Source organism: Papaver somniferum, chromosome 10, assembly GCF_003573695.1.
Source record: "Papaver somniferum cultivar HN1 chromosome 10, ASM357369v1, whole genome shotgun sequence".
NCBI classification, from domain to species: Eukaryota; Viridiplantae; Streptophyta; class Magnoliopsida; order Ranunculales; family Papaveraceae; genus Papaver; species Papaver somniferum.
This window is the reverse complement of record NC_039367.1, coordinates 63,901,137-63,973,225: the sequence shown is the minus strand read 5'-3', so window position 1 is coordinate 63,973,225 and position 72,089 is coordinate 63,901,137. Positions and strand designations below refer to the sequence as shown.

General features: G+C 36.7%; 3 protein-coding genes, 2 long non-coding RNA genes and 1 pseudogene across 7 annotated transcripts; 4 read left to right on the top strand and 2 right to left on the bottom strand.

Moving 5' to 3' along the window:
- The first annotated feature begins 15,947 nt into the window (after positions 1 to 15,947).
- Positions 15,948 to 16,985, top strand: LOC113317830. The gene is made up of 3 exons (XR_003344045.1): positions 15,948 to 16,075; positions 16,305 to 16,389; positions 16,958 to 16,985. It is a non-coding gene; the product is annotated as an uncharacterized LOC113317830 (long non-coding RNA).
- A 23,704-nt stretch (positions 16,986 to 40,689) lies between these two features.
- Positions 40,690 to 44,720, top strand: LOC113318074 (PTI1-like tyrosine-protein kinase 3). The gene is made up of 8 exons (XM_026566199.1): positions 40,690 to 40,899; positions 41,843 to 42,035; positions 42,529 to 42,773; positions 42,933 to 43,059; positions 43,173 to 43,446; positions 43,807 to 43,939; positions 44,059 to 44,142; positions 44,258 to 44,720. The coding sequence occupies exons 2-8, from the start codon at positions 41,930 to 41,932 to the stop codon at positions 44,390 to 44,392; spliced, it is 1,104 nt and encodes a 367-aa protein (XP_026421984.1). The 5' UTR covers positions 40,690 to 40,899; positions 41,843 to 41,929; the 3' UTR covers positions 44,393 to 44,720.
- Positions 44,683 to 46,845, bottom strand: LOC113318072 (annotated as a pseudogene).
- Positions 46,846 to 46,874: 29 nt separating this feature from the next.
- On the bottom strand, positions 46,875 to 51,028 carry LOC113318073 (plant UBX domain-containing protein 11-like). 2 transcript variants are annotated; one of them, XM_026566198.1, is made up of 11 exons: positions 50,859 to 51,028; positions 50,630 to 50,717; positions 50,186 to 50,238; positions 49,990 to 50,071; positions 49,595 to 49,660; positions 49,149 to 49,216; positions 48,841 to 49,041; positions 48,451 to 48,684; positions 47,987 to 48,350; positions 47,486 to 47,740; positions 46,875 to 47,367 (listed from the first exon to the last, which is right to left on the bottom strand). In XM_026566198.1, exons 2-10 carry the CDS (start codon positions 50,715 to 50,717, stop codon positions 47,514 to 47,516), a joined length of 1,383 nt encoding a protein of 460 aa, XP_026421983.1. In that variant the 5' UTR covers positions 50,859 to 51,028; the 3' UTR covers positions 46,875 to 47,367; positions 47,486 to 47,513. The 2 variants fall into 2 exon arrangements, with proteins under 2 accessions (XP_026421983.1, XP_026421982.1); XM_026566197.1 differs by having other exon boundaries at positions 46,876 to 47,400.
- A 146-nt stretch (positions 51,029 to 51,174) lies between these two features.
- LOC113318075 (calcium-binding protein CML24-like) lies at positions 51,175 to 52,120 on the top strand. The gene has a single exon (XM_026566200.1). The coding sequence runs from the start codon at positions 51,285 to 51,287 to the stop codon at positions 51,852 to 51,854; it is 570 nt and encodes a 189-aa protein (XP_026421985.1). The 5' UTR covers positions 51,175 to 51,284; the 3' UTR covers positions 51,855 to 52,120.
- Positions 52,121 to 55,293: 3,173 nt separating this feature from the next.
- Positions 55,294 to 57,457, top strand: LOC113319315. Of its 2 annotated transcripts, XR_003345353.1 has the most exons (3): positions 55,295 to 55,492; positions 56,320 to 56,480; positions 57,142 to 57,457. It is a non-coding gene; the product is annotated as an uncharacterized LOC113319315 (long non-coding RNA). The 2 variants fall into 2 exon arrangements; XR_003345352.1 differs by lacking the exon at positions 57,142 to 57,457 and having other exon boundaries at positions 55,294 to 55,492; positions 56,320 to 56,695.
- Positions 57,458 to 72,089: the final 14,632 nt, after the last annotated feature.

The following is a 72,089-nucleotide window of genomic DNA, read 5'->3' as shown; positions in this document are numbered from 1 at the left end:
TAATTAATCTAATTGGAATACAAACAACCAAACTAATCACCAAAGTAATCAATTTAATTATTTTAGGCTCAACATAAAAGAACTTATGGAACCCCGACTAAGTTCACTATAGAATATGACAACCTTAACCGTACATGTACTCGACATAAGAAAGAAAACTTATGGAGTACAAACTAAATAACCAAACTAGTTGATTAATTTAGTTCATAATGCTCGACATATAGCATCTCATGGAACAACCAACAAAGCCAAGGTAAATCGACTTAGTTGTAAGGTGCTCAACATAAGACACACAATGGATCCTTCACGGTAAAACATAATAAAATGGATCAATGAAGATCAATACCGTGGATAACATACAAGGATCTATTCTATTTTCCATCATAACGACATAATAGACTTTATCCTTGTTGAACAAAAGATTTTATCCTATTTTCCATCAAATACATGATTGCATAGGCATAACTTTTGTATATGTCAAAAGTCCATTCGTCCTTTCATCAATACGAATACCGATTCATGAACGACTTTACTTTTGACCGCAATATGGGACCTTCAAGTTCACGGACGCAAACAATACATATCCCATAAAAATATTGCAATATCACAAACCATTAAAATACTGCAATAAACATCATCCTCCAAATATTTTTAGAATTTAAAACCAATAAACCTAGAAAAATAACATAAGAAGATGAAAACAAAAAATAGTTATGTGTAGTCACAATCATCGCTATTGAAAGCACTAGTTATTCTTCCAACTAATCCAAAAAGAAGACTTACTAGGTATTGTAGATCTTTCTCAGGGCATCTACAGAAAACTCCTTCTTGTTATTGAAAACCTCATTGATTATAAACTTCTTCTTTATCATCCTTGAGAAAGTAATTCCTTTGCATATATATACGTTGACTGTTTTTACTGCATTACTTTTAGAAGTGCTTCTAGTTACAGGAGCCATGTAAACGTATGAGAAGAAAGAAGAAGATAAGAAGATTTTAAAAAGTCAAATCCTAATCCTTGACACAGTCTTCCACAGTTTAAGAATCCACAAACAATATTGTTAGCAGGATATTTAACAAACAAAGATACATACTTGAGGCACAAGATGCAGAGCCTCAATCCTCTCAAGATAAGAATGAGGACGCAGGCGTCTCCGAGCTCAGCCAGAGACAAAGTGAGCCAGATGCTCCCTTTGCTTGTCAAGGCTTGTTGCAAAAACAGGTTTCCTCCTTCTTCTGATTCTGTAAGCATTGGTTTTGCACGACCTTTGACTATCCAGATTCAATATTTGCATGTTCTCTTGTAGTTTAGAAATTCTCTTGTTCCTCTGCTTGAATCTCCAACACGTGTTTTGAACATGATTTGCATTTCCACAAAACGAACAACCCGGCGAACCTTTGTCTTGTTGAAGTTCCTTATGTTTATTACATCTGCTAGCCTTTGTTTTCCCATGACACTTAGGAACATAGTTGACGATATCTGCAGTCTTGCTCTTAAATCCTAAACCATTGGTGTTCCCAAATTGCAGAGATTTTATCAGAACTTCCAGATAATCGTCGAAGATCATCTTTGAGAGTATTAATCTCTTTTTCCTTTAGAAAAATGGTCCTGGTGAGTTTAGCATTAAGACAATCTATCTCAAGATCTTTCACTTGGTTTAAAGATTCCAGTTTCTTCAATAAAGCTTTTAATTGAAGATTTTCTTGAAGGACCTCTTTGTTCAAGAAATCGAAAATCTCTGTGTTAGACTCAATTTCTGAATCAGATTTTGAGTGTATGGAGGTTTCTGCTGCGAGATATGTAATTTCACATTCAACAGACGTATTCAAGACATCGACACAAGGAGATTTATCTTTCATAGAATCTTTAGAAGCAATAGCTGACAGTGGATGTTTATCACATCTAACGCTCCTCTTCATGAAATCCTTGATCCTTTCTGTTAACCACGGTTTATTGAACCGATAACCAGATGAACAACACTCATCAGCCCAAGATAAGTTAGAGGATTTACTTGTCTCGGAAACAACATTGAATGCAAATGTTTGAACATAATTTGGATCACGAGTTGTCACCTGTCCACAGGCGGTATTCATGGAAGGAGTGTTGAGGTTGTTCCCTCAATTGATGGCATGTTTCTTAGATACATATATCTTGTCCTCAAATACAGTTTCTAAGATATCCCAGGATTTTTTAGACTTAGTGCTAGTAGCCACATAATACTGAAGATCTGGGGTAACGGCATGTCTGATAGCATTTAACCCAAAAGATTTTTGCATTGCAGCAAGATATTCTTCAGGACTATAACTACCAACATCCTTTGGTATAGATACATTGTCTTTTGTATTAACCAGAGGATTATATCCGTTAACAATACATACCCAGGTTTGAAAATCACATGCTTGAAGATAAGCAAAAATTGCAACTTTCCATGCTGAGTAGTTTGAGCCATCAAAGACTGGTGGTACGTTAATATAGCACCTCTGTCCATAGAGTCAGATCGCTACAAACACGGACTTGTTAGGTCTTAATCGTGTTTGCCTGCTCTGATACCAATTGAAAAAGCGGGGGTCTAACAACACCATCCAATATTTTGCTTAGCAATCTGTATGGACTAAGTTCGAAATACTTTGCTAGAGAATCAACTATACATTCAGACTCAATCTAGATAAAAGTATCTCAAGGAGTTAATATCTCTCTCTTGATTTGATTTTTACTCAAGCTAAAAACAATAGCGAGTCTTTATCAAATACATGGAATACTTGGACGGTACCAAAGACCAATGTCCAAGGATCAATCAACATCAATCAACAACCAAAGGTTGGATTTCCAATTGATGATCACGAACGCACAACCTGTATTATTTCAATTATATAAAATATAATGCGCAAAAGAAATAACACAGACACCGGAAATTTTGTTAACGAGGAAACCGCAAATGCAGAAAAACCCCGGGACCTAGTCCAGATTGAATACACACTATATTAAGCCGCCCCAGACACTAGCTTACTGCAAACTAACTTCGGACTGGACTATAGTTGAACCCCAATCAGTCTCCCACCGATCCAAGGTACAGTTGTACTCCTACGCCTCTGATCCCAGCAGGATACTGCGCACTTGATTCCCTTAGCTGATCTCACCCACAACCAAGAGTTGCTGCAACCCAAAATCACAGACTTGATAATAAACAGATCTGTCTCACACAGAAAAGTCTATCAAAGGATAAATCTGTCTCCCAAAGATAAACCCTAGGTTTTGTTCCGTCTTTAGATATAAAATCAAGGTAACATGAACCAATTGATAATCCGGTCTTATATTCCCGAAGAACAACCTAGATTAATCAATCACCTCTCTATAATCCTTCCTGACTACACAAGCAGATTGTCGGGGAATCACAAATAGTGAGACGAAGATGTTTGTGACTTCTTTATCTTGCCTATCGGAGAACTCTCACGATCTCAAGTCAATCAATCAATTGTACTCGTACGATAGAAGATGCAAGATCAGATCACACAACTACGATAAAGTAGCATCGGTCTGGCTTCACAATCCCAATGAAGTCTTTAAGTCGTTAACCTGATTTTAGAGAAGAAAATTAAAGGTTAATGGAGATCGAATCTAGCGGGCGCAATAGTAGCACACATACGTGTGGGGATTAGTTTTGCACAATGCTAGATGTCTCCTTTATATAGCCTTCAAATCAGGGTTTTCCCTTAGTTACAAAGCAATACTTATTCACCGTTAAATTAAAACCTGATTTAGATTCAAGCTAATATTTCTCAACCGTTAGATCGAAAAACTAGCTTGTCACGCACATTTTGGTAAACGTTTTTACTGGGTTCTTGAAAACCATGCCCAAACGTGTACGTGTATGTTGGTTCAACATAGTAACCCAAAAAGGTCAACCATATGAGCATTTCATATTTACCTTGTTCTTCTTCATCATAACTAGTTCAATTGACTCAAATGAACTAGTTAAAGAGTTGTTCAATTGCTATGAGATCTTATGTAACTACACAAGACACAATTGAAACAAAGATGATTCGATTCAATTGAATCGGCTCATGAACTTTATAGCCACGGTTTGCATAAAGCATTCTTAGTAATTTAAGTTTCATGTTCATAGCACATTTTTAGATCATAACCTCTTAAGTTCACAAACAAGTTCGCGGACTTAAGTTAATCGGTTGAGTTTTCCAAACTTTGCCGAAATTCTCGGAAAGAGAACTTCCGCCAGTTTGCGGACTGAGTTCGCGGACTTAGCACACAAATGATTTTTGGAAAATCCATCAGAAATTCTCGGTCGAGAACTTCCGACAGTTCGAACTGAGTCTGCGGACTGGGTTCGCGGACTTGGCAAGCCAATTCCACAATCCTCCCGATTTCTCTTGATCAACAAAGTTCGAAAACTTCGGTTCAAGTAATACATGGTTATGTAATCTAAACTCTAATTTAAATCATTGATACATTCTCTGAGGATGCTATGTAGCCGTTATTCACAGACCGATTCACGTCAGAGCAATTCTCAAAGTTATTGAAACTTTTCATGACTTTCGTCACTAGGTGAAAATAAACTTGATCAAAGCGAAACGCTTTACCAACACATGATTTCGAGATATAGATAGGCGAGATATACTCGGCTCGAAATATCAAATGTGTATGATCTAGTCTATATAGCATACGACTTTTGCCTCATAAGAAGTAGGAGATAGAAGAGATAGATTTTTGAGTGATGGATAAGTTAAAGTCTCCACATACGTTTTGTTGATGAAGTTCCACGGTTCCTTGTATAGATCTTCGTCGTTGTATGATGAATCGCCATGAATTCCTTGAGCTCAATTAACCTTTTTTATCCTAGTCCGAGACTTAGCTATGTAGGCTAGAAATCAAGACTTATAGTTTTGATCACTAACATTGACAAACATGCTTGATATAGCAACACATGCGAGGTTGACCGAGCTATGCTCTAACAATCTCCCCCTTTGTCAATTTTAGTGACAAAACTATTAATACATATGGAATACAAAAAAGATAAACTTTAGTGGCTCCTATTCCATAGTCTAATCTTCATCGTTCCTTGAAATATTCGTCCTTCCAAGTACTCCAATGATCCCAAAGGTTGTAAGTTTAGCACCATCGTTGTTGAAGATCCGTAGCTATAACAATGAGAGAAATCGAGATTCTCGATCATTATTATACAATGTCATAGTACTATTATGTAACATCAAAGTCTAATTGTATCAAGACTTTAACAATAATACTACGGTGATATGTATCACTCCCCCTAGTCAATACTCCATCTCGATCATGGAAACCACTCCCACTTACACAATGATCCGAAAACCATATGTATTTGTAGTGTGAACTACATTATTTCTCTCCATTTTTGTCAATAAAATTGGCAAAGGTACAAGAATGGGATCATAATGAAATTTCCACAAGAGACATTTCATGACCAAAAGAAAAATACATACCAACTTAATTTAAATGCAATCTAATATCCAAAGCTAACAACATTCATCAAGGAGTTTTAAGATACAAGATAACCCCTATAAAATTCCACAGCCGCACACCCCGCAAGATATTACCATTAAGCACAAGTTCAAAAGAACTCTCCCCCATTTGATGTCATTCCCGAAAGAACAACAATAGAGACCTTAATTTCGAAGGAAAAGAAGGATTTTTTAATTGGACACCAAAAACCATAGGAATGATTTTCTATATCCAAAGCTCAACCAAATTAACCACGAGTAAACCCATGATTAATTCAATCGGAATACGCCACTAAATCAAACCACAAAAGTGATCAATTTAATTGAAAGTGCTCAACATAAGTAAACTCACGGAGCTACGACTAAGTCAATCACATGGAGATGGCTAACTTAACCGTTAAAATACTCAACATAAGGAAAACCTTACGGATTATACGACTACATTAACCATTAGAACATGATTAGTATAGCCGTTCATATAATCAACACAAGAATTTGTGGAATATATGAAAACTCAACTAGATTAATTACAAGAGAACCTATAATTAATCTAATTGGAATACAAACAACCAAACTAATCACCAAAGTAATCAATTTAATTATTTTAGGCTCAACATAAAAGAACTTATGGAACCCCGACTAAGTTCATTATAGAATATGACAACCTTAACCGTACATGTACTCGACATAAGAAAGAAAACTTATGGAGTACAAACTAAATAACCAAACTAGTTGATTAATTTAGTTCCTAATGCTCGACATATAGCATCTCATGGAACAACCAACAAAGCCAAGGTAAATCGACTTAGTTGTAAGGTGCTCAACATAAGACACACAATGGAGCCTTCACGGTAAAACATAATAAAATGGATCAATGAAGATCAATACCGTGGATAACATACAAGGATCTATTATATTTTCCATCATAACGACATAATAGACTTTATCCTTGTTGAACAAAAGATTTTATCCTATTTTCCATCAAATACATGATTGCATAGGCATAACTTTTGTATATGTCAAAAGTCCATTCGTCCTTTCATCAATACGAATACCGATTCATGAACGACTTTACTTTTGACCGCAATATGGGACCTTCAAGTTCACGGACGCAAACAATACATATCCCATAAAAATATTGCAATATCACAAACCATTAAAATACTGCAATAAACATCATCCTCCAAATATTTTTAGAATTTAAAACCAATAAACCTAGAAAAATAACATAAGAAGATGAAAACAAAAAATAGTTATGTGCAGTCACAATCATCGCTATTGAAAGCACTATTTATTCTTCCAACTAATACAAAAAAAAGACTTACTAGGTATTGTAGATCTTTCTCAGGGAATCAACAGAAAACTCCTTCTTGTTATTGAAAACCTCATTGATTATAAACTTCTTCTTTATCATCCTTGAGAAAGTAATTCCTTTGCATAGATATACGTTGACTGCTTCTACTGCATTACTTTTAAAAGTGCTTCTAGTTACAGGATCCATGAAAACGTATGAGAAGAAAGAAGAAGATAAGAGGATTTTAAAAAGTCAAATCCTAATCCTTGACACAGTCTTCCACAGTTTAAGGATCCACAAACAATATTGTTAGCAGGATATGTAACAAACAAAGATACATACTTGAGCCATAAGATGCAGAGCCTCAATCCTCTCAAGATAAGAATGAGGACGCAGGCGTCTCCGAGCTCAGCCAGAGACAAAGTGAGCCAGATGCTCCCTTTGCTTGTCAAGGCTTGTTGCAAAAACAGGTTTCCTCCTTCTTCTGATTCTGGAAGCATTGGTTTTGCACGACCTTTGATTATCCAGGTTCAATATTTGCATGTTCTCTTGTAGTTTAGAAATTCTCTTGTTCATCTGCTTGAATCTCCAACACGTGTTTTGAACATGATTTGCATTTCCACAAAACGAACAACCCGGCGAACCTTTGTCTTTTTGAAGTGCCTTATGTTTATTACATCTGCTAGCCTTTTTTTTCCCATGACACTTAGGAACATAGTTGACGATATCTGCAGTCTTGCTCTTCAATCCTAAACCATTGGTGTTTCCAAATTGCAGAGATTTTATCAGAACTTCCAGATAATCGTTGAAGATCATCTTTGAGAGTATTAATCTCTTTTTCCTTTAGAAAAATGGTCCTGGTTAGTTTAACATTAAGACAATCTATCTCAAGATCTTTCACTTGGATTAAAGATTCCAGTTTCTTCAATAAAGCTTTTAATTGAAGATTTTCTTGAAAGACCTCTTTGTTCAAGAAATCGAAAATCTCTGTGTCAGACTCAATTTCTGAATCATATTTTGAGTGTATGGAGGTTTCTGATGCGAGATCTGTAACTTCACATTCAACAGACGTATTCAAGACGTCGACACAAGGAGATTTATCTTCCATAGAATCTTTAGAAGCAATATCTGACAGTGGATGTTTATCACATCTAACGCTCCTCTTCATGAAATCCTTGATCCTTTCTGTTAACCACGGTTTATGAACCGATAACCGGATGAACAACACTCATCAGCCCAAGATAAGTTACTTGTCTCGGAAACAACATTGAATGCAAATGTTTGAACATAATTTGGATCACGAATTGTCACCTGTCCACATGCGGTATTCATGGAAGGAGTGTTGAGGTTGTTCCCTCCATTGATGGCATGTTTCTTAGAAACGTATCTTTTTTCTTCAAATACAGTTTCTAAGATATCCCTGGCTTTTTTAGACTTAGTGCTAGTAGCCACATGATACTGAAGATCTGGGGTAACGGCCTGTCTGATAGCATTTAACCCAAAAGAGTTTTGCATTGCAGCAAGATATTCTTCAGGACTATAACTACCAACATCCTTTGGTATAGATACATTGTCTTTTGTATTAACCAGAGGATTATAGCCCTTAACAATACATACCCAGGTTTGAAAATCACATGCTTGAAGATAAGCACACATTGCAACTTTCCATGCTGAGTAGTTTGAGCCATCAAAGACTGGTGGTACGTTAATATAGCACCTCTGTCCATAGAATCAGATCGCTAAAAATTGAAAACTCGGGGGTCTAACAACACCATCCAATATTTTGCTTAGCAATCTGTATGGACTAACTCCGAAATACTTTGCTAGAGAATCAACTAGACAGTCAGACTCAATCTAGATAAAAGTATCTCAAGGAGTTAATATCTCTCTCTTGATTTGATTTTTACTCAAGCTAAAAACAATAGCGAGTCTTTATCAAATACAAGGAATACTTGGACGGTACCAAAGACAAATGTCCAAGGATCAATCAATATCAATCAACAACCAAAGGTTGGATTTCCAATTGATGATCACGAACGCACAACCTGTATTATTTCAATTATATAAAATATAATGCGGAAAAGAAATAACACAGACACCAGAAATTTTGTTAACGAGGAAACCGCAAATGCAGAAAAAACCCGGGAATTAGTCCAGATTGAATACACACTGTATTAAGCCGCTACAGACACTAGCCTACTGCAAACTAACTTCGGACTGGACTATAGTTGAACCCCAATCAGTCTCCCACCGATCCAAGGTACAGTTATACTCCTACGCCTCTGATCCCAGCAGGATACTGCGCACTTGATTCCCTTAGCTGAACTCACCCACAACCAAGAGTTGTTGCAACCCAAAATCACAGACTTGATAATAAACAGATCTGTCTCACACAGAAAAGTCTATCAAAGGATAAATCTGTCTCCCACAGATAACCCCTAGGTTTTGTTCCGTATTTAGATATAAAATCAAGGTGAACAGGAACCAATTGATAATCTGGTCTTATATTCCCGAAGAACAGACTAGATTAATCAATCACCTCTCTACAATCCTTTCTGACTACACAAGCGGATTGTCGAGGAATCACAAACAATGAGACGAAGATGTTTGTGACTTCTTTATCTTGCCTATCGGAGAACTCTCACGATCTCAAGTCAATCAATCGATTGTACTCGTACGATAGAAGATGCAAGATCAGATCATACAACTACGATAAAGTAGTATCGGTCTGGCTTCACAATCCCAATGAAGTCTTTACGTCGTTAACCTGATTTTAGAGAAGAAAATCAAAGTTTAATGGAGATCGACTCTAGCGGGCGCACTAGTAGCACACAGACGTGTGGGGATTAGTTTTGCACAATGCTAGATGTCACCTTTACATAACCTTCAAATCAGGGTTTTGCCTTAGTTACAAAGCAATCCTTATTCACCGTTAGATGAAAACCTGATTTAGATTCAAGCTAATATTTCTCAACCGTTAGATCGAAAAACCTAGCTTGTCACGCACATTTTGGTAAACTTTTTTACTGGGTTCGTGAAAACCATGCCCAAACGTGTACGTGTATGTTGGTTCAACATAGTAACCCAAAAAGGTCAACCATATGAGCGTTTCATATTAACCTTGTTCTTCTTCACCATAACTAGTTCAATTGACTCAAATGAACTAGTTAAAGAGTTGTTCAATTGCTATGACATCTTATGTAACTACACAATACACAATTGAAACAAAGATGATTCGCTTCGATTGAATCAGCTCATGAACTTTATAGCCACGGTTTGCATAAAGCATTCCTTAGTAATTTAAGTTTCATGTTCAGAGCACATCTTTAGATCATAACCTCTTAAGTTCACAAACAAGTCCGCGGACTTAAGTTAATCAGTTGAGTTTTTCAAACTCAGCAGAAATTCTCGGAAAAAGAACTTCCGCCAGTTTGCGGACTGAGTTCGCGGACTTAGCACACAAACGAGTTTTGGAAATCCAGCAGAAATTCTCGGTCGAAAACTTCCGACAGTTCGCGGACTTGGCAAGCCAATTCCACAATCCTCCCGATTTCTCTTGATCAACAAAGTTCGAAAACTTCGGTTCAAGGAATACATGGTTATGTAATCTAAACTCTAATTTCAATCATTGAGACATTTTCAGAGGACGCTATGTAGTCGTTATTCACAAACCGATTCACGTCAGAGCAATTCTCTAAGTTATTGAAACTTTTCATGACTTTCGTCACTAGGTGAAGATAAACTTGATCAAAGTGAAACGTTTTACCAACACATGATTTCGAGATATAGATAGGCGAGATATACTCGGCTCGAAATATCAAATGTGTATGATCTAGTCTATATAGCATACGACTTTTGTCTCATAAAAAGTAGGAGATAAAAGAGATAGACTTTTGAGTGATAGATAAGTTCAAGTCTCCACATACCTTTTTCTTGATGAAGTTTCGTGGTTCCTTGTATAGATCTTCGTCGTTGTATGATGAATCTCCATGATGTCCTTGAGCTCAACTACACACTTAGCCATGTAGGCTAGAAATCAAAACTTATAGTTTTGATTACTAACATTGAAAAATATGCTTGAGATAGCAACGCATGCGAGGTTGACCGAGCTATGCTCTAAAAGGTGGTACGTTAATAGAGATAGCACCTCTGTCCATAGAGTCGGATCGCTATAAACACAGACTTGTAAGGTGTTGAACGTGTTTGCCTGCTCTGATACCAAATGAAAAAGCGGGGGTCTAACAACACCACCCCATATTTCACTTAGAAATCTGTATGGACTAACTCCGAAACACTTTCTAGAGAATCAACTAGACAGTCAGACTCAATCTAGGTAAAAGTATCTCAAGGAGTTAATATCTCTCTCTTGTTTTGATTCACTCAAGATAATAGAAATCAGCGAGTCCTAATCAAACACAAGGAACAAGTTGGACGGTACCAAAGACCAATGTCCAAGGATCAATCAATATCAATCAACAACCAAAGGTCGGATTTCCAATTGATTGATTCAAACGCACAACCTGTATTATTTCAATTATATAAACAAATATAATGCGGAAATAAAAATAACACAGACACCAGAATTTTGTTAACGAGGAAACCGCAAATGCAGAAAAACCCCGGGACCTAGTCCAGATTGAATACACACTGTATTAAGCCGTTACAGACATTAGCCTACTCCAAGCTAACTTCAGACTGGATTATAGTTGAACCGCAATCAGTCTCCCACTGATCCAAGGTACAGTTGTACTCTCTACGCCTCTGATCCCAGCAGGATACTGCGCACTTGATTCCTTTAGCTGATCTCACCCACAACTAAGAGTTTCTACGACCCAAAATCGCAGGCTTTAACAATACAAATCTGTCTCACACAGACAAGTCTATCAAAGGATCAATCTGTCTCCCACAGAAAAACCCTAAAAGTTTTTGTTCCGTCTTTTGATAATAATCAAGGTGACCAGGAACCAATTGATAATCCGGTCTTATATTCCCGAAGAAAAACCTAAATTAATCAATCACCTCATAACAATCTTAATCGTATGGTAGCGAAACAAGATGTCGTGGAATCACAAACGATGAGACGAAGGTGTTTGTGATTACTTTTTATATCTTGCCTATCGGAGAACTCTCACGATCTCAAGCCAATCAATATGATTGTAGTGTTACAATAGAAGATGGAAGATCAGATGACACAACTACGATAAAAATAGTACCGGTCTGGCTTCACAATCCCAATGAAGTCTTTAAGTCGTTAACCTGGTTTTAGAAGAAGAAAACCAAAGGTTAAAGGAGAAACGACTCTAGCACGCAAACTAGTATCGCACGTAAGGTGTGGGGATTAGTTTTGCACAATACTAGATGTCTCATTTATATATCCTTTCAAATCAGGGTTTTGCCTTAGTTACAAAGCAATCAATATTCACCGTTAGATGAAAACCTGATTTAGATTCAAGCTAATATTTCTCAACCGTTAGATCGAAAACTTAGCTCGTCATACACAAATGACTGTACGCTTCTAGGTTTGTTAACCGCACCCAAACGTGTACATTGTTGGTTCAACAATGGTCTATCCAAAGAGGTTAACCATATAGCGTTTCATACCAACCATGTTCTTCTTCACCATAACTAGTTCAATTGACTCAAATGAACTAGTTAAGACAGTTGTTCAATTGCAAGGAAATCTTATGTAACTACACAAGACATAATTGATGCAAAGATGATTTGATTCACTAGAATCAGTTCATGAATTTAATAGCCACGGTTTGCAAATGCATTCCTTAGTCTTTTAAGATTAAGTTCAGAAATCATCTTTAGATATATAACCTTCTCAAGTTCGCAGACTAGGTTCGTGGACTTAAGACACCAGATAGAGTTTACAAACTCCATAAAAAATTATCGGGTTCGAGAACTACGCCGGTTCGCGGACTGGGTTCGCGGACTTGGATCACGCAAGTAGTTTGTCAACTCCAACAGAAATTCTCGGGTTTGAGAACTTCGGCATTTTGCGGACTGAGTTCGCGGACTTGGCACTTGCCATACTTCCGGTTCTCTTGATCAACAAAGTTCGAAAACTTCGGTTCGAGGAATCCATTGGTTATGTAATCTAAACTCTCATTCCAATCATTGAAACATTCTTAGAGGATGTTATATAGTTGTTACACTATTTCTCGTCAAAGAAATTTTCAAAGTGATTGAAACATTCATGACTTTCGTCACTAGGTAAAGATAAACTTGGTCGAAGCGAAAAGCTTACCAACACATATTTCGAGATATAGATAGGCGAGGTATACTCGGCTCGAAATACCAAATGTGTATGATCTAGTCTATATGTATAGCATACGACTTTTGTCTCAAAGAGTATGAGATAGAATAGATATACTTTTGAGTGACAGATAAGTTCAAGTCTCCACATACCTTTTTGTCGAGAAGTTCCATAGGTTCCTTGAGTAGATTTTCTTATTGTATGATGAATCGCCATGAAGTCCTTGAGCTCAACTACACTTACTATCCTAGTCCGAGACTTAGCTATAAGAGACTAGAAATCAAGACTTATAGTTTTGATCACTAACATTGACAAACATGCTTGAGATAGCAACGCATGCGAGTTTGACCGAGCAGTACTCTAACTGTTTTAAAGAGAAACAAGTACATAATAACATGAACCAAATACCAAGAAAGATACAAAACGTAAATAAATCGCGAAGATAAAGAGCGATCTACCACGATAGTACCAAATCTTGTACTATGAGATTGGAGAAGGAATAGTATACGAAACTATAATTCGACCATTTTGATAGATTTTTTATTCTTAGAAAAGAGATGCTTCTAGGACAGAGGAGTGATATGCCCAAAAATTCTTCATGTGCAACTAACCAGAACTCAAGATCTATTTTTCCTGATGAAGAAGAAATTGATCTTCGCCCTTGCCGAATCGCCGATGTACTTTTATCAAGAAAACCAAACATAAACAAATCGTTAGAAATAAACACTATAAAAGTGTAGATAATATCGTCCAAATAACGAAGATAAAAATCGCTTTAATAGCAAAGAAATTATTGAAAATAGCAAAAATAACTAAAAGCAAGAAAGCTTTGCTCAGATCTAGTCCCTAAAGGACTAAATCTGAGCAAAGGAAGAAGAAGTTGATGGATTTTTTTCTAATTTTTGAGAAGTGAGAGAGAGAAGAGGAAAAAGAAGTCGTTTAGATCCTTACAGCTATTAATATTGCTTAATAGTATTTATAATTTTGTTGTCACATGACAAGACCATGATATTTTGGTTGTCTGTGACTATGAATAGTATCTATTTATCCACCTTAAAGAAGGCAATATTGAAGACTCCATCTTGGTTTAATTTCAATGTGGTTACCTTTCTTTATTATTTACATCGGGGTTCTACTATCAGACTCTATCTTGATAGATCACACTATTGGCACTGCTCATTTTTTTTTTTGTCTTTCTATTTTTTTTTTACTATCACTAGCTTGTTAATTAGGAATTCCTTGTTTAAATTGCAATCATTTTAATTTTTAGAATGATCATTTCACATGAAATACTCTGGCTAGATGCTTTAACCTTTTAGCATGACAGAGATTTTGGTCTAACTTATAGTTTAAGTCATCAGATAATTAACTTGCTTTAGGAACTGCTAAAGGGAGTCGAGTTTTGTTTACTGAGGAACTGCTAGAGGGGCTGACATTTTCAAAGGAACTGCTAAAGGGAGTCGAGTTTTGTTTACTGAGAGGCTGCCCAGATTCAAATACTATTAAGCGCACCCACTTATTATCTCAGGGCACTTCCTCTTCCTTATTCCACTACAGCATGCGAGCGATGGCAGTCGGAACTTGATGATCATGATGATCACAACGGTGATGGATTTTGGAAAAGTGATATTCGAGATTCGACGGACATCGGTGGGTCATTGAAGCTTATAGAAAACTTGGGTACTAGCTTGATTTTGATAAATCATCGAAATTAGAGCTGGTCGCTGCCAGAGATGACGAAATAGATTGACAGTGAGAAAGTGGTGCTCGAGTTTGCTGTGATGATTGAGATGTCGACATTGTGGATGATGCGCGAGTTCTAATCTGCATAGAAGATGGAAGAAGCTCGAGTAAGTTAGCTGTGATGAGCTCGGAAAAATGGAAACGCATGATGCTGATGCTATTGGCAGTGATGATATCGAGATTAAAGCTGATGATCATGATGATGGAGGAGCAGAGATTGTTGCTCAGTACGACAGTTGAAGGAGCTGCTGCCATTGAAGTAACGAGGACTAGATGGTACTCGGGAATGGTCGATGGCGATGGATCCTGCCATTAGACGATGAAGGAACGATGACGGTGTAGGTGGGAAGTCCAAAAGTCGTACAAGTCAGAAGAAAGAATAGCGCGAGCACGTGATTGAAGGAAGAGTACGTGCGGTGGGCCGTGGTGCAGCAGTTCTGCAGGGCTCTGATGCGTTTTAGAGAAAAGTGAAGATACAGTGCGTTGCGGAGCATCGAAGCTGGATAAATCTACGGTGTGGATGATGACAAATCGGTTCTGCTAAAGTTTAAGCCAATGGGAAGTTGCGGTTACGTGTACTAAAATACTTCTCAGACACCGAACTAGGACTTGGGATAAGTTAACCGACTTTGCATCTCTATCTTGTACGACAATTGTGGATCCGCAAGGTTATGTGTAGGCTATAAATAGGAGTTGAAAACCCAAGGAAAACTTCACTTCTTCTTTTATTATTCCTTTCGTAGCTAGAGACAGAAACTGAGACAGAAATAAAGTTTTTGCTCCTGACTTTTACTATGAGCTTTTATTTTTAATTCAATTTTTTTTTTTTTCTTTATTTATTTCTTAGTACTTTTTAGCTATGTCTAAGTGTGCACAGGAACCGAGCCGGACCGACGGACCGTCCCGGAACCGGTGGAACCGTACCTGATTTTGTACCAAACCGAGGAACGGGGTACAGGTACCGGTCCTAAAAATAGGAACCGAGGTTAGGGAGGTACAGGTACACGGCCCTGGCCTAGTCCCGTGCCGAACCGTACCGTTTGTACCGATTAGTTGTAGCCGTCAGATTTAGGGGATGATAGATCAATAATAACCGTTGGATTAAGTGGTGGTATATAAGCAAACATTATAGGGCTAGGGTTTCTATTTTCAATTTCGTTTCTTTTTTTCTTTCCGTCTCTCCTTTGTCTCTGAGAAGGAGAATAAGTGAAGAACTCTGTTGGAACTTGGATTACTCCTCTGTCTCGTTGATTGATATGAGTTTATGTCTCAGTTCTTACTAAGAGGTAATCAGATGTTGCGGATTTTGATTTTTTTTTTTTCAATTTAGGTTAACGTTTCTTCTAATCTGCATCTTCTTATCTGTGTACCTCTCTTTCATTATAATCATGTTTTCGTTGATGATTCGTGAAAAATCAAGACAAAGCTTCGATGTGTAATCATTACTTTTGTGAAGTTTTGAATCTTTTGATCTTGAAAGTTATGTCTGATTATATTAGGGTTTCACTTTCACAGGGTAAGACAAAGGGAAAAGAAAGGAACTGAACTGGATTAAGTATCAATCAGATTATCTAAGGGAGTGGAGAAAGAGAAGGAAAAGGTTAGAGATTTGTTGTTGTTTTGGATTATGTTTTTCCTAATTCACTGTCTAGTGTCTAGTGCTAATCTTTGAATGGTAATGGTGATGTTTTAGTAATTTGAGTACTTCTTTTTCTTTTTGTTAATGAAATTAGGGTGTTAGTAATTGTTCTGATTTCTAATTTACATGATTGCTAGAAGTAGGTAGATAATTAGTTAGTTACTCAATCTTTTTGGTGTTGTCAAAGTGCATTTACTTGCAGTGATGCTCCAATTCTGTGGTTTTGTAACTTTTGTTTATAAAGTTAATATGGGTTAGGTGTTCCTACTAGTTACAATTAGCAATCTGGGATACGATTTGGTTCATTATACTGCTGTTAGACTTTGTTGATGATGCTATATAAGTACCAAGTAGTTAACTGCAATTATATGTTAGAGCAGGACAAGAATGACAAGTAGTTAGTTCTTATGTTTCATGAATCTTCTTATGTTTCATCACCTCCATGTTTGTCTAAATAAAATGGATTTTATTGAAATGAAGAATCAATAGGTACTGAGATGTTATCTGACTTGATCAAGTGTATGATTAGGTGCTGAAGTGCAGATTTAAGTTCTTGGAGTGGAGTGGGTTTTATGAATTGGGTTTATTAAATGTTGTTGAAATCTAATTTATTTGTTTTTCTTGTGCTTTTGATTAGGTGCTGAAGTGCAGATTTAAGTTCTTGGAGTTCACTAATTCAGTAATTCTAGAGGGTTGCTGATACTGCACATTCAAGGTTTGTCATTTGGTATTTGTGCATTCAAGGGATATGTAAATGTGAATGTGTGGTGGCTGAATTACAAGATTCAAGTTGCTAATTAGGTTCCCTTCGTGGATAGGAATTTATCTATGAGATTAGGATAGAGCTGGTAACACTTGTTGATATTCTAGAAATGGTCTATGTTGTCCATATGTAATTTATCTATGAGATTAGGATAGAGTCTTAAGTCCTTGTAGAAGCTCTTTATCTACAAGGACAGTTGAGCATTGCTTTGCACACAAAGCTGGCTAAGGAAGCCAATACAACTTGATCTTCTATCTGATTACATACCAGATGATGATGTTGAAGTTGAAGAAGGTAACATATTACATTATTACTTGTGATTGGCAGTAATAGATATAGTCTAATAGTTACTAACTGCTATTATTTGTTTTTGCAGCATTACTTGGTCCTATCAACAGTGATGACACCACAAGTGCTGCTGACATGGATTAGAAGATCAAGATTCAAGATTACAGAAGCACTAGCTGCACTGCTAGTTGAGTAGTTGTTCTTTTTTCAGATTTTCTCATTTTCAAGACTTAGTGTGTGTGTCTGTGGCTACTGCTACTTTTTTTTCCATATTTTCAAGACATTGTTTGTTTGGTTTGTTAGTAATATTGCTACTTATTAGTTGTTGCTTTGAATGAGAATTTGTTCTATAGAAAAAACAGGTAAAAAACAGGTAAAAGAAAAGGCAGTCATTTTTGTGCTGAAAAGGTACCGACTGGTACCGGAACCGTGCCGGAACCGAGGTACACAGTACCGGTACCGGTCCAAAATCTTCGTCCCGATCCTAGGGAGGTACAGGTACTCGGCCTCGGCAAGAACCGAGCCGAACCGTACCGTGTGCACCCTTAGCTATGTCTAGTTAAACTTTTTTTTGATTAGGGATGATTTCAAAGTTCTCAATAATGAAGCTTTAATTTCTTAAACCAAGTTTATTCCAAGTTTTATTTATTTGTTGATTATCTTTATTATTTCTAAAGTCTAAGAATATTGAGGGGTTATTTAAAGTGATCAATTAAATTAACCAATCAATATTTCTTCTACTAGTTTAGGGCTGTGTGATACGTGTAATTGTCACATCAACTCTTTACACAGTAGTAAATCGCAAGAGCTGACAGAGGGATTGTGTTAAGCAATTGTGTATAAAGATACACTAGTAAGCAGGCCGAGCCTATGCATCTGATGTTAGGATCAACCTGATTCAAAGAGTGTAAATCATTCTTTAATCTACACCTTGAGAGCTTATTCTTGGTGGGTTAGTTGGATAGAAACGGGTAGTCGAGCGCTTCCGTATCCAGTGACAACAGGAATCCGGGGGATAACAGAGCTTATTGCTATTCTACGGTTGGTAACAATATAAATTCAACAATAGATAAACTTGTATTCAATTAAGTTTCAGTTCAGTGACGGCGAAGGATTCCCTAGTCATCTTTCTTCTCATTGTTTACAACGAAGTTTTATTATTTTCTTTTATTAATTAGTTCGATTCAGAATCTAAACCCCCCCCCCCCTCGGTTACTTATAACAACTAAAGTCTCCCTGCTCTTCGTAGGAACGAACTCCTTGCCGTTATATTACCAGTTAATTGTGTGGAAAGAAGTAATTAATTTGTTGTGTAAACGACACACATCAAATTTTGGCACCACTGCCGGGGAGCAATCGATAGCTTTTAGTTGTTTTATTTTCTTTGAGTAATTTTACTCTAGTACTTTGTTTTTAGATTTTGTTTTTATTTTTATTATATTCTTCCAATTTTTATAAAAACAAAACTAAAAAAAATAAAAAAAAAATAAAAATTGTTAATTATTTTATTTATTAATTTTAATATTTTTTAGATTTTACTCTAAATTTTTTTTTGCTTTCAGGTACTTAATCTCTGGCACCGAAAGACTGGGAATACCAGAGGTGCGGTATTCAAACTCGTAGAGGAACGGTATTACAAGCACGTTCACAGTTGCAAGAAGAACCTTCTACATCAACAATGGTGAATGACGGTGCAAATCCTCCACCACCTCCACCTCCGGAGAGGAAGTTAGGAGAGTTGACATCTCCATGCTTAGATTCGCAACCACTGTGCATTACAATCACTAATCCAGTGGAGCTAAAGTCGAGTCTACTTCATCATCTACCGAAGTTCAAGGGACTTCCAGGTGAAGATCTGAATCGTCATCTTCGACAATTTTAACAGAAAATGACAAGTCTTAGGCAAAGTGCCGAAGAAAATGATACAACATTGTTGCAAGCTTTTCAATTCTCCTTAATAGATTCAGCAGAAGAATGGTTGTATTACCTCCCTCCAGGGAGTATTACAACATGGAATGAGATGAAAAATATATTTTTAGATAAATATTTTCCTGCTTCTAAGGCAGCCTCTGTCCGTAAGGAGATTAGTGGTATTCTTCAGTTTACGGGGGGGTCCCTTTATGGATACCGGGATAGGTAAAAAAAGTTGGTGGCAAGCTGTCCTCACCACAACATATCTCCAACACTCATCATTCAATATTTCTACGAAAGATTACTTCCATAGCAAGGGAATTTGATTGATGCAACTGCTGGTGGTTCACTTACCGAAAAGAGAATCTCGCAGGCAACTAGTTTGATTGAGACTATGGCTTCTAACGCTCAACAGTTCTACACCAGGAATAACTCGAATGTAAGAAGAGTTAGCGAGATGGAAGAAACTTCACAGTCCGAGCAACGAATGAACAACATAGATAAAGTAGTCCAAAGAATGGCTGCGGTAATCATTCCTTCATACGAAGATGAAGCCGAGGTGAATGTTATATTTCCCAATCAAAGGCAAAAGTATGATCCATATTCAAATACTTACAATCCTGGTTGGAAAGATCATCCTAATTTCAGTTATGAAAACAAGCAAGCTGCAGCTCCTAATCCATATGCGAGACAAGCTGGTTTTCAACAACAATTTCAACCACAACATAAACCTCCAATTGAAGAATCTAAGTTAGACATGCTCATCTCCATGTTCCAACAAAGTCAACAGAACTACAATCAAAATCAGTTAAAAACTGATAACGCTATTAGAGATTTACAAACTCAGATGGGACAGTTGGCCACAGATATGAATCAAATGAAAGCACAGGCTTCGACAAAGTTACCATCACAACCTTTTGTGAATCCGAGAGAGCACGTTAATGAAGTAACTTTAAGAAGTGTGAAACAAACGGAAGAGCCAAAGCAACAAGAAGTGGTTAATGAAGACATTGAAAAGGAAGTAGAGGCAGAAACCGTACCAAAGGAAAAGACAACCCCTCCCGGCCAACCTAAGGACACGGTCCCTACTTTTATCACACCACCTCCTTTCCCTAGTCGTTTTTCCAAGTCAAAGAAGCAATCTCAAGACAAGGAAATCATGGACATTTTCAGCAAGATACAAATCAACATTCCATTTATTGAGGCCATCAGAACTGTACCCAGGTATGCTAAGGTTTTGAAGGATTTGTGCACAAGGAAAGATCGGTTGATTTCTAATCAAATTACTCAAGTGGGCGAAAGTGCTACAACTATGTTACTAAAGAAGATGCTTGCAAAGTGTGAAGATCCGGGTGGCTTCACAGTTCCAATTACTATAGGTAATCGTCGATTCGAGCGTGCTTTGCTTGATTTGGGAGCATCCATTAGTGTTATGTCAGCCGATGTTTATGATTCTTTGAATCTTGGACCTTTAAAAGAATAAAAGATTACTATTCAGTTAGCAAACAAGTCCAATATATATCCTAAGGGAGCCGTGGAGGACGTGTTAGTTCAAGTGAATCAGTTAATCTTTCCGGTTGATTTCTACATTGTGGACATGCAAAATGGAGATAATTGTTCATCTACTTCGTTACTTCTTGGGAGACCGTTTATGAAAACAGCAAAGACAAAGATTGATGGGGACAATGGTACACTCACTATGGAATTTGATAAGGAGATCATTCGCTTCAACATATTTGAGGCCTTGCATTATCCTAGTGATGTGCACTCCGCTTTCTCTATTGATGTTATTGACTCGTTAGCACAACAAATGTTTGATTTGAGCAATGAAGATGAACTTGGAGTTGTGTTGCAAAATAACATTGATTTGGACGTTCATGGGCAACCGTATTTGGATGTCGACTTAGTCCAAGAGCTGGTGGAAATGTTTGGTGCTTTAACATCATTACAAGAAGCTCGAACGGGTAATATCTCTTATATTTCTTTACCCGTAATTAATGAGGTTCCTTTACTCTCTATTGTGCAGGCATCTAAGCTAGAATTGAAGCCACTTCCCGATCACTTAAAGTATGCTTATTTGGGTGATAAAGAGGAGCTTCCGGTGATCATTGCAAATAACCTCACTGCCATACTAGAAGAGCGCCTACTTCGGGTTCTGAAGGAGCACAAAACGTCCATTGGTTGGACAATTGCTGACATTAAAGGCATTAGTCCAGCCATGTGCATGCATAGAATCCTAATGGAAGATGATGTCAAGCCAGTACGTGATGCTCAGCGTAGGCTTAACCCCCCAATGATGGAGGTCGTGAAGAAAGAGATCCTCAAATTGCTAAGTGTGGGGGTGATTTACCCAATTTCTGATAGCAAATGGGTTAGCCCGGTGCAAGTGGTGCCTAAGAAATCTGGTGTCACTGTTGTCAGAAATCAAGATGATGAACTTGTTCCTACAAGAGTTCAAACAGGATGGCGAGTGTGCATAGACTACAGAAAGCTCAATTCGGCTACCCGCAAGGATCACTTTCCTTTGCCTTTCATTGATCAGATGTTAGAGAGGTTAGCGGGACATTCACATTATTGCTTTTTGGATGGTTATTCTGGCTACAATCAAATCGTTATTGCACCGGATGATTAAAAGAAGACTACATTTACTTGCTCTTTCGGTACATTTGCATATAGAAGAATGTCGTTTGGTCTTTGCAATGCGCCTGCCACTTTTCGGAGATGTATGGTCAGTATATTTTCTGATTACGTGGAAAACATCATTGAGGTATTTATGGATGATTTCGGTGTCTATGGTGATTCATTTGATATTTGTTTAAATAATCTTGAACTTGTTTTTAAAAGATGCATAGACACTAATCTTGCTTTAAATTGGGAGAAATGCCACTTTATGGTAAACCATGGTATAGTGCTTGGTCACATTGTGTCCTCTCAAGGGCTCGAAGTAGACAAGGCAAATATATACTTGATTAGAAACTTACAATACCCCACTTCGGTGAGGGAAGTTCGCTCGTTTCTTGGTCATGCAGGTTTTTATAGGAGGTTTATCAAAGATTTCTCTAAAATCTCAATGCCGATGTGCAAATTGTTGCAGAAGGAGGTTTCCTTTAACTTCGACCAGGAGTGCAAGGATGCCTTTAATAAATTGAAAGAAATGTTGACTACTGCACCAATTATTAAGTCACCTGACTGGAGTTTGCCGTTTGAGTTAGTGTGTGATGCAAGTGATTATGCAGTCGGAGCTGTTTTGGGTCAAAAAGTAGACAAGAGATCAATGTGATTTATTATGCATCAAGGACCCTAAACGATGCTCAAATCAACTACTAAACTACTGAGAAAGAGTTGTTGTCTATACTATTTGCATTAGAAAAATTCAGAGCTTATTTGGTGGGTACCAATGTGATTGTATATTATGATCCTGCAGCACTACAATAATTATTGAAAAAGAAGGAGGCTAAGCCAAGACTCATACGTTGGATTCTTTTGCTACAAGAATTCAATATTGAAATCAGAGACAAGAAAGGTATCGAGAATATTGTTGCTGATCATCTTAGTAGACTTGTTATCTCCGAAGAAGAACTTCCCCTACAGGATCGTTTTCCAGATGAACAACTCTTATCGATTGAAGAATCAACACCTTGGTACGCTGATATAGTGAACTATTTGGTTACAAAGCAAGTACCTAGTACGATGTCTAATTTTCAAAATCTAAAGCTTAAGAAGATAGCCAAACAGTATGTGTGGGACGAGCCCTACTTGTGGAAATATGGTGTGATCAGATTATCCGCAGGTGCGTACCTAACTCTGAATTTCAATCAGTTCTATCTTTTTGTCATTCTTATGCTTGTGGTGGTCACTTTGATTCTAAACGTACCGCTCTCAAAGTTCTTGAGAGTGGATTTTATTGGCCTACCCTATTTGAGGATGCATATGCATTATGCAAATCTTGTGATAGATGTCAACGAACAGGAAATCTAGGTGCTCGAAATCAAATGTCACTCACACCTATTCTTCCTGTAGAAATTTTCGATGTGTGGGGTATTGATTTTATGGGTCCTTTTGTTAATTCGAATGGAAAATTTTATATACTTCTTGCTGTGGATTATGTTTCTAAATGGGTGGAAGCTAAGGCCACCCTTACTAATGATTCTCAAGTTGTTTGTGAGTTTGTGAAGGAATATATTTTCTCTAGACACGGTACACCAAGAGTGGTTATCAGTGATGGAGGCTCGCACTTCAAGAAATCCTTCCATGCTCTCCTAAAGAAGTACAATATTACACACAAGGTTGGCACGCTTTATCACCCACAAACTAGTGGGCAAGCTGAAATTTCAAATCGTGAAATTAAGTCCATTTTGGAGAGAACCGCTAACACTACACGAAAAAATTGGAGTTTTAGGCTTAATGATGCACTTTGGGCATATCAAACGGCGTATAATACACCAATTGGTATGTCTCCATATCGGTTGGTTTATGGCAAAGCTTGTCATCTCCCGGTTGAACTTGAGCATAAGGCTTTTTGGGCGGTAAAAATGTACAACATGGAGTATGATGAAGCTGGGAAACAAAGGAAGATACAAATCAATGAGCTAGAGGAAATACGTATTGATGCTTATGAGAGCTCTCGTATATACAAGGAAAAGACGAAGTTATTCCACGACAAAATGATTTCTCTAAAAAGTTTTGTTGTGGGGCAAAAAGTTCTTTTATTTAATTCTCGTCTTAAGTTATTTCCCGGCATGCTAAGGTCCCGATGGGTGGGACCATTTGTTGTAACTAATTTTTTCCTCATGGTGCAGTTGAAATAACTAGTCCTAAAACTGGGAAAGTTTTCAAGATCAACGGCCATAGACTGAAGCCATACTACGAGAACTTCACTATAGTGGATGTTGATGAGATTGAGCTTCATGATTTGATCCCTCTGGAGAAGTAATTTGGAGAATGCCAAGTCGGGCTGAGGACGTAAAACTAAGCGCTAAATGGGAGGCAATCCATCGGTTTTGTATCTCTATCTTTTATATTTTATTTTTCTTAGCTTTTCATATCATATTTTGATTTCCCACCTTGATTTTACTTCGGATGAGTCAATTACATTGAGGAAAATGTAAAATTTAAGCATGGGGGGGGGGGGGGGTATTTTGCATAAAGAATTTTTAAAAATTTTGCATAAAACCTCCAACTTTTAGAGATTTTAGAGTCACTAGCATACTTCTAGGTATGTTTACATAGAGAATTCTGACCGACATAACTGAACTTGGAAGTGTTAGGGAACTACGTTCGGGTTTCTTATGAATTGGAGTGTTAAATAATGGATTTAATCATGCCGGTGATGCAAATGAGGTGCATGGAGAAATGCATTATTATAGTTGTTGATCAATGATAGGCGCATTTATGTGTCTAATATAGCTCATTTGTATATATTGTTAGTGCTCGATATCGTACTTATTTGGTTATTTTATTTATTTGTAGGTGTTTTTGGAAGAATAAGACTTTGTGGCGAAATTGGCTAAAAATATGGCATTTGGACCTCCGTAGATAGCATACCGGAAGCTCCCCGAAGTGTACCGGAAGTACCCCAGAAATACCCCGGAGGAACCCCGAAAAAGTGCGGAAAACATCCCAGAAGAATTGCTAAAGGCACCCCTAATTTGGATAAGGGGCACCCCATTTCAGGGCATGTACTAAAGGGACACCGGAACTGGATAGGGGGAGGTCATCTTCAAAGTTTCAAAACTGGATTTTGGCGGGAAAAGAACTCTGCAGAAGAACAGTTTTAGGGGTTCGAATTTGAGCGAGTTTTAAGGAGATTCAACATCGGATTTTCACTGGGCTGGACTTCCTAGACTATAAAAAGATCAGTATAAGCAATTTAACCCAACCAATTGGGCTGGAATGACCGGGAGAATGGATCAAAGTCCAAACAGGACAGTACCGTTCTGTTCACTTTCAAATATTTGTGAGAGATTTGTGGAAGACTTTTACGCTATATAACTATGAATCTAGTCTTGTTCAAGTCTTAAGAGAAGTTTGGAGCGTAATAACTGGCCAGAGGACGCGTACAAAGCAACAGAAAAGAGATTATTCTCTCAAATGCTCGAGAAGAAAAAAAGAGAAATACTCTCGGATTTGCACGAGAATTTTGGTTCTGTTGGCTATATAAAGCATTGCTTCGAGTCTTAGAGGGGTTAGAAAAGTTTGGAGAGAAATAGGAGAGAGTTCAGAGCCGAAACGAGGAAGATACCATTGATTGTTGCTACTGCTGCTGCTGTTCAAGGAGGAAGACGAAGAACGAAGAACAGACGCTCCTGGAGCGTCGTTCTTCAATAGCACCTACAGCAGCATAATTGTGTCGTTATTTTGCTGCAGTTCAGAAGTATCGTTTACAGGCAGTCTTTTTTCGAACATTGTAACAGTCACGCTGTAACACTTATACAGCGTTGCAAAGATTCTGTTAAACACCATATCATCAATAAAAACATCTATTTAGCCATGAATTTATCTTGTGAGTGTGTTTTTGGGATGAGGAGCTAAACCCAAACCCAGGGGTGACAGAGGAAGCCATTCTCACAATAATTATGTGGTAATCTCTATTTTATTAATTTATGCAATATTTTTATATGATTGATTGCATTGATAAAAATGATTTAAATGGTTTTTATTAATCAACTGTGTTTTCCCTTGATAATGCATGCTTAGTTTTAAACTCTTGATGCATTATACTCGTGATTAACATTTGATATTTTGGAAAATCTGCTTTTGGCAATATTTAGAATCAACCCAATTATTTAAATTGCATAGTAAAAAAATATTAGATCACATAAGTATTGTTGAATGGTGGAATCTTAACCCCTATTTCTCAATAAAATTTTACGTCAGTTTGCTATTTTCCTAAATTTTATTTAAATCTATAAATTTTGTTACCTTCACAAGTCTGAAAAGAACCTTTTTACCACTACAACTACAACCAATTTGAAAAAACCATCAATCAATCATTAGTGGAGACTACCCATTTTCATATCAACTGAGGCACCAGACCAGATTTCTTTATAAATGACTAAAGAGCTTTCTTGTGAGTGTGTGTCACCGTACGTTAATTCCGGGTAGAATGGTGAGCCACCCAACCTCCCATCAATATAAGCGCTACTTTTTGATCTCTTGAGTGCTAATTTTGTCAATCATGAGGGTGAAGTCTATAGACGAAAACCATCTTTTTGTAGTTTGATTTGCAGTTAGCACCATTCTATCTCTCTCGCCAACAACAACTCCATAGAAACACACCATCATCATCAACAAGGGAGCGACATCAAAATCTACAAGGAGAGTTGAAGACGTTTGAGGTTTACAAGCAACAGTACAAGGAAGAGCAAATTTTATATCTAAGTAAAGTAACATACAATGAGCAGATTTTTATATACATGTTGAAGACTTACACATGAGGAGCGAAATTTATATCCAAGTATGAAGACTTATTTACAAGAGCGAAGAAAATTAAAAGATGAGAGTTATTGAAGTTTATCATACGAAGGCAATACAAGTTGTAAAGATCCAAGTGGTAAAGTACTTCTTTCATGGCCATGTTAATTTTGATTTCATTTTTATTTTTGTAGCTGCAATCTTTTTATTTGAAAAAAAAATGAAAAGAAAAGAAAAATACAAAAAGATTTGCATTTAGTTTGTTATTTATTCAATAAGGCCAAGAGGAAGAAAAATCTATAAGGAAGTTTCAAGCAACAAGGAATAGAGGAAAAGAGTTACAAATTGCCATAGTTATATGAAGTTCAAGAGTTTATCATCAACAGTTGAAGACCAAAGACAAAGACCAAGATGAAGAAGACGAGCCGAAGGAAGGAAGACCTTTCTATTGGATGTTGTGAGAGTGGTGTTATCATCATTACAATCAGATGTGAAGGTGGTAAGTACTCTCATCCTCTATTTTTAATAATAACGGTTGATTTCCTTTCTTAGAGATCATCAGAAAAAGTCTTTTATTTTCCACGATTTTGTGGAGTCTCCAAAAATTATTTCGGAAGGTTTCCTTCCCACCATTCAACGTGTGTAGGATTTCTCTCTTCATTCCTACCTGCACACATGTGAGACCCATAAAAAAGCCGTCTTATTGAGTGCAATTATCATAAAACCCTTTTAAGTGAGGCAGAAGTCGAGGCGAAATGCTTATTGGTCGCTTTCAAATACGCATTCTCTCATTATGGTGTGGTTATTTCTCACTCAAGATTTAAGAATGAACATGTTTTTTGGTATTTCTAACTTCTTATTACTAGCATGCAGAAACTCTATGTCTTCATAGCTCTTTGGATGCTTGGGACGCTGGAACGCTTTGAAGTTGGAGTAGGTTTTGTGGGTATACCTCTCGTAAGCCCTCACGAGACTATAACTCGTTCACTAGGGACACCTAGGGGTTTAAAGGCTTGTTGCATATGCTAAGTGCAACCGTATGCTCGGCGAAATGGAGTTGTTGTAGTTTAGTTTAGTTTGCTCGAGGACTAGCAATAGCCAAGTGTGGGGGAATTTGATAAGTGCATATTTCACATATATTTAGTGTCAATTCCATGCTAGTATTTGTTGGATTTCTTGCAAATTATTGTATATTACGTTTGTTTTCTCTTATTTGTGTTTTATTAGGTGAATCATCCAAAAGAAGTGAAATAACACTTAATTGTGCAATAGAAGAAGCTAACTACAAGTGGAGAAGGGCTAAAGAATAATTGGAACTCATTCAAGTATAAGATTTCTAATTTTCATTGTGTAGAGGACGAGAACACGAAGGCAACGGCGAAAGAACGGAGTCATTCTAAGTTTGTATGAAGAAGTTATGAGCAAAACAAGAACTTAGAAGACAAAAAGAGCAAAAAGTGTTATTGGTACCCTCGTCGTTCGTTAAGGGGCACCTCATGTTAAGGGGCTGACATTTTCAAAGGAACTGCTAAAGGGAGTCGAGTTTTGTTTACTGAGGGGCTGCCCAGATTCAAATATTGTTAAGAGCACCCACTTATTATCTCAGGGCACTTCCTCTTCCTTATTCCACTACAACAAACGAGCGATGGCAGTCGAAACTTGATGATCATGATGATCACAACGGTGATGGATTTTGGAAAAGTGATATTCGAGATTCGGCGGACATCGATGGGTCATTGAAGCTGATAGAAAACTTGGGTACTAGCTTGATTTTGATAAATCAGCGAAATTAGAGCTGGCCGCTGCCAGAGATGACGAAATAGATTGACAGTGAGAAAGTGGTGCTCGAGTTTGCTTTGATGATTGAGATGTCGACACTGTGGATGATGGGCGAGTTCTAAGCTGCATAGAAGATGGAAGAAGCTCGAGTAAGTTAGCTGTGATGAGCTCGGAAGAATTGAAACGCATGATGTTGATGTTATTGGCAGTGATGATATCGATATTAAAGCTGATGATCATGATGATGGAGGAGCAGAGATTGCTGCTCAGTACGACAGTTGAAGGAGCTGTTGCCATTGAAGTAACGAGGACTAGATGGTACTCGGGAATGGTCGATGGCGATGGATCCTGCTATTAGACGATGAAGGAACGATGACGGTGTAGGTGGGAAGTCCAAAAGCCGTACAAGTCAGAAGAAAGAATAGGGCGAGCACGTGATTGAAGGAAGAGTACGTGTGGTGGGCCGTAGTGCAGCAGTTCTGCAGGGCTCTGACGCGTTTTAGAGAAAAGTGAAGGTATAGTGCGTTGCGGAGCATCGAAGCTAGATAAATCTACGGTGGATGATGACAAATCGGTTCTGCTAAAGTTTAAGCCAATGGGAAGTTGCGGTTACGTGTACTAAAATACTTCTCACACACCGAACTAGGACTTGGGATAAGTTAACCGACTTTGCATCTCTATTTTGTACGACAATTGCGGATCCGCTGGGTTATGTGTAACTATAAATAGGAGTTGAAAACCCAGCGAAAACTTCACTTCTTCTTTTATTATTCCTTTTGTTGTTAGAGACAAACATAGAGAGAAATAAAGTTCTTACGGGGTGTGCGGATGTGGAAATCCTTGTAGAAAAGTTCATTGTTCTTTCTAAGCATATCAAGTCTTGTTTGTACAAGTTTGTATGTTAGAAAAGATGATCACAATACTTGATCTTCATGATCACATATTGTGTATTGTTACCATGAGATAGTTCTAAACTTTTTAGTAACATGATCTCATGAGAGACTTTCAACGATTGGTTCTTAAATCATATCTCCTTGTAGGATTTCTAAGATCCATTATAAATCCTTCTCTCTGGAGTAAGGTCGCTCTTGTTGTTCTTTCAGGAATGACATCAAATGGGGGAGAGTTCTTTTGAACTTGTGCTTAATGGTAATATCTTGCGGGGTGTGCGGCTGTAGAATTTTATAGGGGTTATCTTGTTTCTTAAAACTCCTTGATGAATGCATTTAGCTTCGGCTTCATGATTGCATCTAAATTAAGTTGGTATGTATTTTTTCTTCTAAGTCTATGAAACTTCTCTTCTCGGAAATTTTATTAGGATCCCGTTCTTGTACCTTTGCCAATTTTATTGACAAAAAGGGGGAGAATTAATGTGTAGTTCTACTACATATACATATGGTTTTCGGATCATTGTGTAAGGGGGAGTGGTTTTCATGTGAGATGGAGTATTGACTAAGGGGGACTGATACATATCACCGTCGTATTATTGTCAAAGTTGTGATACAATGAAACATTGATGCTGTGTAATAATACTATGATGGATCTTCAACAAGTACAGGATGAACACATGAAGAGTTGAAGAACCAAGGAAATCAAGATTGTCGTTTTTACTCTTAACAAGTACAAGCCATATGTAAAATGGTTTTGTCACTAAAATTGACAAAGGGGGAGATTGTTAGATCACTGCTCGGTTGAACCCATTAGCGTTGGTATGTCAATTTAGTTGTGAATTTTAGTTGCCAAAATGCATTCTTGATTTAGCATACTAAAGATAATTTCGGACTAGATTAGGTCTAACAAGTTGAATCGAAGCTATCCTTAAAGGGTGTAGATTGAAGGTTGAAGACTACAAGAAGACATCAACAAGTACTTCATCAACAAAGGTATGTGATTGATTTCATTTGGATTCTTGTTCAATTATACCTTTCTAATCTATCAAGATAAATGCTCACTCCATGGAACAATTCCAATGACGGTAAATGTACATTTATGTATATATACTTGAGGTTATTTGATTCATGACCTTGGAGACAATAACCTTTATCCTTATAAATAATATCATGTTATAGTGAATGAGCTTATGAATCCAACGAGCCAAGAATCACTCAATTCCGAGTTATAACGACGAAGTTATGAGTGAGTTATTAAAGTAACAATTATAACTGTTGCTGTGATTGTTACAGTTCGTTAGTAGGAAACAATCCATGGGCTGTTTGCAACAGTTCACGGACTTGGGCCCAATTACGTGACTAAAAGGCATTTTTGGTCAAGTTGGTGATGTTTCCTTATCTAGGCAAGTTAGCTATTATTCCAAACATCTTTGATTACCATATTAAAGTGTTTGTAATTCCTTCCTAATTTAATTTGTGATTTATTCACAAAAATACAATTTGCTAAATTAATTATTTATTTAATTATTTTGGAAAGAGTTGTAACTTAGGAAAGACTCCCTTATTTAGGAGAGTCTTGAAAAAGGAAAATAGCTTTGCTTAGCTTCCAAGCTATTGTTCATTATAAATAAGGAGTTCGTGAGTTTACACGTTTTTTTATCCCTTTGAAAAATTGGTGTAAGCTCTGCAGGTTGTTTTCCACGTCTACCGTTCGTGAACGAGAATGAGATAAAAGTCTTTGTATTAGGGATCATAAAGCCAAGTTGGATTTAATCTTCGTGATTGATCATACAACTTGTAATCTAGGTTTTTCACCTCTTGTCTATTCTAAGGTTTTCTCTTCTGATATAAAACTATTCAAGAGTTGTTGATCATAAACCCTAGGTTTTGATAGATTTCAATTTCCGATCGTATACCAACACTTGTTAGTCGAAATCGGAGACTAGAAAGAAAAACTTCTATTGAGGCATCTTCTAAAAAATCCTTGAGAAGTTTGAAACAAGATATCTCTAGATTTATTCTAGTTGTTCTTGTTGTAGAATTATTAAAGTTTTCTTAACTTGGAAATTGATCTTTGGAATCACCCAAGTTTACTTACGGAAATCAGGTTCACGGACTCCTTGTGTGTACGCATACTGATTGTAAGTTAAAACCCTAATGTACAAGTTTGTTTTGATATTACTTTTACCAAGTAATTGTTTTTATCAAAATAAACACAAGATTTCCAAAACCTTGATTTACATTTAAAGGGAAATCAAACCGGTGTTTTGTGCAAACAAAGTATCGAATCGTATCAATCGTGGTGGTGTATCTTCTAAAGAGAGCCTCGGGTTCTGCTAGAAGATTTGTGTGAAGAATTTCTAAAGAGAATCGGTATTCTGCCAGGAGTTCTACAAGTGCTGAAGAAGGTATTACATCTAGTCCGAATAGGTAGTAGGAATATGGTGTAACAACTTATAATCAGTGTTTGTTTATTCTGGACTAGGTCCCGGGTTTTTTATGCATTTACGGTTTCCTCGTTAACAAAAAATGGTGTATGTGTTATTTCTTTTCCGCATTATATTTTATTTATATAATGAAAATACCACAGGTTGTACGTTAAGATCAATCAGTTCTTGTATCCGGCCTTAGGGTTGTTGAGTGAATTGATTGACACTTGAACATTGGTCTTTGGTACCGTTCAAGTTAATCCTCTTATATTCAATCGGGCTCGCAAATCCCTATTTGCTGATTGCGGATTGAATCAAGAGATAGAGATATAAAACTCTTTGATATACTTTTTATAGATTGAGTCTAACTGTCTAGTTGATTCTCTTGAAAGTATATTGAAGTTTGTCTATTCAGATTGCCAAACAAAATATTGGGTGGGGTTGTTAGACCCCCGCTTTTTCAATTGGTATCAGAGCAGGCAAACACGCTAAGACCTCATAAGTATGTGTTTGTAGCAATCTGATTCTATGGACAGAGGTGCTATCTCTATAAACGTACCGCCAGTCTTCAATGGCACGAACTACTTATGGTGAAAAAAATTTATGCGAGCTTTTCTTCAAGCACGTGATTTTCAATCATGGGTATATGCCGTTAATGGCTAAGATGCTCTCGTTGTGGCAGTAGGAGATGTAAATGTTCTCAAACCTATTGGTGAATATAGCCCTGTTGAGATACTTGCTGCAAACCAAAATTCCGACGGTTTGAATGTTATTATCCATGTCATTATCCCAGATCTTCAGCACCACGTGACTACGTGCAATAAGTCTAAAGATGATTGGCATATCTTAGAAACCGTATTTGAAGGGAATGCCGCAGAAAAAGAAGCGAGGCTTCAATACCTAGCATCTGACTGGGAAAACCTTCACATGTCTGATGATGAAACCTTTGATGTGTTTGACCAAAGACTTTCTCAAATAGTTAACGCCTCGTTTGTATTAGGAAGAACTATTTCAGAGAAAGATATTGTGTGCAAAATTCTCAGGTCTCTACCATCAAGATACGAGTCTAAGAAACATGCCATTGAAGAAGCAAACAATCTTTCCACACTCTCCAAAAATACTCTTGTTGGAAAGTTAAAGATCTTTGATAATGAGCACGCAAGAAAAGAGGTGATTTCTCTTAAAGCTGCAAACAATTATGAATCCTCCAAGGATAAATCTGGTTCGCCAGATATTAAGGATGTTACTCCACGACAAATTAGAAAATTCTTGAGAGATAGGAACAAGAGTTTTTCTAAAAGTGTGTCATCTCCTAATGATGATGTCCAATGCTATAACTGTCGTGGTTTCAGGCACTTGTCTTCAATATGCCCTAGCTGACAATCGACATATGCAGCAGATTTGCTTACTCTTGATGATGGACCTGAATATTATAATACTCAAGAGCTCATAGGCGAGGTTGCATTAGCTTCTGGAAAAATTCTTTCGGATACTGATTCTGATTCTGACAAAGAAGTGTTCCATATTGATCCAGTTGCTAATAATCTTCTTAAAGAATGTCATCGGAAACTTTCGGAAGCTGATAGTACCATTTTCAGTGAGAAAGTTAAATATGACAGACTTCGTAGTCGGAATAAAGACTTGCAAGACCAACTTGATTCTAGCGGTGCAAGAGATTATCTCAACGAAATACGAAAGCTTAAAGAAGAAATTGCCGAAGGTCGAGATCGGGAAATTACTCTTCAAGCAAAGCTAGATAACTTGGAAAACATTGAGATGAACTTGTTATTTGATTCGGAATGAGAAGATCTCAAAGTTCAATGCGAATCATCCAAGAATGATCTAGTTATTGCGCTTGAGAAGGTCAAAAGTTTGGAAGAAGAAAACTTGAGCTTAAAAGAGAGTTTGTCTAGAAATAGCAGCTCAGATAAATTAACCTCGATATTGGGAGCATGTAGAATTCATCGTGATACACGAGGATTGGGCCATGAAGGAATAGACGCTCCTAGTATTTGCAAATAGGTAAAATTTTTCAAAGCTAAATATTCTTCTCAACCAAAACATTCCACGGTTGACAAAAGTAAAGTATCTCTACCAACTACGGATGACGAAAAGAAGAAATCCTGCCAAGCTCCAAAGCAAGCGCATACACATTCAGGTAATACTAAACATAACTTTTTCCATTATACTAAACATTGTTTTTATTGTGGAAAACCAGGTCACTTGCAAATGAATTGCAGATTTCTTAAACGAGATAAAACCAGATATGATTCTGTTAAGATGACAAGATCTGATGTTCCAAACTGGAGAAAAACTGAGTTTCATAATATCAGTTCTTTCAATATTCACCCAAAGAAGTTTCACAATTATATTGGGGAGAAAAGGAAATACGTTGCTCCAAAAGTTACTCAGAAATGGGTACCAAAGAAGATCAATAAAGCGACGAGTACTATTAAGAAGGATCTTCCAGACAAGATTTTGACAAGGGATAACATCTTAAAAATGTATGGAACATTTATTGAAAGTTTCAAGGAAGTTGTTAAATTCCTATACTCTATGCATGATTTTGTTTCAAATACCTGTCGTGAGCAAGATTTTGCTCACCTCAACACAACCTGATTGTGTTGAAAGTGCATACTCACCAAGGAGCCCTACTAAATGCGGTGAGGATTGCAAAAGAATTGGGGCGCACGTATTAAGTTGGGAAAATTCTGAATATGTGGAACAATTTATTGTTTCGAGCTGAGTTTAACTCGCTTATATATTACTCGAAATATGTGTTGGTAAGCTTTCGCTTCGATCAAGTTTATCTTTACCTAGTGACGAAAGTCATAATGTTTCAATCACTTTGAAATGCTTGACGAGAAAGTGTGAATAACGACTAATAACGTCCTCTAAGAATGTTTCAATGGTTGGAATGAGAGTTTAGGTCATATAACCAATGATGGATATAAGCATTGTGTGGAAACACATATGTGCATAAGTCCTATTCCTTAATCCGAAGTTTGCGAACTTTGTTGATTGAGAGAAACCGGAGGAATTGGCTTTGCCAAGTCCGCGAACCAGTGCGAACTCAGTCCGCGAACTGACGGAAGTTCTCTTACCGAGAATTTCTGCTGGGATTCCAAATCTTTGCGTGTTTAGTCCGCGAACCTAGTCCGCGAACTGGCGGAAGTCTCTTTGCCGAGATTTTCTGCTGAGTTTGGAAACTCTGCCGGTTCTTAAGTCCGCGAACTTGTTTGCGAACTTGAGTGGGTTATGATCTAAAGATGTGCTCTGAACATAAACTTAAATTACTAAGGAATGCAGTATGCAAACCGTGGCTATAAGTTCATGAGCCGATTCAAGTGAATCGAATCATCTTTGTTTCAATTGTGTCTTGTGTAGTTACATAAGATCTCATAGCAATTGAACAACTCTCTAACTAGTTCATTTAAGTCAATTGAACTAGTTATGTGAAGAATATGGTTAATATGGAAGTAATCATATGGCTAGATACCACATGTATGAGTCTTAATTACCTAACTTGATTTGTGATTGAAATTCTTAAATTAACAGGTTAGAAGCAATTATCAAAGCCATGGATGTTGGTTTTTATTGTCAAAGAACTTTTTCATACTCTTATGGTAACCATTCTTGGTGTAAATCCTTATGGAAAAGATTATTCTTCCTTCTAAGCATATCAAGTCTTGTTATACAAGTTTGTATCTTAGAAAAGATGATCACAATATTGATCTTCATGATACATATTGTGTATTTACCATGAGATAGTTCTATTTTAGTAACATGATCTCATGAGAGACTTTCAATGATTGGTTCTTAAATCATATCTCCTTGTAGGTTTTAAAATCCATTATAAATCCTTCTCTCTGGAGTAAGTTCGCTCTTGTTGTTCTTTCGGGATGACATCAAATGGGGGAGAGTTCTTTTGAACTTGTGGTTAATGGTAATATCTTGCGGGGTGTGCGGCTGTAGAATTTTATAGGGGTTATCTTGTATCTTAAAAATCCTTGATGAATACATTTAGCTTCAGCTTCATGAGTGCATCTAAATTAAGTTGGTATGTATTTTTTCTTCTAAGTCTATGAAACGTCTCTTCTCGAAAATTTCATTAGGATCCCGTTCTTGTACCTTTGCCAATTTTATTGACAAAAAGGGGGAGAATTAATGTGTAGTTCTACTACATATACATATACATATGGTTTTCGGATCATTGTGTAAGGGGGAGTGGTTTCCATGTGAGATGGAGTATTGACTAAGGGGGAGTGATACATATCACCGTAGTATTATTGTCAAAGTTGTGATACAATGAAACTTTGATGTTGTGTAATAATACTATGATGGATCTTCAACAAGTATATGATGAACACATGAAGAGTTGAAGAACCAAGGAAATCAAGATTGTCTTTTTTACTCTTAATAAGTACAAGCCATATGTAAAATGGTTTTGTCACTAAAATTGACAAAGGGGGAGATTGTTAGAGCACTGCTCGGTTGAACCCACTAGCGTTGGTATGTCAAGTTAGTTGTCAATTTTAGTTGCCAAAATGCATTCTTGATTTAGCATACTAAAGATAGTTTCGGACTAGATTAGGTCTAAGAAGTTGAATCGAAGTTATCCTTAAAGGGTGAAGATTGAAGATTGAAGACTACAAGAAGACATCAACAAGTACTTCATCAACAAAGGTATGTCATTGATTTCATTTGGATTCTTGTTCAATTATACCTTTCTGATCTATCAAGATAAATGCTCACTCCATGGAACAATTCCAATGACAGTAAATGTACATTTATGTATATATACTTGAGCTTATTTGATTCATGACCTTGGAGACAATAACCTTTATCTTTATAAAGAATCTCATGTTATAGTGAATGAGCTTATGAATCCAACGAGCCAAGAATCACTCAATTCCGAGTTATAACGATGAAGTTATGAGTGATTTATTAAAGTAACAATTATAAGTATTGTTATGCTTGTTACAGTTCGTTAGTTGGAAACAATCCATGGGTTGTTTGCAACAGTTCACGGACTTGGGCTCAATTACGTGACTAAAAGGCATTTTTGGTCAAGTTGGTGATGTTTCCTTATCTAGGCAAGTTAGTTATTATTTCAAACATCTTTGATTACCATATTAAAGTGTTTGTGATTCCTTCCTAATTTAATTTGTGATTTATTCACAAAAATATAATTTGTTAAATTAATTATTTATTTAATTATTTTGGCAAAAGTTGTAACTTAGGAAAGACTCCCTTATTTAGGAGAGTCTTGAAAAAGGAAAATAGCTTTGTTAGCTTCTAATCTATTGTTCATTATAAATAAGGAGTTCGTGAGTTTACACGTTTTTTATCCCTTTCGAAAATTGGCGTAAGCTCTGCAGGTTGTTTTCCACGTCTGTCGTTCTTCGTGAACGAGAGTGAGATAAAAGTCTTTGTATTAGGGATCACAAAGCCAAGTTGGATTTAATCTTCGTGATTGATCATACAACTTGTAATCTAGGTTTTTCACCTCTTGTCTATTCTAAGGTTTTCTCTTCTGATATAAAACCATTCAAGAGTTGTTGATCATAAACCCTAGGTTTTGATAGATTTCAGTTTCCGATCGTATACCAACACTTGTTAGTCGAAATCGGAGACTAGAAGGAAAAACTTCTATTGAGGCATCTCGTAAAAATCCTTGAGAAGTTTGAAACAAGATATCTCTATATTTATTCTAGTTGTTCTTGTTGTAGAATTATTAAAGTTTTCTTAACTTGGAAATTGATCTTTGGAATCACCCAAGTTTACTTACGGAAATCAGGTTCACGGACTCCTTGTGTGTACGCATACTGATTGTAAGTTAAAACCCTAATGTACAAGTTTGTTTTGATATTACTTTTACCAAGTAATTGTTTTTATCAAAATAAACACAAGATTTCCAAAACCTTGATTTACATTTAAAGGGAAATCAAACCGGTGTTTTGTGCAAACAAAGTATCGAATCGTATCAATCGTGGTGGTGTATCTTCTAAAGAGAGCCTCGGGTTCTGCTAGAAGATTTGTGTGAAGAATTTCTAAAGAGAATCGGTATTCTGCCAGGAGTTCTACAAGTGCTGAAGAAGGTATTACATCTAGTCCGAATAGGTAGTAGGAATATGGTGTAACAACTTATAATCAGTGTTTGTTTATTCTGGACTAGGTCCCGGGTTTTTTCTGCATTTGCGGTTTCCTCGTTAACAAAAAATGGTGTATGTGTTATTTATTTTCCGCATTATATTTTATTTATATAATGAAAATACCACAGGTTGTACGTTAAGATCAATCAGTTCTTGTATCCGGCCTTAGGGTTGTTGAGTGAATTGATTGACACTTGAACATTGGTCTTTGGTACCGTTCAAGTTAATCCTCTTATATTCATTCGGCCTCGCAAATCCTTATTTGTTGATTGCGAATTGAATCAAGAGATAGAGATATAAAACTCTTTGATATACTTTTTATAGATCGAGTCTAACTGTCTAGTTGATTCTCTTGAAATTATATTGAAGTTTGTCTATTCAGATTGTCAAACGAAATATTGGGTGGTGGTGTTAGACCCCCGCTTTTTCAGTTGACATGTTAGGTATTCCCATACCCTCTGAGCCTCTAGTTTCAGAGAATCTCCACGAGGATTTGTGGTATCTTATACATCATTAGAAAAATTTAAAAATTGTGTCTAATATTATCAAAAGACTTGAAACTAAACCAAACAAAACTAAATCAGTTGTCTTGTTTTCTTCTTCTTGTTTCGTCTGAATAATAATTTAAGTCTGCTATTATTACACTTTCTTCCCTTTATCTCTGAATACATGTTATTAGAAATTTCAATAGTCTTAATTGGTTAAGGATTCCAGATGGATAATCACAAATTTGTTGTAATTAATTTTATCTAGTAGATATCAATGAAACAATATTAATGAAAATTTTCTTTTAATTAATATGCAGACTAAATTGGGAAGGTATAAGTAATCGGAAAAACTTAAATTGCAAAAGCTCTTGAAAAATTTGATGGTTTGTTTATTTACATATTTTTACATAAGAATGACAAAGACCTAACATTAATATAAACAAAGTAAAAGCATTGTTACATCTCTGGGTTCAGGACCTGACTAATTTAATTCAGCCGAAGTTAATAACTCATTAAATGTAATTCTGAACCAAGATAAGTGTATAGTGCTCTTACATATTGGTCTCGCAAATATTACGAGATTTATCTCTCTTTAATAAACCTAGCTAGTCTGGGGCATATAGGAATTATTTGAGACCTATCACTAGAAGACAAAATAAGGCATTTTGAAGTAAAATGGAAAACTCATTTTTAAACTATTTTATTTAATGTCTAATTTACCCCTAATTAATTAGTTTCAATTCAAGTGATTAATTCATGTTTAGGCTTATTGACATATAAATCAACTAATGTTAATTAATCATCAAAGCATGAATCTTTTTTGATTTTTTTGGGAGAACATCAATCCAGAATGGTGAATGTTCATACACCACCAATTCTGAGTTGATACTTGAATTCACGAAGAACACCCAAAATCGGTGCATATTACTCGCTAGAGAGGCCGGTTGTAAAAATCGGTAAGCACGATACACACACATAGACTGATTTCTAACAATGCACTGAAAGAATCAGTTTATGTGAAAATTCACATAATTCGGTTCTAATAGAAGAAAAAAAACATACAAAAAACTGGTATTTCTTCACAAGAATCAGACAACATGGACATAAACATCGACCGATTCTTGTTAAATGTTCTTCAACCTGAAAACACATACAGAATAAATCAGGGACATGGTCATGAACATCGACCGATTATCATATGAATCGGTCGATGTGGATATAAACGTCGACCGATTATGGTTAAACACAAAAACCCAAGATTGTTTGCAATTTTTAATTTTGAATGGATGCACCAATCACAACTATAGTTAAGAATAATGGGTTGCAATCGACATTGTTTGGTTTCAACTTTAAAAAAAAAAGTATGATGAGATTTCTTTTAAATTGATCGATATCGTTATAATCGATTAATGAAATCACATTTTAATTTTAGTTTGTGAGGAAAATGATTTGAATAGGCTCTTCACAGGATTAAAATATATTTCAGTGGGATCCAAGTTAGCCATTTTAATAAATATTAACCAAACCATCTTTATTCTTCTCTGAAGAAGAAAAAAGCATGTATCAATTGTGGAGCTTATTACCACTTGCCATCCGGTGGGTTATTTGGAAAGAAAGAAATTGCAGGTTATATAACGGTTACAAGAAGAACTTTGATCAGTTAATAATTTCCATCAAGTGTACATTGTTTAGTTGGTCTGTTAACACTATTCTTTAAGCACATTGATTTGTAATTGGGATGTTGTAGTTACCAATAGATAACCGAGTTCTCTTTGTTTTTTCACTGTCTTTCATCATCTTTCAGATGAAATCTATTCTTTTATAAATTTGTCCTTCTGCTCTAAAAAAAAAGAAAAAAAAATCATGGTTGAAAATTTGAATGATGGCATACTTCCTCGAGGAATAAAAACGAGTCAAGCATACCTTTACCCAAGGTTGTGATACTGTTTTAAGAAACCTAGTTGACTTCGTCATATACGTGTTTTTTTCTTCCCATCCCATTCAACACGGTGCACACGTGCTAAACGTAACATCAGAGACTTTTGAGAAAAAAGAAGAAGCATAAAATCCAGTTTACCGCGTTTTACCTATTTTTGCATTCCTTTGCATTTACGTTGTAAAATCTTTCATTAACTACTCCCTTTTTTGAGAGAGATTGAGACAAACAGAGGAAAGAGAGAGAGACAAGAGAGCCGTTTCCACCCACCTTCCCACCTCCTCCCTCTCTCTTCTTCTTCTTCTTCTTCTTCTTCTTCTTCTTCTTCTTCTTCTTCTTCTTCTTCTTCTCTAAGAAATTCCTTTGCTTCATCATCTCCATCAACAAAACTAAACAAACCTATACAAATTTAAAACCAGGTTAGCTCCTTCTTTCCATATATATGGATTCTTAATTATCATTAGATTGCAATATCTGAATTTGAATTTTATTCTGTTTTTTTTCTTCTTTTTTTGGTAATACGGTGGATCAATCAATTGCATATGTTTTCTTCAATTCAGTTTGATTATAATGTAGGCTTCTTTGATTCATGTTATTAATTCTCAGCATCTTAATTTCTTTTGGATCTGTTTAATTGTTTCGTAACAATAAAGGAATCAGAAGAAATTATATTCTCATATGACTTTTTTTGGTTGAATTTGAGATCTTTGTTTTTCTCATTTCTATCTAAGGAATTTTATTTATATCGGAATTAATTATTGTGAAGACAAATGTTAAAGAATATGATCAGCTTATAGTAATTCATTCTATATTTATCAAAAGATATCTTCGTAATTATGTGTTTTTTAAAGAATGGAATTCATTGTATCTTAAAAAGAGTCAATGACATTGTTTATATCCTGTATTTCGCTTGGAATAAACCTGGTTTTGCTGACCAATGCGACCCAAATGGAACTCTCTGGGGTTACATTCGTACCTCTTGAATGGTTTTTCTTAATGGGTTCTTTTGTTTGTGGAGGTTATAGAATTTATTTGCGAAATTCAGACTATCATCTGTGGTTGTGTGTGTTTCCATGGCAATGTGGCAATGCATGTTTTTGAATTTCACAGCTGAGTGGTTTTGCAAAAACGTATACATCACCAAGGAATGTTTTAATGCCGCCATCTAGGAAAATAAAGATCATGTAATCCTTTGATAACCCCGGATTACTTTAATTTCAAGTAACAATGTTGTGTATCATCAAAGTACCTTTGTTTTGTAAGTTTTTGCCATTGATTGAACTATTTGAGTTGTTTGCACAATATTTCTTTTGTAACTTATGACGTATTTCTAATACATAAGATTTGGTTGTTGTTGTTCAGGAACACACATTCTCCTGTTTTTTTTCAAATTTATTAGAGATAGCTTATTATAACGAAAAAGAACCGGTACTAGGAGGAAGAAACAAGATGCGACGGTGGCTGTGTTGTACTTCTCAGATAGAAGAGGCTAAAAGTCCAAGGGAAAATAACAATGTTGTCTTCAAAAGTGAGAGGAGCATTGGACCTGAAGATGGTAAGGCATTTCTGTCCTTCGCGTTCTTTCCCTTTAACCTGTGCAAACTGATTGGTCCTCTATGTTGTGAATGGTGCATGAAAAGTGAAAACTCTGATTTTAGGATATTGAGGACCTAATCAAACTACCTGCATTTTGAACATTCTTGTTACTGAATGTTTCTTTTGTACTTCGGACTCATAAAACTTACCTACTTTGTACAAAATATGGAATTTAGCAATCATTTTAGTTCCAGTTACTATTATCCATGCCATTTGGAATAGAGTCTGCGGAACTTAGTTTGCTTGACATGTCCAGTTACCAATGTAACTTATGTAAGCTTAAGTTTTCATTATCAGTTTGTGAAGATACTTCCTTCTTCACTTATTTACGGTTTACAGGAACGGAACCTGGTATAATTGTACATTCGGTGAATTTATTGTGGGAGATTATACATAATGGCTGAATTTTGTTTACACCATTCTGAAATGCTTGCATGTTTTGTCCATTGTAGGTCACAAAAGGCAGACTCAGCTAGCCAAGAATGACGTATCAAAATCACCACCACCTATTGAAGTGCCTCCATTGTCTTTAGATGAACTGAAAGAAAAGACTGACAACTTTGGGTCAAAATCTTTGATTGGTGAAGGGTCTTATGGAAGAGTGTATTATGCAACCCTGAAAAATGGCAGAGCAGTAGCTATTAAAAAGCTTGATGTTTCAGCTGACCCTGAGCCCAGTATCGAGTTCCTTAACCAGGTTTGTCATTCTGCAGATCATTTTTACACAATTTCAAACACTATCATCCGACTTCTAATTTGAGGTTGAGAAGTACGGATACCTGATCAATTATGTGTTTTAACTTTCGCTTTCATCGTTGAGGCATTAATCACCTGTAAGGATTTTATTTCACTTCAGGTTTCCACGGTATCAAGACTAAAGAATGAAAACTATGTTGAGTTGCTTGGTTACTCCGTGGAAGGCAATCTTCGTGTCCTGGCGTACGAGTTTGCAACAATGGGTTCCCTGCATGATATTTTGCATGGTATGGGTGTTTTAGCTCTGATCAGAAATTGAAACCATGTTGTCATTTTCTTACATTTTTGCTTGAGTTCTTTTCCAATCGCTGGATTGATGTAACTTTTATGGAACCTGTAGGTAGAAAAGGAGTACAAGGTTCACAACCAGGTCCTGTTCTTGACTGGATGCAGCGAGTGCGAATTGCTGTAGATGCTGCAAGGGGATTGGAATATTTGCATGAGAAGGTCCAACCATCTATAATACACAGGGATATTCGATCAAGCAATATCCTCATATTCGATGACTTCAAAGCCAAAATTGCAGACTTCAATCTTTCAAATCAAGCTCCTGACATGGCTGCCCGTCTTCATTCCACCCGTGTTTTGGGAACCTTCGGTTATCATGCTCCAGAGTAATTCAGCCAACTTTTCTGCTACAATATGATTGTTTTTTTTTTCTTTCCACGCCCATACTTCGATTTACAGGCACCACTGCGTGCAGCTTTGAGCTGGTATGCAAGTCAGCTTGGTAATTAGCAACTGACTCTCATTCTCTTGACAAATCACATAGACCACGCCCTGACACCCAATAACAGTTGGATACCTTCCTCCGGGATTTGTGTGATTCTGATAATTCTTTCTCCTCAAAAGAGATTCTCTTTGTCATTGTTTGCTTTTTCGTGAAAAATGTAAAAACAGAATCTCGTCTTTTTGCTTGATTGGGGGCAGAGTTTATGTAAGTGACACTAATCTGTTGAAGCTAATGATGTCAGGTATGCTATGACTGGTCAACTGACACAGAAGAGTGATGTGTATAGCTTCGGTGTCGTTCTTCTTGAGCTTCTGACCGGTAGGAAACCTGTTGATCACACAATGCCTCGTGGACAACAAAGTCTTGTAACTTGGGTATGCCTTATAGTGTGCCAATAAAATATACACTCCCCCTCTTCTCTTTAACCTCTCTATTTTCTTGTTGATCTAATTATTAAAGCTCGCTAATCTTCTCTTCTATTTTCTTTTGGTAGGCAACACCAAGACTTAGTGAGGACAAGGTCAAACAATGTGTAGATCCCAGGCTAATTGATTATCCTCCAAAAGGACTTGCTAAGGTCTCTCTTTCACCAACTTCAACAGAGAAGAAGAAATAATGTGTAGCCAATCATGCAATAGAGAAGGTTAACAGAAGTGCATTACTGATGGTTTTTTTGTTTTTTTTTTGTACAGATGGCTGCTGTCGCGGCTCTATGTGTGCAGTACGAATCTGAGTTCCGGCCAAATATGAGCATCGTTGTCAAGGCACTTCAACCTCTTCTCACACAGAAGCCTCAAGTTCCTGCACCAGCTCCCTCAGAAATTTGATGAATTTTGTTTTAATCTTGTATTCCTAATTCTATATCACAAAAGGGTGTTTCTTTACAGCTTAATTGTAATGTGCATGATTGGTTTCATTTTAGTTATAACTGCAGCAAATGCTTGCAGCCCTATTTGAAATTTTCCAATTGGATTCATTTGTTAAACCATGCATTGCGCAATGGTTTAACCTAACCAAGGTTGGGACAGGGTTGCGGTGGAGTGAGTGAGGGTTTATTCTTTTCTTTACTCATGGAATAAAGCGGCTCGCTATTGACTGATTTCAGAAACTGTATAAATTGAAATTTAAATTCTCTTTATGTATTTATTATTAATATGGCCTCTTGTAGTGGACACCATGTAAATTCTGATATACAACAAAGCAGCAGACATGTTTACCTTCATGCCGGCTTTTGATGTTTATGTTCTACTGATTCGAGAAGGTGACTTGAACTAGCATTACAGGTGTAGAAATCTCCAAGGGACCTAAATTTTTTTGAAATGTTTCAGATCCTCTACAGGATTGTTGTTTACCTTCAAGCCATGTAAATAGATTGTTGTTTGGCTAGCATATTCAGTAAATGATGAATCTCCTTTTGCTGAGGATGTTTACTTGTACTATTATCTCCTACCAAGAATACATGAGATTCCCCCATCAACTTGAATAATACTCGACCCTGGCGATTTCTTTATACCCTTTTTCTTCATCAACTTTCTTATTCTCGTTACGTCTTCCCATCTGTCACTAGTAGCATGAATATTTGACAGCATTACATAGACTCCACTATCCTGGTGATGTTCAAAATCATCTTCCATTTCAACAACGTCCCTTTGTATTTTCCTAGACATCTCAACATTTCCGTAGGCTTTACAAGCACTCAACAGTGCTCCCCATATCATCACATCAGGTTTCATTGGCATAACCTTAATGAGTTCCCGAGCTTCATCTAACAGCCCAGCTCGACCTAATAGATCAACCATACATCCATAGTGCTCTATCCCTGGACTCAAATTATAATCTTTTTCCATTCTTGAAAACTGTTTACGACCTTCATCGACCAACCCTGAATGACAACAAGCACTTAAGATGGCTAGAAATGTAACCTCGTTGGGCCTTACACCACAACTTATCATTTCATTGAAATGATCTAGTGCTACTTTCCCGTGACCGTGCATCGCTAGGCCTCCTAGTAAGGCATTCCATGTAGAGAAGTTTTTCTTTTTATGGCTACGTCTGAAACTACTTAATGCCAAATCTATACAGCCGCACTTTGAATACATATCAACCAATGCAGTTTCTATGTGATCATCCCATTCGATCCCTTTATGTTCAATATACTCATGAACCCATCTCCCTTGGTCAATTGCACCTAAGCTTGCACACGCTCCGAGCACAGTAGCTAAAGTAATTTTGTCCAGCTCCAATCCAGACTCTTGCATTGCATTAAAGAAGTCTAATGCTTCTTTCGGACGTTCACATTGCACAAAACCACTTATTATGCAAGTCCAAGAAACCTCGTCTTTATTATCGCCCAGCTCATCAAAAACCTGTCGAGCCTCATCCAAACAGTTACACTTAACATACATATCCATTACAGCATTACCCACAGCCAAATTCGTTCCAAAATCATGTTTAAACATTAATCCATGCAGTCCCAAACCCATATGAAGATTATTCGATCTCCCACAAGCGACGAGAATACTAACAAGAGTAGCAGTATTTGGTTCCACATCAATCTTTGAAAAAACCAATACAGCCTGGCTAAAAAGTCCTGCCTTCACATAACCAGATATCAAACCAGTCCAAGAAACCACATCTCTAACGAGCATTTCATCAAACAGTACAGCTGCATCATTACACTGACCACAAACACCATAAAAATGAAGGAGAGAGTTCTGTACAAATAAATCAAATGGTGATAATATACCCATTTTGAAAACAACCCCATGCAGTTGTTTACCTTCTTTAATTCCATATGTCTTTGAACACGCTTTTAGAAGAGCAGGGAAAGTATAAAGGTCGGGTACAAAACCTAGATTCTTTCTTACATGTTTATAGACTAAAATGGCTGAACCTGATGCGCTACTAGATGCATACCCAGAAATCAATTCGTTGATAAAGAAAGAATTAGTTTTACAGTAACGGATTTGATTAAGGAATTCACCTGAAGTGATTAGTTGTGCATGGATTTTTCTGATTAATCCTTTGTCATTGCATCTTTGGATGAGGCCCCATAATGACTTTTTGCTCATCCTTTTCTTTTTTGTTCTTTTGATCAGTCGGCAAGAGTTTAATCAATGACAAATTTTCAACTCGGGTGGCGGTATCAACGCAGCTGACTAGGGAGGCATTGCAACTTTTGCTTATCTTAGTTTTTCCTAGAAGAAGGAAGAAAATCTTACGAAAGCGTCGGTCACTGATTTCTTGGGACTGCAAAGTTTATTTAAATGTTTTTTTTCCCACAAGTTAAACAGAAACACTCGAAAAAATAATCAACATTTCAAACCCTGAATATAAATAAATATAATAATTTAAAAGATAAATATGTTTTCCCCGGCAGACAACGTCATTTGCCCTTCTATTTGGCATCAATTTTGGGAATCACAAAACCAAAAGAAAGAAGAAATGAAAAATAGAAAAGAAAGAAAGAAAAAAGTCTCTACATGCATCATGTATACCTTCAACCCTATCTATACTGTAATGGTAGCTAATCGTTCTTTCTCATGTCATGGTAAATGCTGAAAGTCAGTGGTTCATTTGCCATCGTTGTTGTCGTTGCCTCCATACTCTGTAGAATTACCGTTCCAGAAAGTATTTCGATCATTCGCTGAGGATGGGCCATCATCGTTTCTGTAATTGTTCAAAGTACGGACATTGCTGCTTCCAAAACCTGACACTGTTGGTTTACTGCTCTTGTTGGTATTTTGGTTGGTCCCTGTGGTGTTAGTATTAGGTGAGTATGGAACGTTCGTCCTCTCTGGCCCTGAAAGTTGATTTCGGAGGTCGGGATTTGGACCTATAAATGATAGTAGATTGAAGTTCTTATATTTAAGAAATGAAACAATAAGCACGGAAACATTGGTGAGTAAAGAGAAACTTACGATACTGCCATAAACCCTCATTGGGACCTTATCCAGAACTTGTGGCGCTGACGCTATTACCAAGATACGAGAATGGATTAACATAAGATAATAACCTCTTGATGCTGCCAAAATATCCCTCGTTGCTTGTATTAACGTCACTCTGGTCACCCGAGAATGACAGCCTCTTGATTAAGCTACTGGATCGATGATGTTGAACGACTATCAATGCCTGTCTGTTCAGCAATTCCAGCTCTGACAGTTCTTTCCTCAAATCTATGGAAATGGAAAGCACGGGATTAAAATTTGGCATGCAGTTGAATAAATATCATTCCTATTGATATTCAACTGATGCAACACGACAAAAATAATGGAGAAACACAAATGTTGATACAATTTCTAAATCCCTCCAAAACGGAAACATTGATATCCCCACAATTCTGGTAGTACTTTTCTCGCCAATAAAATTTCTTAGAGCCACTGAGGCAAATTTAATTGATATATATATGCACCAACAAGTACCTTGCTCACTGAAGACTCTGCGAGGATAGGGAACAGCTAGATCATATGCACCAAGACTACTTTGGTTCTCATCCACATAGTTTTTGACTGATCCCAAGGTGTCGGTCACTAAAAATTTCTTCTGAAGACTAGCACCATCAGGCAAACGGATATTTAGATGAACATCAGTTGATTTACGAGCATCTGTGATGTTATCTAATGAATCATCCTTCTTATCAAGTGCACTGGTTTTCATCACATTGGCAGATATTCCAGCACCCACAGATTCAAGACCCGAATCTTTCAAAACCCTGCTCTCCCCTGTTTTGATACGTCCACTAGCAACATCGGAAGACCTTTTCCGATTTTCGCGGGCACGCTTTGACTGTGAAGATGCATATTCAGTTTGACAATAAACAAGATTAAACTGCAGGCTAATACATTTCCAAATACAATCCAATATATACAATGACTGATGAAGTTACCTCAGCTATTGCTTCTTGTTTTTCCTTTTTTTGCTTCGCAATAAGCAACTGCTGGTCCTTTAAATTTTGCTTCGCAATAAGCAACTGTTGCTCCTTTAAATCTTGACAGGACTTCTCTTTTGAAGGTGGCAAAATCTCGCTGCTCGAAGAACCTCCTTGTTCAAACGAGGTAGTGTTGGAAGAATCGGGAGTTTGTGCTTCTGTCTTATTTGATGCCAAAGCTGCAATTGTTTCCTGTAAACACAAAAATCCAGGTCCCAGATATCTTTCCAGTTATTGTCATGAATTCACAATGTGGATGCATCTTCATTCTGACAACGAGCAAGATTAAACTACAGGTTGATAGAATTGAGAATATAACTTAATAGATATGATGATTGATGAAGTTACCTCTGTTCTCGCTTCATCTTGTTTTTCTTTTGTTTGCTTCGAATTCTGAGGGGACTCCTCTTTGGAAGATGACGGCATCTCGCTGCTCGAAGAACGTCCTTGCTCAAACGAGGTTGTGCTGGAAGAACTGGAACTTTGTGCCTGTGTATTACTTGATGCCAAAGCTGCTGCTTTAGACAGGATTGCAGTTGCAGCTGTTTCCTGCAAGAAGAGAAACATATCCAGGTGTCATATGCCTTTGTCAGTGCAGTTCCAATTTTATGAACCAGGGAAGGCAACATGCAATTACAAATCTTTCCACAAGTTACCTGAATTTGAAGACTAATCCAACCTTGTTTAGCACTAGATACTAGAATCTCATAATTGATAAGACCCTCTGCAAATTCAAACATCAAACCAAAACCAGATGATGTTAGACCTAACAGTGCATGTCCAGATTCTATTTTATTTTTTTTATCTTTTCCAAAAACAAATCTAACAACCCAAGGGAACCACATCAAAACTGGAGATCACCAACAATCAGCTCTTTCTGAAAATTCCTTTCCAAATTTCAAGTCTATAATGTCGTCCAAGTTGCAGTTCAAGTTTTATAGGATTCAAAATCTATGAACGCGCAGCAGCTTTAAATGAGATTATCTCAACGAAAAGGCCAAAGTATGTCTTAACAAAATCATGTTCACAAGTGCCCAATCTTGCAGATATTATCCATGTATTAGCATATATAAACGAATATCAGAAATGGATAGTAACATACCATGCTGCGCCAGCATTACTCCATTGTACCCAATAATTGTAACACAAGGGACAGATTTTTGTGGGTCTGTCAGTATTTATGTAAAGGATAAACTTTGATTTCAGAAATGGATAATTGGAAATTATGATTTACAAATCAAACCAAAATAAAAATCTGATTTCAAACATGATAGAGTAGTGTTAATTAAAAAAAAGGACAAAAAAGAACATCAAGTGCAAAAAACTTATTTCATGGTTTTGGTACGAAAATTGGAGATTATTTCATGACTAGGTACCAGCAAAGGCTTGTTTGTTATGAAAAATAAAGACTTGTGAGAAAAACATCAAATGCAAAAAACTTAAGTTCAAAGGTAATGATGAATCATGGTTACAGTACGATAACTAACTAGAGGATACAAATTGCAGAAAACTGTGAAGCTTCGGTACTTCCTTGCACAAGATGCAAGAATATGCAGTACTTCGTTATTGAAGCTGCCACCTGAAAACAATCAACTTAGTGATGTCAATGAGTAAACCTGAGAAGAAACCTAAAATCTGACAACATTTTCACTAAATTCAAAAAAAAAAAAAAAACTCTAAAGGATAAGCCCACATCTAAATCCACAGAAGCAGATTCGTCCGCAGGCACTGATGCTCCATCATTCCCTACAGAAGAAAAATAAGAAAGTATAAACTAATGTAATGAGTAAGATACAATAAAACATGATTAGAAGTTCCCAGTCAAAACTTTTAATACAATCATTGTGTGTTTGTGTGCATTCCATTATCAAAGTATACATCTAACACAATGATTGTGTGTGCATCACCAAAATATGTCTAAGATAACCAGTGTGTGGTGCAAACTTATGATCTTTTCTAATTTGTAACCTAAGTTTGTGATAAACGAGAAACAAAAGAAGGAGAGTGATAAACATTTATTTGTTCTTCAATTTATAGGGTAGCGATAAACACACGGTACACATGACTAACATGAAGCATACAACAAGCTTTCCATATTCAAAAAACTCAATTCAAACACTAGAAAGCAAATATCTACCTGAAACATAGACTACAAAAAGTTTCTTCTGCTGTTTAGCTTCAACAATTGCTTCAGGAATAGAACCTTTAAACGTAAACTGCTCCATCTGTGTTTCAATTCAACAATCAGTAAATCAAAACCTCAACTATTACTACCAAGTTCAATTGATCTTACTTAAAACCAACTATTATAAATTTAATCGATTCTCATATTCACTAATACAAAACAATTAATCAAAATCTCCAACCTCTGATAAATGCGATTCCGATAGGGTTTGGTTTCACCGCGCGATCTATTTCTTCCTTTTTCTTCTAGAAAATTCTCTCCTAAGATTAACCCCTAGTCATCACCTACTAGAAAAATGGATACGCCCAGGCTGACGCTATTTTTACGATAGCGCGTTCGCACAAAAGACCAAATCATCCCTAACAATCTGATATTTCCACCCAAAATAAAACCGTGAATCAGCAGCAATCCAGCGAATTCTGGGATTTTTCTAATTTCTAAGCAATTTCTAAAATTTAATTCTTCCACTTAAAACTCGGTTTCCTTTCTCTTTCTATAAATAATAAACCATAGACACCACATTAATGGCTTTTGATCCTTCTCTGATTTTCCCTTCTCTTTAAGTTTCGTCGTCCTCTTTCTTCAACAAGCACGCAACCAAGCAAGCATGGGTTTTCTATCTTTTCTCTCGAAGAAGAAAAAACCTAACAAGACTCTTTCAGTGAGTGAAACTGAAAATCCTAGCAGTAATCGCGGGGAGGCAGCATTATCATCACCTGTTAATTCAACTGTGACAGTGGGATTCGAAGAAGTATTCAAGAAATTTGATGTTGATGGAGATGGTAAGATATCGTATGTAGAATTAGGGTCGATATTGAGTACTTTAGGTTATGAAGCAACAACTGAAGAATTAGAAGTAATGGTTAAAGAAGTTGATTCAGATGGAGATGGATTTATAGATTTGAATGAGTTTCTTGAATTGAATAAGATTGATTCAGAGAAACAAGTTAAAGATATTGAAGAAGCGTTTGCTATTGTTGATACTAATGGTGATGGTTCGATTTCTCCTAGTGAGCTTCAGAAGCTTTTGAAAACTTTAGGTGATGAATCGTCGATTTCTGATTGTAAGAAGATTATAAAGAATTTTGACTGTGATGGTGATGGTTTGATTTCGCTCGACGAGTTTAAGAAGATGATGTTCCAAGGATCTAATTTCTTGGATAGAAACGGAAATTAAACATATTCAGCTCTTGATTTTCTTCTGAGTTTTAGGGTTTTTTTTTGTTTTCTTCATTAAAGTTGTTATTAAGATTCTGTTACAGTTCCTGAATCTTCTGATGATAATACTGGAAATCCTTTATTGTTTATTATTTCGAGGGTTTTTTTTTTTTTTTGTTTATTTGAATTTCGATTTCCTCTTAAGAAAATTTAGAATAACAAATTAGTTGATGGAAACTGGAAAGTCAATTCAATATCTTAATAACATTCTTTGCCTTTGTTTTTTGTAACGATACTCTGGAGTTTACAACTGAAGACAGATCACAGAACAGAAAAGAAAGAAAAAAAATCCTTCAGTCCAACTGTTTTCTGAAACTCTAATCATAAAAGTATCCCATTGGTACTGTGTACCCAGTTCGTGGAAGTTTGGGTGATCTACTCCCTCGGTTACTTTTTAATAGACAAGTTTCTATAAACAAATATTTCAAAAAAAGACAGTTTCATAATTAGTAAAGTCAAATGTTATTTTAATTTTCTGGGACCATTTCTTTTTTAATTTTTTTTGATGACAAGTGTTACGTGGACCATTTCACTTATTTCTTTGGTTGACAAGTGTCATGTGGACCATTTCACTTCACTTCTTTTATTGACAAGTGTATAGAGGACCACTTTCAATAATTATTTCCTTTAATTTCCTTAATTTTCTCAAAAAAAAAAAAGATTGGTCTATTAAAAAGTAACCGAGTGAGTATAACTTTCTACAAAGCAGCATGAATACAGTGTGAAATTTGAGTATTGCGAATTTATGGGAGTCACACTTGGTTAAAAAGCGCGTCAACAATAACTGTTGCACGGGACATGAAAGTGAAGTTTAACCAAAAGCGGGCAAAACCTGAATGAGGGACGACATTTCATGAGATTGCCTTTAAATACAAGGCAACATGAGGAATGGCATGTTACATGTCTCACTCTCACATCCTAGTTTTGTGATTAGAAATCCTAGAAGGGATTTTTTTTTCTCCAGCTTTCATGGATGAAACTTGCTTTAGGAATTAAGTGTTTTAGGATTTGTTTTGGATTTGGAAGTTAGAGCATCTCTAATGGTGTATGGATATTTATCCTATGTGGAGACCTAAAAAAGAGATATTTAACAACATAGAATCAAATAATTTTTGTGGTTTTGATAAGCATTTTCAGTGGTAGTTGTATCCATACCTATTTTGAAACACTTGTCACTTATTTGTAGAAAGTTAATCCACAAAATCTAACAAAATAAATAAAATAAATAAAATAAAAACAAATAGTGGTGACGTGGGTATGGATAAGAGTCTCTAAAAACCCATACTCTCTTCCAAACTCAAACTTCCACATCAGATTAAATTTTTAATATCCAACCACCACTGGAGAGGTTTTTTTTATTGAGAGTTTCTAAAATTCTAGGTGGCTTCAATATTTTTAGAGACACATATTTCATTGGAGATGCTCTTAATTTCTTTTTAAATTTCTTCCTTATTTCTATGAGTGTACCTTATGTGGGATTTTTTTTTGGAGAGTAAAAATGAAATACATTACCAAACAAAGATTTGAAGTACAAAGAAAAAAGGATTATAAACAGATGTACCCGTATATTTACATCCGACTTAAAAATGTACCCCGTTTTTTTTTTCCATTTACAAATATAGGCCTGTTGGATGTTTTCCATCCAAATCCATTTATTAAGTCAATTTTCTCCCTATTTTGGTCAATTTATCCTTGACCGAGATGAGAAACTGAGTATCAAGATTATAATTCTGTCCTCTAGTGAAATTATAACCATTGATTAGAAAACAGAGATTGAATCTCATCCTTCTAACTATACCTAATATGCCTCTTCCCCTAAGAGCTTCTCCAATGGAATGTATGTGAGGGAATAAATCTTAATCCACATACGATATATAACCATATTTCAAAAAAATCATCTCCAACCCATTGATGTGGGGATGAGGTGGCAAAAAAAAAGTTAGACATTCTCTATATGAACCTCTAGTTTTAGACATTCACTTAGAGCATCCACAGTGGGCGAGTATAACCAAATTTATGGTAAAAGAACCAGACACAGTGGAACGGAGTATCGATTAAATCCAGACCATCGATTATATCCCAGAGTATATTTGGTCCGAGACCAGGACTAAACCTAAATATAATCGAGCGTTGATATAATCTTCGTTTCTCGACGGACGGTTATATAATGTACTCCCCACGCCGCGCGTTTGTATAGAGTTCGTCCCACGAAGAGGCGGGTATATAAATCGCGCCTCAATGGCACGTTGATAAAACGTACGCCCGATGGGGCGTAGCTGAAGTTAACGCCTGGAATCAGGCGGTTATATAGCTAACGCCCCATTCATGCGGTTATATAGTTAACGCCCCAATGGAGCATTTTCTTTGTGAAGTTCGAGCAGCGTCTCCATTTTATTATGAAGTTCGAAACAGAAGGGAGTTTCTCCAAGCAGCTTCCATTACATTTTTGAGATGGAACTCCAAAGGATTCCAGTGACAACACAAGGAAGTGGTGGTGTTAAACGATGTTTTGACATTGCACGCATGGCTGGAGTGACTTTGGGGTTAAGCTTTTCCTGTAATCAGATGGTCGTAAATTAGGAGATATTAATGAGGATCATCGGAGCTTCTGGTGATGAACTGGTTTGCCGTGAGATTGAGCTACTGGTGGAGGAAGGTCAGGAGATAGATGGTTATTGTTGTGGCTAAATGGAGTTTGGGAATCAATGGAGATGTTTCTGTCGAATGATGGAAACTGCAGTCAGGGATGGAGTCAGTGGTGGTGACTATGAGTTCAGAGGTTGTTGCATGGGTGTTGAAGAATCTGGTGCGGCAACAATTCCGTGGTGGTAATCATTCACCGTGTAATCGATGGAGCAAAGATGAGATACCGGTGTTGCTAGAGTTAAAGGAAGGAGAGTTATGTCTCGGCTGATCTGTTGTTGTTCGAAGTGATTCTATGGACTTTACGTACGCCCCATGGGGCGTAGATTATACAAACGCCCCACATCAGGCGTAATCTTTACCAACGCCCCATATCGAGCGTAATGTTTATCAACGCCTGAATGAGGCGCACTTTATACCTCCGCTCCACAACCAAACGAAGACTATAACTCCGCTCGACTAAATATACTCGCCTCCCACTGCGTCACGCAACGGACTAAACTAAAATTTGGTCGTTCATTTTAGTCTTTGATCTTTGGGTTTAGTCGCACCACTGCAGTTGCTCTTAGAGGATGTCTTCCCATCCTAATCACATTTTTACTAATAAAAATCAATGAGAATAATAACTGAATTTTTTTAACCAATTATATACCTACAAATAAGTAAAGAAAGATGAAACAATCTAATGGATTGGAGATAAATTTTATCTTTTTCCTAATATTTAGGATTTTATACCTAGAGGATGTCTTGAAAATGACGCCGCATATGAACTTCTTTTTTGTTTTTTTGTATTTTTGTTTTTTTTTCAGTTCTTCCCCGAGCAACAAAAATCTTCGGTCTTTCTTCTTCAGGTCCTCCTCGAGCAGCAACACTCAAACATCTGCAATCTTTGTTACACTTACAACAGCCAACAACACGGCAACACGTTAATCTTCCTTTCGTCCTCAGTCCCAGGTATCAAAGTACTAATTTATTGCCCTAAGTATGTACAGACTAATTTGATGATGGGTTTCCTTAATTTTGTGCTATTATGATGCTAAGAAGGTTTAATTTGGTGAATTGATCTTTAAATTTTGTGCTCCTGTTTAATTTCCCTTAGCCCTAATATTTAAATTGATTGATATTATCCTTTCTTTAGTATTTTTTGCCCTAATCGATTGATACTGGATTCATTTTTTCCTAGGATTTGTAAATAATCGATTGTCCTTAGTTGATTCGACTTAGCAAACTGCTCTGTTTGGTGATTATTAAATTTTATCTAACATGATCGACAACATATGTGGATTTTTTGAGTTAGTTGCTGGAGTTTGTGTGTGATTGCACATATGTTCATATGATTCCTAGTTGGTTTGATTAGTACACTTTTATCTGATGTAGTATTGCTTCTCTATTTTAGGTTGTAATTTTTCTAAATTGTGTGTTTTTATTGAATATCACAAGACTACTTTGTTATGAAATGGGTCTTGGATTAGTTGCAGGACAGTCATAATTTGTGTGTATTTGTCACTTGACTCCGTTTGAGAGGGATAGTTTTACCTTGATTTGATACTGAGTATTGTTGTCAATAATATGTTGTGTTGCAATTTTTTATGAATTTTGTGTTTTTCATTGTTTCTATTTACTGTACATATGTATGTGCCAGTGATTGTCGTGATTAATTTCACCTTGTTATGATTCAAGTATTACTTGTGTGTATGATTTTTTTTTCTTGTTTGAATTGTCATACTGGGAGATGGCTAAGCACTTCTAAGCATTTCGATTTATTTTTTTCCTGATTGTAGCCGAAGCAAATCTATGAGATTAAGGATTTTCTTCTCACAGTAAGAAGAAAGGATGCACGTTTAGTGAGGATCAAGAAGAGCAGAGATGTGGTTAAATCTAAAGTTAGGTGCTTCAACTTCTCAAGAGAAGGCTGAGAAGTTGAAGCAGTCACTCCCACCTGGTATGGTAAAAACAATTTTGTAACCTGCTTTATGATATGTAATTAAAATCAGTTTCTATCGATATGTTAATGTTCTTTTTGTTAAATAAATTGATTCCTTGAATTGGTATGCTCATGTCATATCCTGAAGTATCACCTTGTCGTGTATCTTTCCTTTTATACATGTATAGTTCTCCAAGTTTCAATACCAGTGATAGTGTATATCTTAGAAGTTACCAGTGATAGTGCATATCTTAGAAATTAGAGGACATTTTGTGTTTAACCAGTTTAAACTCTCTTTGGAGTCCCATATTCTGAGTCACATTATTTACAACTCCTGATGATTTGTTACTTGCTGAGAGAATATTGAGTGTTAAGAAAGCTTAGTGAGCTAATCAATTCTTTGCTCGTTTAACCTAGTAGTGATTATACATAAAGTTTCGAAATCATTTCAGAATCTATAAAATTCAAGTTGCTACTTAACAGATTGGGGTTACAACCAACAATATGATTTTCATTGTTGCATATTGCATTATGTTTTGCACTATACTTTGCAAACTGAAAATCATCATTTGCAGCATTACGCAATTATTTAGAAACATGCTAGAGTTAAATTAGAATAGTGCTATAGTTATATTTGAAGAGGTAAAAAAATTGACCGTTGAAATTTGGACCATAACAGACGTGGCAGAACAAGTCATTGGTACACTAAGCGATTTAAGGGGCTGGAAGATCTTTTTAACATGACTTAACTGCTGACATGGAGGATAACTTTTTGTTAGCCGTTTTTTCTAAAAAACGGTCAAAACCGGGGTACATTTGTAAAAGTGAAAAAAATGGGGTACATTTGTATGCGCACAAAAAAACAGATGTACATCTGTATTTCATCCAAGAAAAAAAACATGAGAAAAAACCGAAGGTTGTCATGTTATCATATAAGGACATGCCTTGTTATGAGTTTTGACAATAAATTGGTATTGCTACTACCTTCATTTTGATTACTAATTTTATCTATCATGATTATCTATCATGATAAACTTGGTTAAGAAAGCAGGTAAATCATCCTTCCAGCTGCTAAAAACTGAAGATGTCATTGCCTCCGCCGCCAACTTGTCAGCCACATAATTGCCAGTTCTGTGAATGAATTTGAACCCAAAAAAGTTGTTACATTCTGCCAGAATCTTCATAGCTTCTTTTACTATTTTTTTTATTTCTCCAGTTCATCATTGTATCGCTCTCTTCAATGAATCTCACCATTCTTTCATAATCCCCTTCAATCCGAAAACGTTCCATTCCTTCTTCTCTGGCTCATTTAGTTCCTTGTAGAAGAGCTACAACTTCAGTTTTATCTGCACATGAAGCTTTGGATATTCCTGACTTAGCTCCTCTTCCCTCACCTGTATCATCCCTTAAAATTAGTCCAAAACCAGCATTCATAATATCAGAAACCGAAGAAGCACCATAGTTCAGTTTAAAACAGTTTGGGTCTAGGGATTTCCAAGGAACATTTGGTTTGGAGTTTGAGACAATGCAACTGTTGTTATCATTCATATTCTGCTATTATTGCACCAGAATTTCAAATGTCTCTGAATTGCTATAGAAGTTTGCAAAGATGGTGTAATCTTTTCTTCAAAAATTCTGGTGCATCTCTCATTCCATATGAACCAGTTGCACAAATCTCATTCACATTTTCGCCTTTTACCTGCCACAAGTCATAGTAATCTTTGAAAGGAGTAGCTTCAACATTGTTATTACCCCCACCAGAAGGGGGCAACGTCCATCTGCAAACCAACATTCAAAAAATAAGTGTTGTAGAGATTCTGTGTTATTGTTACAGAAAATGCAATTATTGTCTATGGATGGCATGTAACAGTTAACAAACTGGGTGACAGGTAAAGCATCATTTAAGCATTTTCAAAAGAAAAGCTTAATTCTTTCCCATAATAACTCTTTTGCAGTATTAACATTTTTCATTCCACAAAGTCTATCGTACAAAGATTTCATTGTAAAATAACCATTCCTAGTTAACTTCCATCTAGGTTTATCTTGTTCTAATGTATCATTCTTATCTATGAACAACTTGATATTTAAAATAGACTGAGCAATTATGTGAGGCTATGAATAGTTTTTGATTCCACTTATTTATATCAGGGTTAATCAGATTGGATACAAGTGTTAAAAAATTGTTCTTTTCAGAACAAAGTTGATATCTAGATCAGGGATCCATTGATCAGTCCATATGTATATCGATTGTCCATCTCCTACTTCCCAATAAATGTATTTATGAGTCAGCCTTGTTCACTGCAAAACACACTTCCACATCCAAGAAGAGTTAGTGGATTTTTTTAAGCAAAAATAGATTTTTTCCTGAAATATTTTTCTTTATAAAACTTAATCCACCAGGAGTTTGGTTGAGAAATAATTCTCCATGCAACTCTAGCCATCATTGCCCAGTTCATTTTTTATGCTTCTTTAAACCCCAAACCTCCCATGGTTATTGGTTTACACATGAATTTCCAAGACTTGATATAATGACCTTTAGAGTTTGTTTCATTTCTCCACCAAGTTTCTGGATAAAGTTTATCTTAGCTGTGTTTTTGTTTTTTTAGAAGCTTAAAGCATCCCATTTGATAATTAGGTAGGATAGAAAGGACTGATTTGTTGAGAATTAGTTTCCTGGGCTGGTTAGAGATCTCACTTTTCCAACCTTTCACCCTCTCTTCCATTCTACTTACAATGAAATCAAAAGTTTTTAGTTTTGATTTATCAATAAAAAGTGGTACCCCCAAGTAATAATCTTTAATGTTTATTTAATTTATGTTTAAAAGTTTAGACTTCGTTTTTTTGAGCTTATGATGGGTTTTTTGACCGAAGAAAACGCCCGATTTTTTGATGTTCACCATCTGCTCAAAAACTAAACTAGACTCATGCAAGACATTCATAGATTTTTACAACTCTGCAGATTTGCCTTAGTAAAAATAAGGCAATCATCTGCCAAAAAAATAGATGGGAAATTGGGGTATTATTCCTGCTTATTTTTAGACCTTGAATTTCTATATATGGGAGTCCGAGAACGCGGGGTACCAAAATACACCACCAACTTTTTCTTAGGAAACCTGTATGGACAAACTTAAATACAATTATGAGAGTTCAACTTAATGAATCTCAATCAAGGAATAATTATTTGGAGTTATGTCTCTTTCTCACACAATCAGAAAGTTTACAGAGACAAGCCCGTGAACCTGATTTACGTGTGAGAGTTCTTGGACAATTCCAAAGGTCAATATCCAAGAATCAATCAAGTCGTATCCAACAAATAAGGATGGATGTGTCTACTTTGATTAATTTACGTATATCCTGTGATATTTCAATTATAAAGATAAACAATATAATGGGAAAAGAAATAACACAGACACCAGAAATTTTGTTAACGAGGAAACCGCAAATGCAGAAAAACCTCGGGACCTAGTCCAGATTTGAACACCAAACTGTATTAAGGCTTAGTCCTATGGTCTTCTAATCTAGCATCTAGACTGTAAGTCCACGTCAACTAGGACAACCTCCTAAGTCCTATAGTAGTTCTAATCTAGCATACTAGATACGCTGAATCGTTCAACGAAAAGTAGATTTAGGAAGCTGCGCTAAATCATTCAGCGAAAAGTATATTTTGCGTTGAACCATTCAGCGTAACCATCTCAGTCGTCAGATAAAAAAAATTAATCTAGACGCGGTGAACCATTCCGCGAAAAGGTGTTTTTGATTGCGTTGAATGGTTCACATGAGAGTCATTGCTAGGAGAGAGAACTAGTGTTAACAAATAGACAACACTTTTTTTTGAACTGCAACATTTTTTGGCTAATCTAGCATCCAAATCTAGCCCTTACGACTTAGTCTAAGCCGCTACAGACACTAGCCTATTACCAATTAACTTCGGACTGGAATGTAGTTGAGACCGAATTAAACCCTCACAGAAATTTAGTAACATTCGCGTTCTTTAAGCCTCTTGAATCCCAGCAGGATCTGCAGGACTCTGCGCAATTGATTCCCTTAGTTGATGTCCTTTACATCTTAAGAGTTGCTTCAACTCAAATAAAGACTTTAAACAAATCTGCCTCCCACAGATAAGCCTATATGGTGATTTCCTTTTTGATCATAGATCAAGGTGGGACTGGAAATCGATAGCAATAGACAAATTCTAGCTAAACTCAAAATCTGGACTTATACTTCCCGAAGAGCAGCCTAGATTTTTATTCACCTAACAAGTATTAAACTTGTGGAATTACAAAGTTTGAGACGAAGAGAACTTTGTGATTTCTATTTATCTTGTTTGAGTGAGTAGCCCAACAATCAAACAAGATCAAGATACACGAACTATCAAGATAGTTGGACCACGAATCCCTATGAAATATTTGCAGTCGCTAAATCCTAAAAGGGTTTTAGGAAGAGGACGACTCTAGTTTACAACTAGGACACACAAGAGTAGTGTCGGGATTCAAAGATCCCAGTTGCTTGAGGTTCCCATTACATAGACTTTCAAAGTATAGGTTGTTTTAGGTTTAAGCTAAGATATCTTTGGAGCAAAGCAAACAATATCCACCGTCAGATGTGAAAAGACGAGAGTACCCAAATACACCACAATCTTTTAAATATCCACCTAAAAGTCTTGTTACCGAAAGTGATCGTCTATGGACAAAGTCGAGACAATACAACAAATCGGTATTCACACTTTGTATGATTGTTTGTGGATGCAAGATCGATACAATACGACTAGCAAAGTGTGATACTTGATAATAGGTTCAGACTTAACCAAACTCTATAAGATCACTATCAAGCATGTACAGAGTTAACGTTTGTGTAATTTGTTTTAGATTATATAAACAAATATAATTACGGAAAAGAAAATTAAATCACACAACAAGATTTTGTTAACGAGGAAAATTGCAAATACAGAAAAATCATGGGACCAAGTCCATAATTGAATACTCTCAGAATTAAGCCGTTATACAAAATCTAAACCAACTTCGTATAGTTTAGACCAAGCAACTACCCCTAGTTCACTTAGTTTCCTCAGTATCCATACGCTTCTGACTTCAATGAGTGCACCACTGGAAAAATTCCTTTACATCCTATTCCAAACAGTAAAGGAACAAATAATCTGTTTGGTAACAACTCTTTCGATTCTTTCAAGATAAAGATATTTCAAGTCATACGCAAAGGCTCTTCCGTTTAATCTAATAAACTTCTTCGCCTGGTTAGATCAATCTATCCAATAACTACAAAGTAGTCAAGTTTAGATTTGCAATCAATCAATATAGATTCCAACAAGAAACTACAAAGTTATGCCGATCTTATGCAACTAATCAATCGAATAAATTTGATTCTTGTTGGATCCCAGCCGATCAAGGTTTGTGCACACCCAGAGATATGAGAACTTCTTCTTCGTCTTCAAATCTTCTTTAATCTTCAATGAACACCTGCACAACACCACTTGAATCTCTTGTGATCAATCACACACAAAACGGAGTCTGTTAACAATGAATTATCACAAGATGTCTTTAGATCTACAAATAGTTCTAAAGATCACGTCGATACTTCGATCTAGTTTGAGTGAATCTTATATGAGAAGAAAAGATTCTCAAGAATAAAAAAACTAGGTGCAATCAAAGTTTCAACAACCGTTAGTCAATCAAATCAATCGAAAACTAATAACACTACAACTATCTAGTTTCCCACCAACGGTACTCGTAGAGATTCTTGATCCCACAGAAGTCTTTAAACGAGCGGTCGTAAGAGATTTCGCCTAATTAGGGTGCTTCCCTCTCCGGATAGATGGCTCCACCAGAAACAACAAAAAGATGAAGTTTGCCTGGCTCTTAGGATGGTTTGCTAGAAATGCAGACTTAGGTATTTATATACCAAGGATGTTTTGACACCAAGAAATTTCCAAAACCGAAAATATTCTCAAGATATGCAGTGCATGGCAAAATTCGGTTTTCCTAATTCCAATAAATGCTTGTCCAAAATTTCCGAAATCGCTCAATAAAAAATCTCTAATTAGTAAATGCACATTACTAATTTTTATTCTCTAGAGATATGCATTTAATTGTTGGTAATTAAAGCGTATAAAATCAAAAACCTTAATTAAAAGATTCTCAATTTATTTCGGCACAGGATCTCCTTGAGTACTAAGGAATATCTTTGAACAATAAATGATAAGAGTTATTGAACTTGTTCAAAGTATGTTGACATCTTTTCACTGTAAATCCTTATTCATATATACATGGATTTACATTCTTGGAATCGGTTATACCACACTTCCAAACAAGTTTAGAATTGGTTCACCTGAATTCTAAGTTCACTATGTGATTGATCAAATATCAAATCACATACATGGGTTCAATCGGTTCTACCAATCACTAGGATCAGTTATACCTTAATACGGAAACACTTGTGGTCGGTCACACAAGTTACCAGGACCAGTTATATCAGTTACCAGGATCGGTTACATCAATTACCAGGACCGGTTACCATATACTCATGGTATTGCTTGTGATCGGTCACACCAGTTACCAGGATTGGTTACACCAATTACCAGGATCGGTTACAGCCCAATTATCAGTACTGGTTACACCAATTACAAGGATCGATTACACACACTCTGTGATCAGTCACATCAATTACTAGGATCGGTCACACTAATTACAAAGATCGACCATACCATCTCATGGTGATTACTTAGGATTGGTTACACTAATTAATAAAAACTAGTCATACCAAATCATAAGTCAGGCATTATGATTAGTTATACCAAGATACATAACAAAGTTACGATCGGTTCTACCATCTCACACATATTGGTAATCCAAAGATTTGCAATGAATGGCCGTACCAATAAGCCTAGCGATTTCCCTTTCGATTTATAAAACAAGTTCATGAATGTACTTCCTTTAAACAAATGTAAAACATTGTTTCCTAGGATGAAATCTTCACTATAACCCATTCACATAATCATAACAATATATACAAGTTTATGTCGATGTCATATCTACAAAGTTCAAAAGATAAGCGTTATACTTCGTAGTCTAATTCCCTAATACTATGATCATATAAATATGACCATGTCACATCACTAGAGTATCATACAATATGTACAATATATACAGCGTTGCAGTTATGTTTTCAATATAGCACGACTTGAAAGATACGTTAGGAATGAAATCAGTTCAAGTCAATATTATTAACCTCAAGAGGAAGGATGACGTTGTCGTTGTAGTTCGCTTCTTCTTCACTTTCTTCGGGTCATTAATAAGTGCATATTTCACATATATTTGGTGTCAATTTCATGCTAGTATTTGTTGGCTTTCTTGCAAATTATTGTATATTACGCTTGTTTTCTCTTATTTGTGTTTTATCAGGTGAATCATCCAAAAGAAGTGAATTGGTACTTAATTGTGCACTAAAAGAAGACTGACGGAGTTGCGTCAACGCCATGATGACGATGGAACTGAGTAATGGTTGTTTACATTGAAGTGAAGAGGACGAGAAAGTACCGGGGAATGGTCGATGGCTCCTGCCATTAGATGATGAAGAAATAATGACGTCACCATAGGACCCACGTGTGCCGTGATGGAAGTCCAGCAGTCGTACAAATTGGAAAACGAATAAGGCGAGCACGTGAATGTGTGTGGTGCGGCCTGGCTGCTGTGTTTGCAGTACTTTTTCCCAAGCTCTGACACATAGAGAGGAAATTGATAATTATGTGTACTGTGGAGCATCGAGACTAGATATATCGACGGAGGATCGGACGGATAAGAATCCATACGCACGATACTAAGATACACCGTGTTGCACCTAATTATCAGCGCCTATTTTGGGATATACTCAATCGACTTTGAGTCTTTATCTTGTACGGGTATTTTGGATTTCCTAGGGGTTTTGAAGGCTATAAATAGGAGTCAAAACCCAAAGGAAAAATCACTTCTTCTTTTATTATTTATGTTATAGATAGAAGACGGAAACAAAGAGAAGAAATAAAGCTTTGCTCTGGCTTTTCTCGTGAGCTTTTATTTTTAGTTTTAATTTCTTTCTTTCTTCTTTATCTAATTCTTATTACTTGTTAGCTATGCATAGATAAAATTCTTATTGATTGTGGATGATTTCAAAGTCCTGATAATTTTTTAGACCAAGTTTATTTATTTGTTGATTATCTTTATTATTGTTAATGTTTAAGAATATTGAGGGGTTATTTAAAGTGATTAATTAAATTAACCAATCAATATTTCTTCTACTAGTTTAGGGTTGTGTGATACGTGTAATTGTCACAACAACTCTTTACACAAGTAGTAAATCGCAAGAGCTGACAGAGGGATTCTGTTAAGCAACTGTGTATAAAGATAACACTAGTAAGCGGGCCGAGCCTATCCGTCTGATGTTAGGATCAACCTGATTCACAGAGTGTAAAGCATTCGATTAATTTACACCTTGAGAGCTTATTCTTGGTGGGTTAATTGGATAAAAACTGGTAGTCGAGCGCTTCCGTACCCAGTGATAACATGAATCCAGGGGATAGCATAGCTTATTGCTATTCTAAGATTGGTAACAATATAAGTTCAAAAATAGATAAACTTGTATTTAATTAAGTTTCGACTCAGTGACGGCGAACGATTCCCTAGTCATCTTTCTTCTAATTGTTTACAACATATTCTTATTATTTTCTTTTATTAGTTATTCTGATTAAAATCTAAAACTCTCCTTTTGGTTACTTTATAACAACTAGAAACTCCATGTTCTTCTTGGAAACGAACTCCTTGCTGTTATATTACCAATTAATTGTGTGGAAAGAAGTAATTAATTAGTTGTGTAAACGGCACGCATGAAATTTCGGCGCCGCTGCCGGTAGCTTTTAGTTGTTTTATTTTTTTTATTTTAATACTTTCTTTTTAGATTTTTTTTAATTAATTTATTTATTTTCTTTTAGTTTTTATATAATTTTTTTTTGTTAATTATTTTCATTTTTTTTTTTAGATTTTACTTTAGAATTTGGGTTTCAGGTACTTAATCTCTGGCACCTAAACAGTGGGATTACCTGAGGTGCGACATTCAAACTCGCAATGGAACAGTGTTACAAGCACATCAGCAGTCGCAACAAGAACTATCTACTGAAGAAATGGTTAATACAGGCAACGAGAGAGATCCTCCACCACCTCCACCTACAGAAAGGAAGACGTTGATAGATCTAACATCCCCATGTTTGGATTCTCAACCACTGTGTATTACTCTGACTGACACAGTAGAACTTAAATCGAACCTTTTTCATTGGCTTCCAAAGTTCAAGGGACTACCGGGTGAAGATCCTAATCGACATCTGCAACAGTTTCAGAATACCGTAAGAAGTTTGAGAAAGAGTGAGGATGGTTCTGATATAGCTTTCCTACAAGCTCTCCCATTCTCACTGGCGGACCAAGCAGAATCATGGTTATATTATCTCACTTCTGAAAGTATTACCACATGGACCAGAATGAAAAAGTTGTTTTTAGAGAAGTATTTCCCTGCTTCTAAAGTTGCAGCTATTCGTAAGGAGATCAGTGGAATTGTGTAGATTACCGGAGAATCTTTGTATGAATATTGGGAAAGGTATAAGAAATTATTGGAAAGCTGTCCACACCATCAGATACCACCACAACTAATCATCACACACTTCTATGAAGGGTTACTACCGCATGAGAGACACTTGATTGATGCGGCTAGCAGTGGCGCACTGGCTAATAAAGCTATCGAGGAAGCTACTAGTTTGATAGAGTATGGCTGCAAATACGCAGCAATCTTATACTAGAGATTCATCAACGGTTATAAGAGTTAGTGAGATGGGAGATTCATCAGATATGGAGCAACGACTGGGTAATGTGGAAAAGATGGTCCAACGGATAGCTTCTGCAGTTGTTCCTACATATGAAGATGATCCTAAGGTGAATGCTATATTTCCTAATCAAAGGACAAAGTATGATCCATATTCCAACACTTATAATCCAGGTTGGAAAGATCATCCTAACTTCAGTTATGCCAACAGGCAAGATGCAGCTCCTAATCCATATGCGAGACAAGGTGGTTTTCAACAACAACAATTCCAGCAGCCTCAACAACCTCAGAATCAAGGCTCAAGTCTTGAAGTTTTGCTTAAAACTTACATGCATAAACAAGATACTATTCTGCAAAGACAGGACATGGCGATAAAGGATATTCATACACAAATGGGTCAATTAGCCACTTATGTAAGTAAGTTAGAAGCGCAGGCAGCAGGAAAACTACCATCTCAACCTTTAGTGAATCTACGAGAGAATGTTAATGCAGTGCTTTTGAGGAGTGGAAAGCAAACGGAAGAGCCAAAACAACAAGAAAAGGTTAATGACGACTCAGAAAAGGAAGTAGAGGTGGAATCTGTTCCAAAGGAAAAACCAACTTCAAACAGTCAACCTAAGGACACAGTTTCTACTTTTACCACACCACCTCCTTTTCCTAGTCGTTTTGCCAAGTCAAAGAAACAAGCTCTAGACAAGGAGATTATGGATATTTTCAGCAAGGTACATATCAACATTCCATTTATTAAGGCCATCAGAACGGTACCCAGGTATGCCAAATTTCTGAAGGATTTATGTACAAGGAAAGAGAGGTTGATTGCTAACGAGGTCACTTCATGTGGGAAAAAGTGCTTCAGCTATGTTGCTAAAGAAGATGCCTACAAAGTGTAAAGATCTCGGTGGTTTTACAGTGCCAATTACTATTGGTAATAGATGGTTTGAGCGTGCTTTGCTTGATTTGGGAGCTTCCATAAGCGTGATGTCAGCCGATGTTTATGATTCTTTGAACCTGGGACCTTTAAAGGAGACATGAATTATTATTCAATTAGCTAATAAGTCTAACATATATCCTAAGGGACTCGTGGAATACGTGTTGGTACAAGTGAACGAATTGATCTTTCCAGTTGATTTCTTTTTTGTGGATATGCAGAATGGAGACAATTGTTCGTCTACTTCATTACTTCTTGGGAGACCATTTATGAAGACTGCTAAGACGAAGATTGATTGCGATACTGGGACACTTACTATGGAGTTTGACAAAGAGATTATACATTTCAATATCTTTGAAGCTATGCGTTATCCAAGTGATATCCATTCTGCATTTTCTGTTGATGTTATTAGTTCGTTAGCACAATAGATGTTTGATTTGAACAAAGAAGATGAACTTGAATTTGTGCTACAAAATAACATTGATTTGGATGTCCATGGCATGCCTAACTTGGACATTGATATTCCCAAGGAGTTTGCTGAGACATGTGGTGCTTTAACGGCATCACAAGAAGTTAGAACAAGTATTATTTCATATATCTCTTTACCTGTAACTGATGAAGTTACTTTACGTTCTGTTGTGAAGGCACCTAAATTAGAGCTGAAACCTCTACCTAATCACTTAAAATACACTTACTTGGGTGATGGGGAAGAGATTCCAGTCATTATTTTAAAGAATCTCACAGCAGTACAGGAAGAACGCTTACCGAGGGTTCTGAAAGAGCATAAAACGGATATTGGTTGGAAGATTGCTGACATCAAAGGGATCCATCCATGTGCATGCATAAAATCCTAATGGAAGATGATTTCAAGCCTGTACGTGATGCTCAACGTAGGCTTAACCCACCAATGATGGAGGTCGTAAAGAAAGAGATCCTCAAATTGCTAAGTGTGGGGGTGATTTACCCAATTTCTGATAACAAATGGGTTAGTCCGGTGCAAGTGGTACCTAAGAAATCAGGTGTCATTGTTGTCAGAAATCAAGATGATGAACTTGTTCCTACAAGAGTTCAAACAAGATGGAGAGTATGCATAGACTACAGAAAGGTCAATTCGGCTACCCGCAAGGATCACTTTTTTTTTAGCTTTCATTGATCAGATGTTAGAGATGTTAGCAGGACATTCTCATTATTGATTTTTGGACGGTTATTCGGGTTATAATCAAATAGTTATTGCACCATAAGATCAAGAGAAGACTACATTTACTTGTCCTTTCGGTACATTTTCCTATAGAAGAATACCATTTGGTCTTTGCAATGCGCCTGCCACTTTTCAGAGATGTATGGTCAGTATATTTTCTGATTATGTGGAAAATATTATTGAGGTATTTATGGATGATTTCAGTGTTTATGGTGATTCATTTGATATTTGATTAAATAATCTTGAACTTTTTCTTAAAAGATGCATAAACACTAATCTTGTTTTAAACTGGGAGAAATGCCACTTTATGGTAAACCATGGTATAGTACTTGGTCACATTGTGTCCTCTCAAGGGCTCGAAGTGGACAAGGCAAAGATAGACTCGATTAGAAACTTACAGTACCCCACTTCGGTGAGGGAGATTTGCTTGTTTCTTGGTCATGCAGGTTTTTACAGGCGGTTTATCAAAGATTTCTCCAAAATCTCAATGTCGATGTGCAAATTGTTGCAAAAGGAGGTTGCCTTTAACTTCGATCAGGAGTGCAAGGATTCCTTTGACAAATTGAAGGAGATGTTGACTACTGCACCAATTATTAAGTCACCTGATTGGAGTTTGTCGTTCGAGTTAATGTGTGATGCAAGTGATTATGCAGTCGGAGCTGTTTTGGGTCAGAAAGTGGACAAGAGGTCACATGTGATTTATTATTCATCAAGGACCCTTAATGAGGCTCAAATCAACTAATCAACCACTGAGAAAGAGTTGTTGGCTATAGTATTTGCATTGGAAAAGTTAAGAGCTTATTTAGTGGGTACAAAAGTGATTGTATATTCTGATCATGCAACACTTCGGTACCTGATGAGTGCCAAATAATGTATATATCTATCCCTTTTTGTTGGCATTTAACTCATCTTTTGTGCAGTAATTCTACATTTTATCCCATATTCTGTATTTTCATTGTTTTCAAGAATAAATATTTTTCTTACTTAATTTTGCATTTTTAGGTAATAAATAAAGTCTGGATAACTTGCGGAGCGGAAAAGAGCTGAAGAGTGGTGAAAATCCGGAAGAAATTACGCAAGGAAGCCGCGAAGAATGTTGTGCACAAGACCAAGAGGCTAGGAATGGGCTTGAAGAGGAAGAATTGTTTTTAAAGAAGATATGGGCTTGGCATACCCAAGGCCCAAAATCCTTACCCTCACCCATTTCCACTACCCAAGCCCGTATCGGATTTCAGCCGTCAGATTGGATCATCTCAACATCTAACGGTCACTCCCTTGATGTTCATCAAAGTTTGATACATCCGCTTCACACCACAACACCTAACTCCATCTTGAGCCGTCAGTTTCGTTGTGCTTCTACATCCAACGGTCGCTCAATATAAGCCTCTCTTAACCGTCCGATTCAATTCAGTCTCATGCATCACACGGTCTCATCTTGCTGGACATCAAGAATGATATGTCCGCTCAACACCGAAACAACCCTAGGATATATGACCCAAAATGAAACCAAAAACCTAATCACTTCTCCACTTCGCCTTCTCTCTCTCGCCATCTTCTCCTCCACACCCGACAGTTGCAGACACCATGTTTGCCGTACCACCACCAACTCTCCACTGTCACTACCAAATACCACATCATCACAACCACCCTATCTCTCTACCTATCTATTCCATCAAGCTCTCCCCTATTCTAATCCCTAGGTAAGAGACTGATGAGATAGATCGAGCTAGAGAAGCTAGAAAAGGCATGGGAATGAAGCTACAATGTCAGAGGAAGAATGGGTCGAGTTTAATTTGATGTTGCTACATCAAATCAGGTAAAAATCGAGAACCCTAACTTCTGTCAAATTTGAGAAATTTTACCAAAACCCTAATTTCGACTAGGAGAGAATTGAGAAGAGAGAGTAAGTAGAAATAGGGTATGGGTTAGACCCATTTCCCTAATTTCTTGAAAACCTAATTTTACTGTTTTAAATTTGGGATTTAGGGATTTGGGTGAAAACCCTAATTTGTAATTTGAGGGAAATTTCTTTGGGTATAAATTGAGGACTGTGGTGTATGTAATGGGCATGCTGGACTAGCCAGTGTCCAGGACTTTCAAGTTCTGTTAAAATTGTTCTGTTAAAATTGTTCTGTTAAAATTTGTGCTCCTGTTTAATCATGTGTTCTGTTAAATGTTGTGATGTTCCTGTTAATGTGTGTTGTTTACATGTGTTGTTCCTGTTTTGCCATCCTAAGTTGTTCCTGTTAATGTTAATCCTGTTAGTGTTTACTCTGTTTAATGTGCCTTTGTTAGTTTAAATGCTCAACTGTTGTTTCAATTCATTGTCAAGAAGTGATGATATGCTAGGTTAGAGCTTTCAGAGCACTGAATTGATTGAGTAGTGGAAGAAATCAGTGCTCAACTGTGCTTAAGATTGATTGTACTGTCAAAAGACAGTCAATGCTAGGAGCACATCAGTTGAGCAAGCTGATTATCTTGCCATTCCATTTTTGTATGCTTAGGATGCATTGTGTTGATTGAGCATTGGGAGAAATTAGTGCTCATAGCAAGCTAATTCTCTTCCCATTCTATTTGTATGCCTAGAAGCCACTGCCTTGGCCTTGCATTGTCATCACTGTTAGCTTCTCATCTCCCCTGCCCTTGGCTTAGGCCTTGGTTTACTTGCATTGTTCTCTGCTTGTAGTTGCAGTGTTCTGTCACCTTCTCCTAATGCTTTTGTGCTGTTGCTTTTGCCCTGTGTTGCTTCCATTGTAAATTTTCTCCATTGTCTTTGCTTCACTGCCATCTCTGTTTTCTTCCTCTTGCCTTGTTCTGCTGCCTTGTCTTCCCCTTGGCCTGCTGCTTTCCTTCCACTGTTGCTGCTGTTGCTGCAGCTGCTGTTGCTGCAGCTGGTTAAGGCCTAAGTCCTACTGCTGCTGCTGCTTCCTCTTCAAAGCTCAAGTTCAGTCCACTAAAGGCCTAGTTCTCAGTTCAAGACCAAGCCCAGGTTTGAACCAAAAGTTGAAGCCCACTGTCCATTGTTTGTACAAACTGAAGCCCAGTTCATTAAGGCTCACAACCCAGTTCATTAAGGCCCAGCCACAGTTTAGGTTAAGGCTCAAAGCCCAATTCAGTCAACTGTGGGCTTAATCCAAAAGCCTGAACTCAATTAAAGGCCCAATCCAATTCAGGCTTAATCAAAAGCCTAATTCAGAGACCAAAGTCCAAGTTCACAGTTCATCATTCAAAGGCCCAAAGCCTAGTGCACTTCAAGACCAACTGAGTCCAAGCTCAGTTCATTTCATTGTTAAAAACAAACCCATTAGACCCAATTTACTCAAAGGGTATTCAAAGCCCAACAATAGCCATTTAGAGCCCAAAATAGCTAGAAACTACAAAACACACCCAGTCTCTGTGGATCGACCCGTACTTGCACGAGCTACAACCGACGACCGTGCACTTGCGGTATTACTGTAGGCCCGCGTTTCATTTCACTCAATTTTATACGCTTTCCCGGGTCCACCAAGTTTTTGGCGCCGCTGCCGGGGATTGGTGCTGTGTTTTTCTTGTTGTTTTATTAGCTATTTTTGCATTTCACTGCATAGCATTTGCATCTGCATCTGCTTCACTTCATTTGCTGTTGGACCTGCTGTTCTGAACCTGTTTT

What these genes read in the sequence shown, in the direction of transcription:
- LOC113318074 (XM_026566199.1), top strand. Translation starts at nt 41,930, where the DNA reads ATGCGACGGTGGCTGTGTTGTACTTCTCAGATAGAAGAGGCTAAAAGT. An exon ending in TTCGGTTATCATGCTCCAGA is followed by an intron (nt 43,447 to 43,806) that starts GTAATTCAGCCA and finishes TAATGATGTCAG; the next exon opens with GTATGCTATGACTGGTCAAC. An exon ending in CTCCAAAAGGACTTGCTAAG is followed by an intron (nt 44,143 to 44,257) that starts GTCTCTCTTTCA and finishes TTTTTTGTACAG; the next exon opens with ATGGCTGCTGTCGCGGCTCT.
- LOC113318073 (XM_026566198.1), bottom strand. Translation starts at nt 50,717, where the DNA reads ATGGAGCAGTTTACGTTTAAAGGTTCTATTCCTGAAGCAATTGTTGAA. An exon ending in AGTAATGCTGGCGCAGCATG is followed by an intron (nt 49,217 to 49,594) that starts GTATGTTACTAT and finishes TTGAATTTGCAG; the next exon opens with AGGGTCTTATCAATTATGAG. An exon ending in AAGATGAAGCGAGAACAGAG is followed by an intron (nt 48,685 to 48,840) that starts GTAACTTCATCA and finishes TTGTGTTTACAG; the next exon opens with GAAACAATTGCAGCTTTGGC.
- LOC113318075 (XM_026566200.1), top strand. Translation starts at nt 51,285, where the DNA reads ATGGGTTTTCTATCTTTTCTCTCGAAGAAGAAAAAACCTAACAAGACT.